Genomic DNA, 69,441 nt, shown 5'->3' on the forward strand with positions numbered 1-69,441 from the left:
GGGCGGCTATGATGCAGCCACCACGTAAAAAACCTCACCTCAGGAAAAGTACCTGCCTTTTTTCCATCATCCTGGTTTGACCACAAAAATGCACCACTAACTCCTGTCTCCTCAGAGACATGTTTCTCCTATATATCTCGTATCCAGTGAGGGTTATTAATAATAGCCCTTTTCTAGCCACGCTCCTCTCAAGGGCAGCCGAATGTAGGACAGAGCAGACTGGCAGAGCAGGCTCAGAACAATACAACATGTAAAGGACAAATGTGCTCTACGTGCTGTAACCATGTAAGATGAACCTTCAGATTGGGTTTTGTTTAAGGATTATTGAAAGGTTCTAGAAGCTCCGTGAGTCACACACATCCTAGTTCACCTGGTTCGCACCTGTCATGAAAAATTGATCTCCGATTCACCTGGGTTCTTCCTCAACAAGGCTAGAGTTTCTGTTTCTACAACAGCACGGTCACAGCAGATAGCTCTCCAGTTGCTTTCACACACCGTTAACTAACACGGAGAGGGGCAGGGCCCTTGAACACACACACATACACACACACACGTACACACACACACGTACACACACACACACACACATACACACACACATACATACACACACACGTACACAAACACACACACACACACACATACACACACCTCCTTGTTTGGGTTCCACGAGGGGTTGGCCCGATCGATGCTGGGGGCTCTAATTGATTGGCTGGGCCTGAGCTCTCTTCATCCTGCAGAAACACAACACCCTCAGGAGAGGGCAGGCAGGGCGAGGCTGGGGTCAACTTACTGCCTGTGACCTCCAGCTCATCAAGGTTCACTGAAGAAGGGGATATTGTTCATATTGTTCTGTGGGAAGTTAGCGGGAAGAAGTCTTCTAACATAGAGTGTTTACACCCACTCCTTGACCTTGTCGAATGACCGTGTCTCCCTAGCTCATCCCTGTGTGTCTCCGGTGTGTTTTCTCCCAACAACAGACCCCCCAGAGGTAACCACCATCAGAACACATCCACGGACCCTCCCCGCCCCCTGACCTCAGTCACCATGGAGCTGGACTTCGGCCATTTCGACGAGCGAGACAAGACGTCCCGCGCCCCCCGAGGCGGGCGCCCCAACGGCCTGCCCAGCCCCACCCACAGCGCCCACTGCAGCTTCTACCGCACGCGCACCCCCTCCAGGCCCTCACCAACGAGAAGAAGGCCAAGAAGGTGCGCTTCTACCGCAACGGAGACCGCTACTTCAAGGGGATCGTGTACGCCGTGGCGGTGGAACGCTTCCCGCACCTTCGACGCCCTCCTGGCCGACCTGACGCGCTCCCTCTCGGACCACATCAACCTGCCGCAGGGCGTGCGCTTCATCTTCTCCATCGACGGCTTGCGCAAGATCGTCTCCATGGACGAGCTGGAGGAAGGGTGAGTTGCTGGGAACTAGGGGGATGGAGGGCTAAGGGGGTAGAGGCCGTGATAGGGGCTCGAGGCTAGGGACCAGAGGCTGAAGAATACAGGCTAAGGGGTAGAGGCCGTGATAGGGGGCTCGAGGCTAGGGACCAGAGGGCTGAAGAATACAGGCTAAGGGGTAGAGGCCGTGATAGGGGCTCGAGGCTAGGGACCAGAGGCTGAAGAATACAGGCTAAGGGGTAGAGGCTGGACACTAGGGGGTTAGAGGGAAGGGGTTTTGGGGTCTGGGGTTGGCTCATGTGGATCTGCTTGCTGCCTGTGTGCCCCGTCCGTACTGACAAAATTGTGGGATTAAGAATCTGTGTGTCCTGTCTAGCCGCCTGGAATCTCTACATATTAGATTATTGTACTCATACCATGTTTAGTCTGAGTTTCACCAGTGTTCTCCAGAGACATCTAAACCACTCCACTAACCTCTGTTAGTGAGCACAAGTACAGTCATCCCGTTAAGCCTCAATAATTCATGCCAGCCGATTCACCCCGCGCTGCCAGGCCCACAGGGTTGCGGTTGACCCAAGAGCTAACCTCTCGTGGTGTCATCACACCAGCTAGGTTAGTACCATGAAGAGATGAAGAACTCTTTAGCTAGGTTTATATCACGACATCACCACCACCTACATGCTCCCTAGATGATGCTGATAACGATAGGGATAATATAAGGATTGAGGGCCGTGATGACCACAATGACAACAACGATGGCTGTAGTCATTATGTATTCCACAATGACTCCCTTGATAGGATTGGACATAAACATTTCCTCCGTGCTCTAATTGGCCAGCGTGTGTATGGATTTTCTGCTGCTCTCATTGGGTGAAACCGTACACTACTATTAGGGATCCTCAGCCCTCCCGGCCAGACACGCGTCGGAATCCTCCCTGAGGATGAGGAGAGTGTGGCATCAGGGAGTGCTGGGCTGGCAGGTTCCAAAGCCACAACTGCTGCGTCTGCAACCAGGAACCAGGAGACAGGGGGCAGGAGGCAGGAGGCAGGAGGCAGGAAGCAGGAGGCAGGAAGCAGGAGGCAGGAGACAGGAGGCAGGAGGCAGGAGGCAGGAGACAGGAGGCAGGAGGCAGGAGACAGGAGGCAGGAGGCAGGAGGCAGGAGGCAGGAGGCAGGAGACAGGAGGCAGGAGGCAGGAGACAGGAGGCAGGAGACAGGAGGCAGGAGACAGGAGGCAGGAGACAGGAGGCAGGAGCAGGAGACAGGAGGCAGGAGGCAAGAGGCAGGGAAGTGGAGTCTAAATGGGCCTGGTCATCCCCTCAGGGCCCCTGCTCCAGCCTGGAGCTGGGCCGTGCTGTCTGAGGGGGCGGAGCTGGAAGCGGCTCTTCACCCCCAGCTCCGCCCCTCATCAGAGAGCCCTCCCTCTGATGTCATCACTGTGTCTCAGGCAGACACACTCCCCAACAGATCCTCTAGACAGCAGCTTCATGCTCTGCTCCCTCGTGTTAATAATGTTATTCACAGATGTTTGGTATCAGTGGTAGGGAAGGCTTTGAATACTTCCTTCTTGAAAGCTTGTCAGCTACTCGGTCTTGAATATGTGATTTACTGTGTGGTACATACAGTGTAGATGCTGTATGTTACGTAAAACTACCAGAAAGGATGTGACTCAACAATCTGTAGAGTGTGACAGGTTTCGGGGGGGGGGGGGGTGGGGGGGGGGGGGGGGGGGGGGTGGGGGGGGGGGGGGGGTAGAGATCTCTCCCAGACACCAGCTGGTTGCTTGTTGAGAACCACAGACGTTTCTACAATGTCGGCTGTTAATTTTTCTTCTGGCTTGTCATTGCCGTCCCTGTAAAGGAGGGGTGGAGAGCGGAAGGAATTGAGGCAGAGGAAAGCCATGTGGGGAAGATGGTGAGGGTGCATAAAGGGAGGAGGGGGAGGGATGGGCCCTATGTTTTATTATACAGGCAATAAACCAGGCATTCAGGTTTTTCAGTTCTAAGTTCTTTACCTTTGGTGCCATTAGAGTGAGACCAAAGCCTTGTGAACGATGTCATCTTACTCTTCACCCTGACGCAGTTACTTAAGTCTTCGACTCGCGTGACCCGGGAATTCAGCTTCTTACAGTGCCAGTGTTTGTTAAATCTCTCCCTTAATGCCATCGGTCCCGGAGGGCGTTTATTTTCAATTACTCTCAAACACCCCTGGCTAATTGGCTCTGTTCATTTGTCCTCCCCCGGAAGTTCACCCTCTGTCCCTCCCTCCATCCCTACCCCCTTCACCAGCCTCCTCCATCCCTCACTCCATCACCACCCTCTCTCCGTTTACTTCTATCTCCCCACCCCCCCCCCCCCGGATGCTTCCACTTCATCTCTTCCTCCATTTCCACCATCCCTCTTTTTCCTCAGCCTCTTGGTTTTAATCTCATTTTTGCTCGTCTGTCTTTTTTTAACTGTAATGAGAAAGAACACAAAACAACATTGTTATCCAATCTGAGTGTGGGGGTCTGTTAGCCTTTGGGCCTCTGGGTAGAACTCTATTTGTGTTTGTGTCTGTGTGTGTGTTTGTGTGTGTGTGTGTGTGTGTGTGTGAGGCTTGGCGGTGGGGGGCCTTCAAAAGGAAGGGTGTGGTGAAAATGGAAGGGATTATGCAAATGAAACAAAGAGATAAACCCTGTTTTAATTTGATAAGGTGATTGTCTTTTCCACGGGAGCTGCCTGAAAGAGGGTGGGGGGGAATGTGTGTGTGTGTGTGTGTGTGTGGAGGGGGAGTGGTATACAGTACAGCACAAAAAAAACAAGTAGTTATGTGTGTGTTCAGCCACTCTGCTGCTCATTCTGGGCATAGTTATATCTCCCTGGTTCTCCTCTCCCAGTCTCCTTTGTGCGCTCTGTAACACTGCTTGCTCATGCTTGATTGATGTTCTCTGGATCTCCCTGCCATCCCTGCCTGTCTCAGCCTCCCCTCATCCTGCCTGCCAGCCTGCCCCCCCCCCACCCATCTCCCTCCCTGCCTCCCCCTCTCCCTCCCTCCCTCCCTCCCTCCCTCCCTCCCTCCCTCCCTCCCTCCCTCCCTCCCTCCCTCCCTCCCCGGACTAGAGCAGACGAGTCGAGGGGAACATGATGGAGGAGACAGGAGTTAAATGGAAATCAAGGGGATAGTGGGAAAGATAGGGAGGGGAGAGTTTTAGGAAAGATGGAGGGGTAATATGAAAAATAGATAAAGGCGATGGGAAGGATTTGGGATGTGTCTGAGTCTGGAGGTCACACCAAGTAGGACATCTCGAGAAAAGCCAGACTGCAGTGGAGGGCTCAGGTTATATTAGGCTGAGCCAAGCAGATGCTGAATCTTAGTCCTGCAAGCCACAGTAGGACTTTTGGCTGCACCAGAGAGCCCCACTCTATATACAGATTTAAAATTCAGTTGAGGAAGGATACGTCCAATACTGTACAATTGCAAGTCAGATATTATTAAAATGTTGTAGGTTAATTTTCAGACATACATGTTAATTTTCAGCCATACATGTTACTTATAATAAGCTGTCCCCAGTACTGTAATACCCACTAAGGCTGCCATGTTTCCAGTAAAAAACAGCAACTAAAACACGGAGAAACAGGGTTTGGTTGTAAAAACTATTTTTTGATGTGCAAAGACTCAAATGTGTGTGTTGAGAGAAAGACAATCACCCTTTTTGGGCACCAGTAACCCTACAGTGGACTGCTAAATGATCTACACATGTACATATAGTACCTATTTATGGAAATTGCAATGCAATGACAGCAGTGTGGGCCTATTTTGTGTCTGTAAGTCTACAAAAAACCAGTCATCTCACATGAACGATGTGAAGAAACAATTCACTGTATGCGCCGAAACTGGCTGCCTCACGCCTACAGCCGCCCACACATAGACACACATCACCAAGAGATGGTAGCCCTGCGCCCGTTTCCAAACTGCCTGCCTGAGAGCTGCCGCGCGGCCCCTGTCCTGTGTGTCCTCTGTGGAGTGTTGCCCTTCTGTGCCCCCAGCGCTCATCACCAGCTGCACATCACTGATGGTCTCAAAGCTCTCGCTCCTGGTATCCCAGTCGATCTGTCTTCCTTTCAGACTCTTCCTCTCAGTGTGACAGGCCTCATCCGTCCTCCCGTTTCCTCTGCCTCCAGACCCTGGCTGAACTGGACCGCTCTTCCTCCGCCTCAGGGCCGTGTTTTAGACCTGCTCCTCATAGACATAGTCTCCCACAGCCCCGGTTCCTCATCAGGGTTCCTACCAGCAGTCCTCAGACAAAACCAGCTGACCCTGGAGAGATGAAACCTAGCATACCCGGGTCCGGTTACACCCACTATCTTGCTGAGCTATTCCCTGGAGGTGATGTCACCTCAGTTTTGGCATTGTACCGGTCAGCACAATGACTTAAAAAGTAGGGCAAACAGTGGCTTGCTCCACATTGACTTAGGTGATTACTTAATGGGCTGAGCTAGGGAGAGAATCTGATACCTCAGTGCTGCAGGACCCAGTGTTGCGCTGGTTAGTAGTGATGCTGCTTGCATGGCTGTACTCGTGGCTTGTGAAGTGCTCATGTCAGACTATGACACTGCAGTAGTGTGTGCGTGAGTGTGTTAGAGAGAGAGAGAGAGTGCGAGGAAAAGAGAGATCAATCCATTCCTCTGATTGCTTCATTCCGTTGCTGAATGTCATATCTGTAAAGGCCCAGGATGCTCCTGCTGTTTGATGATAGGAGAAGGTTCAATGTATCGCGTCCCTGCTGTGGATCAGGTCAGGGGAGATTCTGATGCAATTTCGGAGAGGGTGGAGGCCTTCGGTGTCCCACTTTAGCTACAAACTAGGACAGTGACTTCTAGTTTGTCAACACAGCACCTGTTCTGGTGGAGTGAGCCTGCAGAGTTCGTGGTTGAAACTTGGAATCATGGCTCTGTTATCGAAATCATATATATGACATCAATAATGTATGCATTATACTTTGCTCTTCACTGAAGCTGTGAATGTGATCTGCTATTATCTGATATTCAATCCACAGGCTACTGCCTTTTAGCCTGGAAGTCTCAAATAACTTGTCTTCCTGTTTATGTCAACCTCTCCTCAGGGAGTTGGCAATAAGTAGTACTGTGGTTTCTAGATGCCAAACAAAGCTGACCTGCTCGTTTTCCAACCTGCGAGGAGCATTTTTCTCACCTCACAACTCTGCCCTCCCGCCCCTCCAGGAGAAAGCTACGTCTGCGCCTCGGAGAACTTCTACAAGAAGGTGGACTACACCAAGAACGTCAACCCCAACTGGTCGGTGAACGTGAAGGCCTCGGCCAGCCAGAAGAACCTGCAGTCCCTGGCCAGCAAGGCGACCGGCGAGGCCCGAGAGGGCAAGGAGTTTGTCCGGCCCAAGCTGGTGACGGTGATGCGCAGCGGCGTAAAGCCTCGCAAGGCGGTGCGCGTGCTGCTCAACAAGAAGACGGCGCACTCCTTCGACCAGGTGCTGACCGACATCACGGATGCCATCAAGCTGGAGAGCGGCGTGGTCAAGAAGATCTACACCCTGGACGGCAAGCAGGTAGGTCACGCCCCTGCCCCCCCCCCCCCCCCCCCCCGACACGCCCTGCTCCCCCCGTCACCTGGGCTCCACACACTCACCCCTCACGCCACAACTCCTCAGTCAGGATAGGACCGGTGCAGGTTCATGTATAGGCCTGAGAATGTTGGGCATCTGAAAATCACCCAGTCACCTGCTTTATAGTGGGTCTTTAGAAAAGGATCAAAGCAAAATGAGACAATACGCCACCTTGGTGGTCAGACGTCAGGACAAAGCACCCACACACACCCACGCTGACCGAGAAACCACTGCCCTCAGGATCAAAGAGAGAAACCATCGTCTTTAATATCTATGGAAATGATCATGTAAACCATTCACTAGAAACACAGTAAAGGGAAGCTAACAGTAGTATCACAATACAGACACAAGTATCATGGCATGTGTTTGTTGTCCAAATCTCTTGATCAGTGATGCCGAGAAGATCGCTGACACAGCGGACAGTCACCTGACAAACCTCAGGTGCTTGTGGGTTTCAGCCTCTCGGAACACTTCCTCCCCAGTGGTTACCTTTGTCAGGGAATGATATTCCGGGGCAAGGGGAGTGTGTACATACCTGTCATTATCCACGACTGTCCTTTAACAGAACAATGAAAACCACAGCCCTTTTTAACTTTCTCGGTAGCCACTCTCGGGCAGACCTACATGGTCGAGCAGAGCACCGGTGGTTCAGTGTGTCTAAAGGAGAAGAGGGGTTAGAAGCCTCTCTGCGGTCATAGCCTCCCCTCACCCTTCCAAACATTTACATTCAGTCATTTAGCAGACGCTCTTATCCAGAGCGACTTACAGTAAGTACAGGGACATTCCCCCTGAGGCAAGTAGGGTGAAGTGCCTTGCCCAAGGACACAACGTCATTTGGCACGGCCGGGAATCGAACTGGCAACCTTCTGATTACTAGCCCGCTTCCCTAACCGCTCAGCCACCTGACTCCCCGAACGAGTGACTGTATTCATTAGTCTGTGGCACACTGGGACTCTCACATTCCACACACACTATGGGACAACTGTGACAAATGACTGTCATTTAGGCCAACATCTGTGTGCCAACTGGGCTATGTTGTGCGCAGGGAGGACCTCCCGGCTGTGTGTGGAAGAGAAAATTTTTAAAAGGTTTCTAGACATAAACAGACAGTTCCCAACCCATCAGGTAATGTTCTCTCGGGGTGTTTTATGATCAGGCGCTGTAACATTTTCATAGCTTGTAGTTTGAGCGTTCCTTGTTGGATCCCGGCCAGAGCAAAGCCGTAATGCGTGTTTACCCTGTCGAGGAGGAAGTGGCGTGATTAGTGTATGCAGAGGCGATGGGTCAGCTTTGACGGAGGGGTTCTTAGAGGTTTATAGGCCTGCGTTCAGTGGTGGAGCTAATGCCACTGAGGAATCCTCCGAGAGCTCAAAGTGGCCTCACCTCTCGTGGGGATTCTTTTATGAGGCGCCACCCATCCCCAGGCCGGCCCGACCACTCGGTGGAAGATGATTGGATAGTGTAGTAGACAGATACACAAATCAATAAAATATTCCGTCTGACTCATAGTCTTTTCGGTCTTCCTCTCTAACGGCCCAGGCCAGCTCAGTGCTTCCGGCTCCCGTCTCCCTTCATACAGTAAGGAGGAGCGCAGAGGGGGGGGAGGAGGAGGAGGAGAGGGGGAGGAGGAGGAGGAGGAGGAGGAGAGGGGGAGGAGGAGGAGGAGGAGGAGGAGGAGGAGGAGGAGGAGGAGGAGGAGGAGGAGGAGGAGGAGGAGGAGGAGGAGGAGGAGGAGGAGGAGAGGAGGGGCTGGACATGGCAGCGCTCTGCCTGGCCATGCTAAGAGGCCACAGCTGTTCTTCAGGCCCGCCCCTGATATGCCTAAACGGGTCCTAATCCTCCGTGTCTGGAACACTCTGATTCTATCTGCCATCACATGCATCTGGGGGCCACGGTGCGCCCGCTCAGGAAGCCCCCCACTGCCCCCCCGGCCTGCCCCCCCGGCTGCCTGTGGGGACCAGTCAGACCTCCACACCTCTGTGTCTGGGCTGATTGAAAGGAAAAGAGACTGATCTCACTCAGTCGGTTGTTTCCTCATACATATTCCAATAACGCCCTCATCACAATCCCTGGGATTAGGCGGGGCATAGCTGCACTCTGTAGATAGAGAGAAAAAAACCCTCTAAGGCCTTGGTCAAGCTAACTAACACTGTATCGGGTCTTGGTCAAGCTAACTAACACTGTCTAGGGCCTTGGTCAAGCTAACTAACACTGTCTAGGGCCTTGGTCAAGCTAACTAACACTGTCTAGGGCCTTGGTCAAGCTAACTAACACTGTCTAGGGTCTTGGTCAAGCTAACTAACACTGTCTAGGGCCTTGGTCAAGCTAACTAACACTGTCTAGGGCCTTGGTCAAGCTAACTAACACTGTCTAGGGTCTTGGTCAAGCTAACTAACACTGTCTAGGGTCTTGGTCAAGCTAACTAACACTGTCTAGGGTCTTGGTCAAGCTAACTAACACTGTCTAGGGTCTTGGTCAAGCGAACACACCGTCCTCAGTAGGCTGTCAGTAAACCTGCATAACTACAAACAGCCTACGGTCATAACCTTCTCCCCACCCTGTGTGCTGGGTCTCTGAGATGAGCCTGCCTCTGGGCCCACACACAAGAGGCGGAGATCTCTCCTCAAACAACAGACGGTGTCAGAAGTTCACGAGCTGCTGGAAGGCACAAAGTTCTCAGTTGCTTGAACTCATGTAGCTAATTGTGCAGTCTGTTGTCAATACCTTAAACCATTTCACATGGTAAACACAATTTGCAGATCTCACATAGACGTTTCAGCAAAAACTCTAAACACATCTCATTCTCAAAACACATTCTTGCACCCTAATGCACATGTCATCCATACTGGTAAACACAAATGGCAACAATCAAATACAAATAGAGAAAACATGTCATTGACAAAACACAACCACTCAAAATTGATTTAACTTTTTTCAAATGATGTGACACAACCAATATAAGCCAGTTCAGAGAGCAAACAGGTTGTTGAAGGTGGGAAAATATTGCTTGTGATGTCGACGAAGTGCTCTGGCCTGACCCAGCCCAAAGACAAGAAGAAGCACATTGATCACATGTTTACTCCTTAGATTTGTGTCCCTTTTACTGTAGTACAGTGCATTGTAGGCTGTATACTGTACAATGAACACATTGTATGGCCCTGAACATTGTGCTTTCCATTTGTTACAGTAACAGTACTGACTGCTCAATAGATTTTGAACTGGTTGCAGGTTCATATCAACAAGAACAAGAGTGAGTTGTGAGTAGTGAGATGCAGGGTACAGTACTGTATAGGGTACAAGGAGGAGAAAGAACAAAAAAAATTGCAAAGAGCAAAGTAGAGTAGTAATTTATGATACATTTTGAGCTACTATGATAGAACATGTTGTTGTTCATCAAAAGACAATGACGGATAAATATGAAATTTGTTTTGAGATTACGTAAAAATGTACTTCTCCTTGAGAACTATATGTTTTGAACAATGGTTTTCAATTTTTTTGTGTATTGTTTACTGACTGCTTGATAGTGTATATCATTTTGATCACTTTGTTTATGATGAGCAGTGTTTGATTTTGAGCACAGGTAAATCTGTTTTGAGGCGAAAGTTTCATTTTGCAAGAGAATTCAGAGGTTTTGTAAATAGTGCTTGAAATTGAGGTTTTGTGTTTACAGTTTGAGAAAATGGGTGACTGTTTCAAGAATGTGTTTTAGCAATTGTGAAAAACTGTAATTTTTTATGAAAATGCATCTCTCATACTGATTTTAACGATGAACATGACTGCATGTGCCATTCAGGCATAGGCTGTACTGTGTGTGTGTGTGTGCATGTCAAGTTCAGTTTATGGCAACCATGTCAAACCCACACATTTGCCTTTGATCCAGCACAAACACACACCCACACACACACACTAACCATGTGTCAACCAGCCCGGTAACTATGTATTAACTCTGTTCAGGTCCACGCCTCTGATGTCCATGTCATTCTCTGTTGAACGCTCTCAATCCATCACGGAAGACGTGTCATCCGCTGGTAGCCTCATTGTGATGCACACTTCCCCCCTGCAGCAGTGGGGTGTGTTGTTGTGTGTGTCGGTGTGTGTGCGACGGCGTTTGTGTAGTATTTTTGCTCTTTGTGTGCTGAGCTGGGGAGGCTGTGGACTGCAGAGCGCCGACTGCAGAACGCCGACTGCAGAGCGCAGGCTGAGATGTGGTGGTCTGGTAGAGGGGGGGTGTTGATGCAGTGCCAGCCCCTCCCAGATCCTGCACCGTTCCTCCTCTTCCCCCTTCTTCTCCGACAGCTGGTGGGACGGTTGCTAGGAGACCACATCCAAGGCACAAAGAGAGCCCAGCTGGTGTGGACTGGCCTGTCAGTCGCCACATCCTGTGGGTCTGCCGTATCAGTACGTGTGTTCAGTGTCCCGGTGCGTGTAGCTATGTGTAAGTGTGTAAGTGTGTGTGTGGGTTCACTGGGTTCACTGCTTGCACCGGCATCTCTGACTCGAGACGAGTCATAGAGAGAGAGAGAGACAGAGTCATATAGAGAGAGACTAGAGTCATATAGAGAGACACAAAGTCATAGAGAGAGAGACGAGTCATAGAGAGAGACACAGAGAGAGAGAGAGAGAGAGAGAGAGAGAGAGAGAGAGAGAGAGAGAGAGAGAGAGAGAGAGAGAGAGAGAGAGAGAGAGAGAGAGAGAGAGAAGAGAGAGAGAGAGACGAGAGAGTGAGAGAGAGAGAGAGAGAGAGAGAGAGAGAGAGAGAGAGAGAGAGAGAGAGAGAGAGTCGTGGAGAGAGTTAGAGAGAAAGAGAGAGAGGAGGGCAGGAAAATGGAAAAGAGAGCTGACAATAAATATATTGCAGTGATGTGGATATTTAGTCCTTCTCAGCTTGATTTGTCCTTGAAGGAAAACCTCTACACTTCTTTTAACAGTGTGAAGATCCACCCCTCTTGCTGTCAGTACAAGAAAATAGCCCCAATTTTCCCCATAACTGCTTCTGCTTTCAAGCCCAGGGAGATGAGGGTGGGATGACAGGGTCTTTGGTGCATTATTGGTCTTGAAAGACAGCAATTTAGGATGTTTTATATTCAGCGCAGGGGAAATAATTATCCCCTTTGTCTATAGAGCTGAAGTAAATTCCCTCATTCCCCCTCAGCATCCCTGCAGGGGTACATTAGAGAGAAGAGAGGCTTTCACTGGCAGCCATTTTGTGCCCATTCTTCTTAACCGAGGTGCCTGTATTGTAAAGTGACTGTGATTGGCACAGTCCTTTTTACTGGACTGTTCTCAGTGAACAGGTGCATTTGGGGTATGCCCTTGATTAGAATTAGCATATTGCTGCAAACTATGGCTGTTATTGGGAACTTACACAGGAAGCGTTTGGTTATCTCCTCCCAAGGGGAATGGTTATTCAGTTTTTGAATGTCTGGAGTGTCTTTCAGGGATGTGGCGAGTGCTGTGCTTTGTAACTGGATTTAGAGAGCTCATTACTGCCTCAAGGTCCTGTGCAGAGGTTTGCCATATGTCTTTTAAACCGATTCCTGTCAAAGAGGCACTAAAGATGCAAATTTGCACTCTATTAACTCTCTGTTCATTCACTCTCCTCGCACAAGGTAACGTTGTGATTGTCTTCTGTACAGTAGGTGTACGTTTGCAGTAGAGAGTGAAAGGTACAGGATGGCATACATTTAGTATCCTGCAGAAGTCAAGTTCAGTCCTGCATTGAATGTGGATCAGTCCATTCCAAGGCGTGGAGACGTGGTCCTCCGTGGTGGTACCAAGGCTCGCTCTCTCCCTCTCCTCCTTCCTATCTCTCTCTCTTTCTCTCTGTCTGCTTCTCCGCCACGGGGGAAGGTTTGGTTTTGCAAGGCATGCGGCGGAGGCGGTTGTCATGGTGATTTACTCTGCAGTGATGGACTCTGTGTCCATGACAATGGCTGTGTGTGCAATGCGCTGAGTTTGCTCTTTACATTCTGTACATTGTGGTCTCACAGGCTCCACCCCGCCTCCACCCCGCCACCTCCCCCCCCCCCCACCATATGCGTCTTACTGCGGAACCATTTCACCCCATCAGATGTACATTACACTGCTGGCACACACATGCTCAAACACACACACACACACACACGCACACACGCACACACATAAATGCACCCATGTTCAGTAACTGCCAGAGTACTACTACAGGAAATAAGGGAGAGAAAGATGGATGAGCTGACAAAGGGGCGTGGCTCCCATGATGCAGCATCCTGATCAGACATTTCAGCCGGCGTCTGGCGCTTCCTTCTCCCCCCCCCCCCTCTCCTCTTATCTTCTCCACATCAGTGACCACAACCTGGGCAGTGGGTGGAGGGGGTGTGAGCCCAATCTAATAACACCACAGCCACATCAGTCACAACAGCCACCCCCCCACCCCCCAATAGCCTGTTTCCATAGAGACAGGCAGCAGCGTGAAGCTGGAGGAGGCTGAGGGGGCATTTGGAGCCTATTAGTGACATCACGGCTGTGATGCCCGCTCCTCGGGCCAGGGGAACATCAGCCTCCAGCTGGCCTCCATGACTGGGCCAGGTCTGGCTGCAGCCTGGCTCATCCGGCCGGCCGGGAACACTGCTGCAGGGGTGGGAGACTGAGAATGGGCTGGATCTGGTCGAGGGGATGAGCCCCAGGGAAAGGAACTGCTAGCTGGGGAGAGAGGGGGGTGGGGAGAGAGAGGAGTAACGTGGGCAGGAGAGGGCTGCACCTCTCCTGCTGACTGTGGAGGCGGGATGTGTGGTGAAGCAGCTCAGTTTACCAGGGGAAAAGACATGACCCCGTAAACCTTGTTTGAAAGAAACATCTCTTGCCATGTTGTCATTATTTCGACAAGAGATGTATTCCGCGAGGGTTTTTCTTGACTTGATTGAGATTCGGAGATGTTTTAGTACTGTCTGCCAGACAGATACAATCAAACCTGAGGGACTGGAACGTCATAACAGCCACAACCCCAATAAGCTGTGACAGGCCCTGCCCGCGTTCTCCCCCTCCGCCTGAACCTCACTAATACAGAGGAACTGAGTTAGCAGGCAGCATCCAGAGGAGGTCAGCCTGGGTCTGGATGGGCGGAGGGCTCTGTGTGCTGTCCATGGTGCTGGCATGGCCCCTCTTCTACACCTCATTCAGCAGTAATGCGTTCCCAAGCGGACCCTATCACATTACCACCTGACCAGCATCAGTAACAAAGGTAGAGGGTATCATGTCTTCTTCTGTGCTACCTGAACAGTGATTACTGTGTGTGTGTCTGTGTGTGTCTGTGTGACCCGTTGTCGATGTTGTGTTATTGCAGTAAGTAATTATCCTGACTGTTTACAACCCACACGGAGGGGGGGGGGGGGGGGGATCATGTGACCCGCTGTAAGGAGATATGGAGGAGATGGGGGGCGGGTACTGTTACCTATGTCCAATCTTGAGTCTCTGTACCCGGTGTGTACCGTGAGCAAGCCTCCCCTGTCTAGCACGTAGCCTGCAGTAACTGCTGCAGCACTATCGCCCCCGCTGAGACACCTCACAGCGAGCTAAGATGAAAAGCGTCGTTTTTACTCGTCCAAACCCACCACGAAGAGGCTGGGGAGCCGACCTCCAGTGGCACTATACACCCCCACACGCCACCATGCCAGCACTCACCCCACCCCCCTCCCTCCCCAGCCCACTGCCCTGTTAGGTGTCAGTCAGTTGAATATAGACACTCAATTCTCTCATCTCCCATTTTGGCCGTTTTGTCTTCATCCCCAATGTAACACATTAGAGCAGCATTTTCAGCTCTGGACATTGCTGTTGTGTAAATGCTGGAGGAACAGGTATCCCCTTGCCTACATTTACATTTACATTTAGTCATTTAAGTCGCTCTTATCCAGAGCGACTTACAGTAAGTACAGGGACATTCCCCCGAGGCAAGTAGGGTGAAGTGCCTTGCCCAAGGACACAACGTCAGTTGGCATGACCGGGAATTGAACTGGCAACCTTCGGATTACTAGCCCGATTCCCTCACCACTCAGCCAACAGACTCCCAGAAATCCTTTTTTCGATGGAACCCAAATTCATTGTGCTTCTAGCTGAAGTCCCTCCCAGACGGTACATAACAGTGACAATGCACAGGATATCGAGCGGGTGGGCAGGGATGGTTCCTAGCTTAGTTGTCTTTCACTAACATGAGGAACAACCTTTTCTACTGAGACAAAAAGTTTCACAAAAGCTTCTGAAGCGCCCATTCTATTGAACATGAGACGAGCACTTGTTTAAACTCGATAGTGTCTGTTTACCTCTGTCCCTAACCTAACCTGAGCTCATTATATAAAATGTTTTATCTGCCCTTGCAGAGAATTTGCAATATCATCGTGGCCTCAGCTTTGAGGCACTTTTAGGAAGTTTTCAGAGCAGTGACTCAGAATGTGCATTTTTTGATGTGTGTGTACACCCACGGTGTTGCTACATAATCCAGTTAATCCTTGCTTTCCACGGGCCTGTCTTATCCTTAAACCCGGCAAACGAAGCTCTTCACAGCCTTTTCTCTCTCTTCAAAGTGCTAGTCGCCCCAAAATATCACAGGCCTCCTCCCTAGCTTCCCGAGAAAGCACACAGATGACAGCTGGGACAGATAAGGGCATTCAGTTAAAAATATATGTTTCTGGAAGCCGCTAAGAATGTGTGGCTCTGCGTCAGGGCTCCTGAATCAGAGATTATGACTTTCCATTCTATGTTCACATAAGACGTTTTCTTGCATTTTCAAGGAGATTCTACCCTTTTAATATGACGTATCACAATGACTAGACCCCAGTGTTATGATAAAAGGCACTTTGATACGTCCAAAAAATGTGGAAGTGAAGATAGTGGAAGAATTTGGGAAGAAACACTGTTTCAGTGTCCTTCATTGCTGACTCACCCGATCCTTTTCCCAAATCTCTGGTCCAGAAAACCTGTTTAGCTGTTAAAGAGCTGACTGGGAACTTTGAGGAATTGTCCTGGGTTTCTCCTCCCAGGGCTGTTGCTACGCACACTAATGTGAAATAATCTCTTTTTCATTGTGCTGTCTGGACAATGCTGTCACTGTGATGTGAGAGTGAGACCCTTCAGTTATAGGGTGTGAGGGCTGTGATCCACTCAGAGTTAGCCAGACTGCGATAGGTAGAAATGCATTTGGCTGAGCATTTGAAGAACACAGCCATTAAAGGACGAAGCACGTCGATTTTTTTACCTTAACCAGAATCAATAAGAGAAAGAAGCGCATGTGCTTTATCACCCAGTGGTCTGAGGAAAACCTGGGATATTGGGGAGGATGAAAATGGCCTGTTTTATGCAGGCTTCAGAGCTCACACTATCGATCATGTTGGTGCGGCTGCAGAGGGAGGGAGAGACGGCGGGAGTTAGCCCGAGGGCAGTGGAGCATGGCCAGCTACCGTTTCTGCCCAGGTATTCATCCCCAAAGTTACATTCTCTCACTTGGCTGCAAACAGCGGCTCACAGCCTTCAGTGGAAAAATCTAACTGGATATGGGTCGGTTGTGCCTTTTTCTTATTTCGCTTCCTCAAACACTCTACCCAACTCTAGCTTCCACCTGTCTAACCACTAAACTCCCGTCACGCCTCTGCAAGCATACCCCCCCCCCCCCCAGCCCTTACCCCCCCCCCCCCCCGCCCCCCCGGCCCTTACCCCCCTCTAACCCCTCCTCTACCTCGGGATAAGCTCGGTGCAGCAGAAACCACCGCAGTGTTCGCCCTGCCGGACCCCAGATCCCATGTTCAGGGCTTTAATATTTCACACGCCACTTTGTTTTGTTTCTGGATGTCCCACCGTGTGTATGGAGGCAGAAGCATGACTGAATGTGAGATGTTGATCAATTGCTCCTGGAGGACCTGCTGAGATGATTTAGCATGGCTGCCTGGCTCTGGAGATAGATCGCCTCTCTCTCCCCTGTCTCTTGCTACGAGAGACAGAGAGAGAGTGAGGGGGAGGGAGGGGCGGGCGGGCGGGAGGGAGGGGGAGGGAGGGAGGGAGAGGAAGGAGAGAGACAGAGAGAAATCTTGGAGAGAGCTGCAGTGGATGGAAGACTGTTGCTCTGCTGGTAAGTTAATCACAGACTACTACAGCCCTGCAGCCTCTGGGGCTGGTCACAAGGTGCAAGTTTATCCACTGGGCTTTCATGCTGGCATACCAAGGAATGTCCCCAATAACACAGTGGATCTCCCCTCAAGATGATCAACCCTCTGCAGGGAATCTGCATTCTGGTGCAGATCTGGTGACTGTTGCTTTATAAACGGAACACCTCTATTAAACCGAGTGGAACGCGTAATTCACAGTGGAAACAGTGCTGCATCACAGCTGCTGCCCGTGGTGCAGATAAGACATGTCTACTACCAACGCTGGCATCTGTTTTTAATAAGAGGCCTCTGATAATGGCTGTATTCGGTATGTGGCTTCACAGATTTCTCCTTTGACACTCGTTTTCTGTCTCAAGTGTTTGGGAGATAAGTGTGATCCCACTACACGTGCGAGACAAGTGTCACCACCCATCCTGATTACACCCCCCCCCCTCCTTTCCTCCCTACCCGCCCTCTCCCAAAATGCTGTAATTGCTCTGCATTGCTCCCACAAGGAGTTATATTAACATGGTTGCTTGGGGCAACGGCAGGGATGGTGTCCAGGCAGGGGTGGGGGAGATGGGGAGAGTAAATGAGAAAGAGATAGATAGAGAGAGAGAGTGAGAGAGAGAGATATCTTGGAGCTCATCAGTCCTTAGTTCCACAGTGAAATGGTAATGGAGGCCTTCTTAAATGGAAACAAAGCCTGAGGCTGTGGTGAGGAGGAGGAAGATTGTAGATTGCATATGGAGGAGATGCTGTTTCCTGCTGCCGGTCTGATTTGGCTCAGAACTGAAGGTCAGAGACAGGAGCTGAGGCACAGCCATCTCACTTTGCTACACTCGGGACCCAAAAACGCTTGCTTTGTTCCTCAAACCAAAATGGTTTAGAGCAGAAGAGGGCTTTTTCTGTCCTTGCTGCTACAAATGCATAATTATTTTGCTTTTCATTGAGAATTCCTCTCCTTAAACGTGGCTTGAAAAACAAAGCCGAGAGAAAGGTTTCAGTGATAACTCCTGGCATAGGGAGGGATTGTAACTGATATATTTGTGAGTGTTGCTGCAGATGCAGTGGCCATTTTCAGGCTGTGAATCATCACTTGTCTGCTGTTTGCTGTAGGCAGACAGACACATCCATCTAACTGTTCTTCTTGGTTTGTGTAACATGAATCATATCCCCCCTGCAGAATAAGGATAGAGTATACTGTTGAATGTATGGCTTCTCTTTGTAACATGATCCTCTTGAAAGTGATCTATTGTGCTTGTTCTCAGCTTGGCTACAGGCAACTATTTTGTCCTTGAAAATGAATTCCTTACAAGGCAAAGTGTCTGGGCCTAGGTAATTGGGTCAAGTTATTCCACTGATTCTTAGACGGCAGATTAGATTTGTGTCTACGGGTGAGATGTGTTTCCTCCAACTTGAGGGCACATTTGCTTTTTTGTCGCGAGAAAGCAATGTGGGGTAGTACACTGACTCCACTCCTGGTACCTACTAATCCTCTGGTCTTTATGTGTCAGGCATCTGGGGCTGTCAGCTATTGTTTGGAATCGTGTCATTCTAGAAAGTAGCTTTGAATAATTCAGTCGTTGTTAGTTGTGGGGTCCCTGTATAGCTGCTGGCAGTGTGGATATGTTTGGGGGGCATGTGGTCCTGACAGCTGGTAATACAGGGATTATGGTTGGGGGGAGGGGGTGCCTGGGGGGGGGCAGGTTGGGAGGGGGGCACCTGCAGTCAGGGAGGAGCCAGGCTCTCGGTAGGATGTCCACTATAGTTGGGGTGTTTGTGTGTGTGTTTGCAGGATGTGTGACACTTTGTTTGCTCATAGGGAGGTTCTGGTTCTGGTCGCTGGGTGAGATGACAAGCTGGGCTGACCTTTCCAGAATGCTGGATGATGCTCGTCTTCTCTAATCTGAACGTTCCTCGGGCAGACAGGCCCTTTCGTCTCCTTGGTGACGGTTGACAGAGACTGTGGCATCTCAACCCTGTCAGCTCCAGGTGTGTGTGTCTGTCCTGGCGTGTCTGAACATGGACACATCTCATCTCAGCGAGCTGGGTTTGTTTACCCCCATCTCTCTGGGGGAGCAGCCCTCCCAGGGTAACTGTTAGCATGCATTTGTTCGCCACACTTGTCTGATTTTGTTTCTTTTTTTTTCTTCCTTTTTGTTTTTCAAACGCTGCCGCCGCCTTTTCCAGACAGACTCCTCGCTGTTCCTAAAAACACACAAGACAGATGTGGGTCATGTTGTCCTCAAGGACACAAGTCTGATTTGATATAGTATTTTTTTTTACTCTGCAAAGAAACGCAGCCCACTTGGGATAGTGCCACAGTTTGCTCGGAGGTGGGTTTCGGGACTGGGGTGTGTGTGTGTGTGTGTGTGGGGGGGGGGGCATATTGAATGCTGGAGGAGAGAAAATGACTCTCACCCACCTCAGAGGGAGCAGGCGAGAGCGGGAGAGATTGCGCTCTCTCACTTCAACCCAGTAACTCCTGATTTATGGAAATCACCCACCCCCCGAATACCCTTTGAGTCGCTGCAGATAAGACTCCCTTTTGCATATGTCAGCTTCTCCTTGGCACCCCTGAGAGCGTGAGTACAGGACTAATCGTTCTCCTGCTCGGCACGTTTGAATAGGGAGGGGATTAGAGGGGAGGGGGGGGCGGGCTGGGGGACTGGGGCTGTCTGGGCTTCCATGGCTGGCCTCTGTCCTGCTCTCTAACCACTCCCATGATGCCCCTCTCCAGGCCTCCGCAAAGCTGAAGAAAAGCCACGGACAGGTCCATTTGTTGCTGACTGTTGGTGCTTTGTAAAATGGTATTAATCTAAGAATGATTGGAGATGCAGACAAGGACTAAGTTCCAATCTCAGATTCTTTTTTCTTGAACGGCTAGATGTTGCTGTTAGCTTTGCACGGCTGTGTGTTTGTTGAGGGGAAGTTGTTCCGATGACGATGCCTTATCGTCGTGGGTGGCTGCATATCTCTACAATAACCCGAAGACAAGTATCACTGTGGCACAGCAACACGGCTAATTGTTTCATTAATAATGAATGAGATGAAAATGTTTGCTTGATTATGTAAATTGTGCGGGGGATGCTTAGTGCTAAGATGAGGTGTATTGATTTCCCTGTGCCAAACCATGTTTATGTATGAAGGCTTATCTAATTCTGTGTGATTGACAGGGATCTGTGGTGTTGGTTGTGAGGGATCGGGTCGGTGGTGACAGGCGTGGCTCCTAGAAGAGCCACACCCAGGGCCTAGAGTTACAATCGGAAGTGGAGGATTGTATGGGATTGTATGGGATGATCATTTTGTGGCAGTTCCGACCCCTGAAACCATGAACTTGTACCAAAATAGGGTTGCCATACACTGTGCTGTGTGTGTGTGTGACCTCAGTCACCTCTGTTTCCGTGGGCACTGTCCCAGGACAAGCTTCAATAGGATTAGTCAAAAACAATTCCCCCCCCCCCCCCGTGGAAAAAGAACGGGAGCTAATGTTTGGATTTCACACATTCTCTGAGCTGGCGAGCGATTTTACACCCAATCAGTGAGCATCTTTGCCAGTTTACTCCTACAGCTTCATTAGGGGGCTTCCCTAGGACCCCCTGTGTCTCTCCACCCCACCTTCCCACCCAGAGAGCCCTCAGCACTGGAGGGGCCACAGAGCTGGGAGCCTGTACCCAGGAGCAGGCCACAGAGCTGGGAGCCTGTACCCAGGAGCAGGCCACAGAGCTGGGAGTCTGTACCCAGGAGCAGGCCACAGAGCTGGGAGTCTGTACCCAGGAGCAGGCCACAGAGCTGGGAGTCTGTACCCAGGAGCAGGCCACAGAGCTGGGAGCCTGTACCCAGGAGCAGGCCACAGAGCTGGGAGCCTGTACCCAGGAGCAGGCCACAGAGCTGGGAGCCTGTACCCAGGAGCAGGCCACAGAGCTGGGATTAGCTCTAATGGGATTACAGTGGCACCGCCATTTTAGCCAGGCCTGGGAGACTGCATGCAGATTGGGATGACATCATCCCCTGGTCTGCCTCTGTCTGACCCTGCTCTCTGTCTGTCTCTCTCTCTCTCTCTCTCACTGCTTTTTCTGTTCCCAGTTCTCTGACAAGACAAATGATGCAACCTTTGACCCCGCTTAATCATGTGTGCGTTTCTTTCTCCTAGCGGTCAGTTTTCTGTCATAGACTGGAGAGGCTATAATGGTCATCTGTGGAGATGAGCTGCTGAATTCTGGGAAGGCCTCCAGTGCTAATTAGCCCACGGAGTAACCTTGACTGATGACTGTAGTGGACATGCTGTGGTATGCCTGCCTGTCTGTCTATCTGTTTAAGAGAGGCTACTGACTGTATGCCAGGAAATCTGCAGCCCTGTAGTCCTAGAATCCCCAGCACCGCATGGGTCCTGTGTGTCTGTTGCCGTGGTTACTCTGGCTCATTGATCTGTCTCTGGTTTGCCGTGTAAGCAGCTCTGTGTTTTCTGGGTGCTGGGGGGCTGGCCAGGCGCAGAGAGCTCACGTGTCTCTACATGATGTCCAAATGGAATTATGGTAATGTTCCACCGGCCTTTAAATGTCCAGTAGCAGTTTAAGGCTGTCGAAGGCCCCCTTCTCTCTTCCGCTAGCCCCCCCCCCCCACCCCCTCCGCCCCCTCTGTACGTCTGAGGAGAGGGAGGAGGGGGGGACTGCAGAAATCTCGGGGGTGCAGTGCTCTGAAACGCTCAACAGCACACCTCCTCTGTTCATAGGCTTCCTCCTCCCCGGCTCGCTACCATTTCAAGGTTAAAAGATTAACCTGCTAAGTGCTAATTCACTCCCAGCCAGTCGAAAGAACAAATCTGTAATTATGCTTCTCCACTGGTTCATACTTAAATAGTAATGAACTGCTTTGGGCCATACGAGCCAGAGAGATGGCTTGTCTGTAGGCAATGTAGGGGGAAATCCATTTCTACAGATCTTTTACCACTACGCTTTGTGCGAAAGGGATTTCAATCTGCCTAACAGCTCACAGAGTCAGATCTTTTGCTACTCCTCTAATCTTGTGTGTGTAGACCCGTCTGTGAGCGGGGGTGCTGAGTGTGTCAGTACTGTGCTGGCGATCCAGCTGCTGATTGGCCTTGATGTGACTCTGTTGAGGCTACAGTCTAGTCTCCCTGCTCTGAGGGGATGTCTGTTGGTGGCCTACACTGTCCCTATCCATATCCCTGGCTCAAAAAGCTGTGTGTGGTATGTGTGGATGTGTGTGCACGGGGGGGAGGGTGTATCTGTGTGTGTGCGTGTAGTGTGTGTGTGTGTAGCGTGTGTGTGTAGCGTGCTGGTACTTAGTCTTCTAAGCTCCCCCATGTTGAAGGTCACCCCCCCTTTGCTCCTCCAGGTTTCGGGCTCTCTCCCTTCAGCTCTCATCACATCAGCCTTGTCTCCTAGGCTGTCATCCTCCTCCTCCTCCTCCCCGCCCTCCTCCCCACACCTCCTGGTACTGCTGCCATGTGGCCCTGAGACTGTGCCCAGCTCTCCTACTGCACGGTGGCAGAGAGAGATGTAGTTTAACGTCTCTGTAATTAGTTACAAACATCTGATATGTTCTGTATAGCTGCCTGGCAATTTATCAATGTTGTGATTTTAATTTGATTGAAAAAAAAGAAGAAATTATCAAGGACAATCTCGCTGTTTTGTTGACTCTTCATGCAGTTGATATGGTCAGCTTGTGTCCAGCCTTGTCCCCGCCCCTAGTTGTTTGTGATTGGCTGATAGCCTGGTGTGATCTGTGGTGTCCGCGAGGCAGAGGGGTGACAGGAGGTGACAGATGAGGGTCAGTTGCCCCGCCTCGCACGCCACCACGCAGGGCCTTATGAGAGCTGGTGGAACGACGCCCAATCAGGATTAAGTGGATGTCCAGTGTTATACTCTCCACTGCCTCTGAACCTGAACCACCTCTACTCCCAACACAAACACACAACCTTGTGTGTGTGTGTGACAGGCCTAGTCCTATCCCCGGCTCCTGTCTCTGCCTAGCCCCGCCTCCTAGTGGCAGACCTATCAGGTCAGTCAGGACATCTCCATAATCAGCAGCGCTGCACTCAATTAGCTCTGTGCCTGTGTCAGCACAACTCTCCACCCAAACAAACAGGGTCGGCTGTCAGGGTGCATGACATCGCCTCTTCCCCTGTCCTCCTCTTCCTCTTCCTCCTCCTCTGGCTCAGGGGAGGGAGGAGAGGGGGAGAGGGGAGGAGAGGGGGAGGGGGGAGTGAGAGAGGATTAGAGGGGGAGAGGGGAGGGAGAGAGGAGGAGAGGGGAGGGAGAGAGTCTCGCGTCATGGAAAGGCTGACTCCGTCGACGCCTTGTTTTGACTGCTTTCTTTCCATGGCTGCAGCAGCTAACCCCAAAGATGAGAGTTTCATTCACTCCAGATCCTCCTATCACAGCTCATTTCCAGGAGGTCTGGAGGATATGGAGGGGGAAAGATTCATTCTGAAACAGTTATTGTCTCATCATGTGCAGCATGACTGATTGCAGTGATGGTATGATGTCGTACATGGGCTCGTTTCCATGCCCACGGGTCAGCACGCTTCTCCCTGCCTGACCCTTAAAGATAAGAAGTCACTAAACAGGTCAACAAGGAAGTAAATAGGCTTCCTGAAGATGAATGGAAGCAGAAAACGACATGTCACAGAGTGTAAAGTTGACCACGAGGGGGTTGATGTCTCCGTTCGGCTCTTCAGGGATTCCCTCCTGTCGTCCGTCTGGTCTCATCTCACTAATGACCTCTGTTCAGACCTGTGTGACCCCTTAACTTAACCTCCTAACTAGAGCGCTGGGCTGGAGGTCAGAGGGAGACCTCAGCAGTCCTTAAGTAGTCCAACAGGGCCCCCCCAGTGCATGGCTGAACCCCTCCCCCCCACACACACACACACTGTCTCGCTGCATTGATTGCATTAGTAGTGCAGCTGGGAAGCCTGGGCCAGACTTGATTAGATGTTTCCATCAGCGGGACTGACACATGCCCCCCCCCTCTCTCCAGCAGACCCCCTAGAGATTGTAACCCCCCCCCCTCAACACACACACACACATTTACACAACTTCTCCCTCAGCACCACTGGAGGAGTGTTTGTGGGGAGAAGGGGGGGGGGGATGAGGGTAGGGCTTCGCTCCCTAAGTCATGATTGACAACCTCACAGGCATCTGTAAAATGTCACCATTAGAGATATATCCCCCTGTAAATGCCACACGGTAATGGCGGCGCTGGAGCAAATACAAAAGGGATTTTATCCCCCCTAAGCTTCACAGATCGACTATAAAAGTAACACTACATACATGTTCATCGTCTCATTAGAGCTCTACAGTCGATGCTACAAAACCAATATGAACGGGATTAGTATGTCACAGAGTTCCCCCCCCCCCCAAAGTCTGCCCCTCTCATTCCTCCTCCACGCCACTCCCGGTCTCCAGGGGTACGTGAAGGGGGTACAGCTGGCAGACTCCATGGCGACCAGACACCCGTCCACATTTAGCAGCACTTCCAGTACAGAGAGACAACCAGCACGGCAGCTGCCAGGGTGAGGGACTCCAGAATTAGCAGCAGCTCATAGCTGGGCCGTGTGTCACATAGGAGGCTACGCTGCATCCTGGACATGACTCCCCTCCAGGGCCTAAACCTCTGGGGTGTGGCCCTACGAACCCCTTGTCTCTAGGAAGACCAGAGAGAGAGAGAGAGAGAGGGGGGTGGGTCTTTGTTTTTGAGGTCCCTGAGTAGGAGGCCCTGATAGGCCTGTTGGTCTGAGTATCTGGCCCTGTCTATTGGGAGGGGGTTGTGTGATGAGGGCGGGGCCAGAGGCCTCTGTCCACTCAGCAGTGTAACAGCTGCAGAGGAGCGGACAGGAGGAGGGACTGGAGTCAGCACCAGGCCAGTGAGCAGATAGCCTTCATGTGAAAGGAGTAACCTTACTCTGTCACTGTGTGTCTGTAGTATAAACAACCGTCCAACGTGTCAGGTGTCAGAGACACAGAGCTGACCTACATCCGGGGGCTTGACACAAGCTTGCTACCGCAGCCAGGGAAAGTCTTGTGAGTTGGTGTTGAGATCAAAATGCCTGTCTACTGTGAATCTACATTTGAAGGCCGAGTGGGATCTCGCTAATTGGGATGTAGTCGAGGTTCCTGTTCTCTTAAACATGGTGTTTATCCTGGATTTTACAGTTTAAGACCCCATGTGTCAATTGGTCTTATTCAGGCATACTCAGGTTCAGTCTCCATGTAGGGTGTTTAACAGGGCTTTTAGCTAAATCTGTGAACTAGCCCCTTAGCTATGGAATAATCTCCAAATACAAGTGTATTATCTTTTTTAATTAGTACAGTCAGCATTTTAATTGCACTCAAGCGGAAAAGGGAATTTAAAAGGAAGCGGTTTTTCGGAGCCACATTTTGGGACACACAATGGCTCCAGGGTTTGGCTGCTCTGTCAGTTAGATGTGTGACTACCACTGAAGGTGTGTCTTCACACCTTCAGTCATTACATTACACAGGGAGTCAGGTGGCTGAGCGGTTAGGGAATCGGGCTAGTAATCAGATGGTCGCCGGTTCGATTCCCGGCCGTGCAAAATGACGTTGTGTCCTTGGTCAAGGCACTTCACCCTACTTGCCTCGGGGGAATGTCCCTGTACTTACTGTAAGTCGCTCTGGATAAGAGCGTCTGCTAAATGACTAAATGTAAATGTACATCTAAGGTCACTGTCACCCTTGACCCGGTCAGTTCTAGATGTGCTGTGTCGTTGCTAACTCGTCACCTCTCTGTTCCGCCAGGTAACCTGCCTTCAGGATTTCTTCGGGGATGATGATGTGTTTATTGCCTGTGGACCAGAGAAGTTCCGCTACGCCCAGGATGACTTTTCCCTGGATGAGAATGGTGAGGCGGATGACATCACTTCCTCCCCACATCATGTCCAGGGCTTCAGCCCCTCCTCCCCCCAATCTCTCACAGCTCCTCACACTGATGCCCTCCAGCTCTAACACAGGCTTCACATCTCACAAAACATTCCTTTGAAAGTGACTATTTTGTCAACGCAGGTTGTATTCTCATCCAATTCATAGGATCTGTGTGACTATTCTGTATTCTTATCTTATATTCACCATTGTTCTTGAATGTTCATCGGTTCAAATCATGCTTTCACTAAATGTACATCTCTCATACTCATTCATGGCAAACATTTACAGACTGCTCTCATAAAACTGTAGACATGAGGAACTCAACAGGAAAGAATCCTGAAGTTAAATAAATACCTACAACCCAGTTAACTGAGATTTTGGCAAGAAGCCTCTCATAGTAATGTCAACATCAGCGTCAGCCTCTATGCATATGTCTCGTCAGTCACTCGACACTGGAAAACCCATCATGGCCGTCTCCCTGTGTCCTTGCTAGATGATACTATACCCCAGCAGCTATAGGTGTACTGTCATGTGTACATGGACGGATTTGGTATAACTCACTCCCCTGAGTCCAAAGCTTAAGTCTCTCAAATGAGTATTGCCTTAGAGCTCATTATCAATGTAAATGTGATTTAGACATGTAGATGGAGAGATTAGGGCTGTCTCTGGGGTGTCATTGTCCAAATATCAAGGGTCATAGTAAGCTAAGGACTAGAAGGTGCTGTTGTCTGGTGTTTGAGGTCTTGACAAGTGAACTCCTTGCACACGCAGAGAGATGGCATGAGATCCCAGCTGATATGTGTGTGCAGATCTTCAGAGGACCACGCTGTGTGGAACACAGGGCTGTGGAACACAGGGCTGTGGAACACAGGGGTGTGGAACACAGGGGTGTTGAACACAGGGGTGTGGAACACAGGGCTGTGGAACACAGGGCTGTGGAACACAGGGCTGTGGAACACAGGACTGTGGCTGCGTGTTGATTGTGAGGTGCGCAGGAAGCAGACAGTGTATAGCAGCAGACATTCATCTGGGTGGTGACAGGTTTGGGTCAGATCCTTTGCTGTTCCACGTGATGAGATGAGGAGCCTTAGAAACAATACCACCTCCCTCCCTCCCTCCAGACGTCTATTTATACATCTCTACACCCAGCCTCCCCTCTCTCATTCTCTACCTTGACATCGCCACCGTAGAGCCTCACGGGCAGGACGGGATCCTCATCCGCTCTGCCCAGCTCCAGTGCCCAGCTCCAGTGTCCAGCTCCAGTGTGGGTGACAAGGGGCAAGCACAGTCCATGCATCCCCCACACCACTGCCTGCCCTCTCTGAACCAGGAGGAGATGCCAGTGTGCTTTAATGTTGTGGTTCCTTTTTTTCAGCACACTACCCCTCTGGAACCAAACCCAAATCAGGCCCGGCGGGCTATAATAACCAAGGTCAGTAGGCCGGTTCTGCTCTCTGGGGTCACGTCAAGTTCAGGCTGACATCCACATGAACTGGGTCTGGGCCTCCCCATGTGAAAAAGATATACATGAACCTTGTAGAGTTTAAATATGTGACTTCCGTGCTACTTTGTACTCTGTATATGTTTACCACGAGAATGTCCACTTACCTGTGTAAATAAGATAAGGCAAGCTGAACGATGTTAAACTTATGCAACGTCATACAGAACATGAATTGCAGACAGGTTTTATACACTGTGTACAGTATAGAGGTTGTGTATATTTAATGGTAACAATTCCCCCAGTGGGATACAAGAATTAACTCTGAATGTTTACATTACCTGCAGGTTGAACATCCTAAGAATTTTTCTGTCTCTTTTCCATATGAGTGGGTCTATCCAGAACAGGGTAGAACAGAGCAGGGTAGAACAGAGCAGGGTAGAACAGAGCAGGGTAGAACAGAACAGGGTAGAACAGAGCAGGGTAGAACAGAACAGGGTAGAACAGAGCAGGGTAGAACAGAGCAGGGTAGAACAGAGCAGGGTAGAACAGAACAGGGTAGAACAGAACAGGGTAGAACAGAGCAGGGTAGAACAGAGCAGGGTAGAACAGTCGGTGGCTGTGGGCTCCATACTGTTAGTTAGCCTCATTAATGCCATGAACCAGAATAAACTGTGCCATAGAAACCTAGCTGCTATACATACTACACACGGTGAACCTTGCCAGCATGCAAGACACACACACACTGTAAACTGTCTGCTGTAGAACACACCCTGCAGTTATGTTAAATACATACATAAAATGCATTGAGTAATAGCTACTAAGCAATTGCTTGAATGCTTGCATAAAGCAGTAAATTGTACAGCTGATCCTGCCCAGCTTTGCGCCATGACTCTAATTAAAAACAAGACAGTCACAATGAGCTTCATTATAAACACATCTGGGTGCAGTCTGGTCCTGAATTAACATAATACAGTCTCTGTGTTCTCATTGTTTGTTTTCAGTGTCTTTGTATCCAAGTCTGTTCTTTTGTCAGTTTTGCCTTTCCTTTCTATGTGGAACAGACTACTGCAACTACAATGGCCTCAGTCTTTATTTCTCTAATGCTTCTTCTTCTATCGGTATCTGTGTGTGTGTGTGTGTGTGTGTGTGGGTGTGTGTGTGTGTGTGTGTGTGTGTGTGTGGGTGTGTGTGTGTGTTTGTGTGGGTGTGTGGGTGTGTGTGTGGGTGTGTGTGTGGGTGTGTGTGTGTGTGTGTGTTTGGGTGTGTGTGGGTGTGTGTGTGGGTGTGTGTGTGGGTGTGTGTGTGTGTGTGTGTGTTTGTGTGTGTGTGTGTGTGTGTGTGGGTGTGTGTGTGTGTGTGGGTGTGTGTGGGTGTGTGTGTGTTTGTCCCCTCAGAATGCAGGGTGATGAAGGGACCCAAACCCCAGAGGATCTCTAAGAGTCCAGGTCCAATCCGTCGTAGCAAGTCTCCAGCAGAATCGAGTGAGCCCATTATTATCTGATCTATTCTGCCCTGCACGCTGGGACGCAGTCCTGCCTGCCCTCACATACACTGCAGATACAGAGCTATTCTCTCCCCTTTAAACACCAGCTTCCTTCCTGATTCTTAACACAGCTAGACCTATCCAACTGATATGGGGGCATGATTATACAGTTTTTACTTGTCAGTTACAATATATAAGTTGTTTTTAATTTCATTATATTACTTGTTTTGAGTTTGGCTTCAGTTTTTTTTCCCTTCTTTTTTTATGTTGAATTATGTCTGTATGTAAATTGCATGTTTTTGCCTGGGTTGTCATTGGTCAGCCAGGATGTCTAGAGACCCTGGTGTCTGTCTGTCCGTCGAGAAAGTCTGGATTCTGCTGAGCAGAATGGACCTTCTAATCTCACCACATCACTTCCTGCACGTTTACCAAAACCCGGCAATAATACACAGAAATTGGGACTCAAAATCCAGCCTTTGTATGATCGGGATAATCTGTGCAGATTATGAATGATAAAATTATACTAATCCAGATATGTTGACGGAATCTAAAGGGAAAACAAAGGTGCTGCAGAGGGTTAGGGTTGTAGGAACTGACCAGCTGTCTGTCTACGGGGCTGGTCTTATCTATGACATACGATGTCTGGTGTGGAACTGACACGCAGAGAGAAGGAGAGAGAGAGAGAAAGACTGAGGGAGGGAGAGAGGGAGGGAGAGAGAGAAAGAGGGCGGGAGGGAGAGAGAGAGGGAGAGAGGGAGAGAGGGAGAGAGGGAGAGAGAGAGAAAGACGGAAGGAGAGAGAGAGAGAGAGAGGTTTTAGAACATGCACACGTTCCCTGGGGTAGGCAGCAGTTTCAAAGTCTCATTTAAGGTCAAAGGGGTCACAGCGGGGGTCAGTAGTCGGGCGGCAGAACGCGTGGCTAGGTGTCCTCCTGTCACCGTGTGTCACTCCACAGCCAGATGGATGGGCGGGTGGAGGATCGGGGTGTGGTCCTGGGTCCTGCTGCCCCTCCCTCCTCCCGTCCTGAGCTGTTCATGTTTCAGTCGCTGCAGGGGTGGGTCAAAGGGGCCTCTGAGACAGCAGATAGGCAGCCAAGTGGCTGGTGGCCCCTAATATGTCTATAGATGCTGAGGGAGGGAGGGGCTAAAAATGACAGGCTGGAAGGGTCAGCAGGTGACAATGTGTGTGTGTGTGGCGTTTGTGTGTGTGTGTGTGTGTGAGAGAGAGAGAAAGATAAAGATTAGAAGGGAGGTCAAAGGTTTCCTTGTGTAAGCTTTCAGTATCATATGGGGGTCATACACCTCTACTGGAAAGGGTTAACTAGGCTCTTTGAAATGTCATATGTTCTATATGATCTTCCCGGTAACACAAGATCTGTCTTTGGTTTTATCTTCTGTTATCCTGTTGAATTAAACGAACACACACAACAGAATAATACTGTTTTATATTGAGTATTGTTAAAGCATTCAGTGTTTTTATTTAACTCAGGCACAATTGATATACTGTTGAATGGTTTGGTATGTGATATGATATTGTATACTGATTATCTGAGACTGTATGCTATAGTTCTCGCCCTGATGGTCAGCTTGCTCGTTCAAACCCAGATACTAACCCCTCCCAACCCTCTTTCTTCAATGGTGATCTGGCAACCTCTCACTCCATTATGGGTTTTGTTTGTTTAGTTTTGTTGCACTTTTCTTTTTGAATAAAAGCCATGTTTTCCTTTACTTGTGGTGCATGTTTCTGCTTAACCCCTTCCTGCATCCATCCTTATTAACACCTCGCTTCTTTACATTGCTTGTTTTTATGCTGCCTGAATTAATAGGACATTCCATTTATACGTAGCACTTCATAAAGTTTCTTTTTAGCAAAACAGACACTTTTAGCGGTCCTGGGATGAAAAGGTGGACCTGATGGCATTGACGTTGTTCAGCTTTACAGCTGAAGCCAAAAAACTACTTGTTTACAGTCCTGACTGGCCCAGAGTGAAACAAGCCATCTGCTCTGTAGACGGTCCTCAAGGATTCTATTTGTCCCTCAAAGACAAAAGGCTTTTAAAAGTCTTACTACACAAACCGCCATCACTGCATTAAACAAGGTCCAGCGGTATCCTAGCAACCAGACAGTGTTTGTGGAGGCGGGGGCGGGAGGGGGAGGCAAACTGAGGCACAAACAGAGAGCCAGTCAGCCCCTCTGGAGAGGCTGAGGGCAGAGCGAGGCCCAGGGAGAGCGTCTGGCTGCTCTTACACACGATCTAACCCCCAGGTCTCTCTTTTTCTTTCTCTCTTTCTCTCTTTCTTTCTTCATCTCTCCCTATTTTCTCTCTTCCCTCCTCTCTTTGTGTTTGATTCTGTCTCAGCCAATGGGACAGGCTCCAGCAGCCAGCTCTCCACCCCAATTTCCAAGCAGTCCCCCACCTCTACCCCCACCAGTCCTGGCAGCAACCGTAAGCAGAAGGTACTCATCGGTCCTTTCGTCCTCTCCTCCCCCTCTCTGTTGACCGATTTCTTACATCTGTCCCCCCGTCTCATTTCTTATTGGACGAATATATGAACTACTAATACGATAAATTCTCCTCTTATCTGTTCCCTCCTGTAGGATCTCTACCTGCCTCTGTCTCTGGATGATGAGGATTCTCTGGGAGAGTCTATGTAGATGTTCCTCACAGCTGCAGCCTCTCCCTGGCCTGACACACAGAGCTGTCTCTGGTGCTGGCGCCCCCTAATGTCTGGGAGGACCTCTCTAGTCTGCACCCAGCCTCTTCCTGGTGACAGTCGTCTACTTTACCTTCACCATTAGGGCTGTTCCACCTTTTGCTGCTTGAGAATTCACCACAAAATCTCTTCTTTTTTTATAACAAGTATTGTTAAAAATGTATATGCTGGGCGTATACGACAATGATGTAAAGATGACCACGTCTCATTAAAATTCCCAAACTGCCAGTTGTCAGAAGTTGAATTTTAAATGTTTCCTCTTTAAAGAGAGCTCACAATTTACTAACAGGAAGTCCTTACAAACTATGAAAAATATATTTAAAAAATCCCCAAATTCTTCCATGTAAAACCACAGGCGCAAAAGACACTCCCATTTCATGTGCATAATTCCAAGCAGCAAACGGACTTTTCTCCAGGGGTGTGTCCATCAGACTGAGTCTACGTTTTTGTGTTCCTGATGCTAATGATTTTCCTCTTTCCGTTTTTCCTTTTCGTTGTATGATTCAAGGTGTGACAAGTAATTAGAACACTTTTAGGTGAATGTCTTTCCCATCTGCTGTAAATAACGTGTACAGCCATCGCATCATCCCTGCTAATACTGTAACCATAACCATGCTTCTATAATGTCAATACCGACATCCGCCACACATTCAGACAACATCGCGCGTTCTCTGACGAGAAGGTCTTCACAAACTGAGATGCACGGTTAGGCCAAACGTCTCAACTACAGCACCCCGGGCATGTACAGATAGAGTTGAAGAAAGGGAGATGCGGGTTGGGGATAAAATAACCAAAGTCAAAAGAATTAGGCCCCAGTTTAACATGAAGTGATTTGTTTTCTTATGTCAAACTGATCCTGGGAAGAAGAAAACAATGTACAGATTGTTTAAGCCCCTAGAAAGTTCCATTTTAAAAAGTAGCCTTGCTGCAGTACTGTTCTCGGGTCAAACTCTCTGTTCTGGGAGCCTGTTGAGCACTGTGCTACACACACATACACACACAGATGCCAATCACCAAGCTTTTTGAGGCAGTCGTGTAACAACATGTACTGTAACCATGGCAATAAAACCGATTTCTGGAATGTGTCACTTGGTGCAGTTTGATCTGCTCTGGCAGCTATTGTTATGACTGCCACTGGGCGCTGGTACACCAGGTTACACACTCTAAAGAGTTTAATGACAATGAAGATGTCAAAGCCAAAGTATATATTTGACTGAGAAAAGAGAAAATGGTAAATGTAAATATGTTTCGATTCCCCAAGAAGAACGGTACTGTATGATACTGTGAGCTCCCACCAAGACACAATATCTGACTAGTTCATGCTCATTTAGGGAAATTAGATTGCACACTTAACAATAGTGGAGCTTCTCACATTTTGCATGACTTTTACCTAGTGTTAATTGATTTATCGCAATTTCAAGATAAGAAGAAGCAGAAATATGAAGACTTTTCATATGAAGATTCTTTTCTTACACGGGGTTGGTAAAAAAATATTTTAACGTATGTTAACGTGCTATCTCTGTCTGAAACAAAAAAAATGTCATGTTATTGGAGAATAACACATGAAGGGTCACACTGATAAGTTTCTGAGGAGGATGTCCTGTGAAAATCTTATTTACACATTGTTGTGAGACAGGAAGTTGACTGAATTAGGCCAGTCATGGAGGTTTTTACTGGCAGTCATAGAGGAGAGTGTGACAGTGTGGGGCATTACTGTAAGGAAGCAAAGTGAACCGGTGCTCTGCCTCCCTGGGACATGTTTGACTCTGTGAAAGCCATACTGTACTACACAGTTCTACTATATCGTGCAACAACCCACCTGAGTCCCTCAATGACACCTTAATCCAGCAGGGGGCACTGTGATGTCAGCGCAACAGCTAATCCAACAGCAGGTCCACTTTTACACCTTTTGGGAATCAACGATTTGTAAGAAAATGACATGTGACTTTTTTTCGAATTCCGATGTATTTTCTCCCGCCAGTTGTTCGATATCTCGTCTCTTTGCCCCAGATTTTCTACAGCCTAACATTAACAGTAAATGTCAGTTGTTTAGTGTGAAGCCGCCACCACCATGCAAGATGGAGGGTGTGAACCTCTCATCCCCTGTGGTGCCTTTTTTTTTAGATTGAAGTCTTTTGATAATAAAAAAAAAGAAACAGGAAAACAAAGACATGTCTGTCTCTGTTGACAAACTGTTTGTAAAACATTTCTATATGTGTTGAATTGTAGAGCTGCAGTCTACATTTATTTTGTAGTATTCCAGGATGCTTCGTCATGGTGCACATGTACTCTTTCTGTTCTCTTTGAATGCATTTCTGGTGGAATGACTTGGGTTACTGGAAAATTTACAATGTCCTCTTTATTGGTGTTTTGCAATGTCACAGTGGCTTGTTTCAGTGCTTCATTCTATGTATTTACCGATTCCCTTTTGCAATTAAAAGAGTTGTATTCCAGTTCTCCTTCTGACTCTGTTCTTATGCTGGTCTCCCATGACTCACCAGTCCACGCTCTTCGTTTTATGCTGCAGACTCATACTGTATGACGCTCCATATCCACCCACTCTGTTATTATGACATCACATACAGTAGTCCCTCTCACCAAGGACTTGTGACCAGTCTCTGCTGACAGTGACACAATCCTCTACACAGCCTCTAAAATACAGTGTTAATCGCTCCAACAGCCTGGCAATGACTGCAGTATAATTAATGAAAATGAATGCAGTTTTTATTATGACATATTAGAGTTATATTAGAGTTTTGACATTCCATTCCATCACTGCTTTGATGCAGTTTGGACTGTGATGTCATAACAGATACAAGTCAAATGTTTTACAGCAAAGTTGTGGATTTTTTTTGTATTTGATCCAAGGGGTACAGAAGACACAAAATTACAACATTTTACAGCAATGTTGTATCTTTGTAGGCTAGAAATACTTTGACAATGTACCTTTAAATAGGCGTGGTCTGTGTGCAAGTGATTTTTGTACTCTGTAGGCTAGTGTTCTTGGTTGTATTTAACACTTTAGTAAATGATGAAGTAAATTGATGACCTTATGGTTACCATGGAAACAGTAGCCTCAGTAGCCCGTTTCTACCTGTGTTCCCTGGTGCACTTGATTGGAATGTGTGTGAGTGTTGCGCTTGTGTGCGTGTTCCTGTTTGCAAGTGTGTAGAAGACTGAAAATGTGTGTGTTGAGTGTGTGTGTATGCGCCTGTATGAGAGTGTGTATGAGTCGAGTGTGTATGAGTCTGAATGTCATGCACAGCTATCTGGTTGGCGAAGCAAGGCAGAGCTACAGAAATAGATACAAAAGAGCAGACAGCGAAAAAAAAAAAAAAAACCTTTTTACTATTCTGTTCAGGAGCACCGCCATTGGGCTGTCTCCGTCGCCATGGTAACAGAGAGTCTTTCAATAGTCAACATTGATCTCCAGTCTAAACAGGAGTTTCTTGGGGATTAATTGCACTGCACGCTGCAGGGGAGAGTCCCTTACATTTACAGCGTGCTTCAGTGTGCAACATTCACCCTCTGCCAGACCTTTCAGAAACCCTTTTGAACCCTGACTCACTGCCTGCTGATGCAAGGGTACATCCCCCTTTCAGACATGCTCTGTCAAGGATGAAGGGAGTGCATCTAAAACAGCAGTAAACCAACCATGTCTCAATAAGCGATCATCAGTGGTAGATTCATGCGTCATACCTACATACTTAGGCACAGTAAGTAGGTACAGTTGGCATTTGAGATGTATTCATACCATGTTATGGTTGATAGTCTGTGGGAGATTAGTTGAATATGTGAATAAAGCACACTTCTTTTACGGGGAGATTATGTATGTACAATCTTTCATGTTTCTCTGTTTGTTGGTGACACACTTTCAGCTTCCCTGAGTGACAATGGCATTACTCCAACACCCAAAAACTACAACATGTATCTGGTCTTAAAAATATGCTTAGCCTTTTCTGTATTTCTTTTCAATCCCGTGCAAAGCAGCTGCCTGTGAGTTCTGAAACAGAACACAAACAGAACAGAACGCCTGTGAGTTCTGAAACAGAACACAAACAGAACAGAACGCCTGTGAGTTCTGAAACAGAACACAGAGGGCTCCTGGTCCCCAGGTAAGATCTGCTTCCAGAGGACTGCAGTCTAAACAAGGCTCTGGCGCCCCCTCCTGTAAGACTGAAGCATTGCTGTCTGCTGGCTCTGTGTGCAGACCAACTGGCTTAGGTGAGGATAGATTGTGGCTCCAACCTGACTGTTTTAGTGGTTCATAGGTCATGATCACATACCAGTTAATTGTAACAGAACACATAATCCACCTGGTGTCTGCTGTACTTTCTTATTAATTAGAAAACGTTTAAATAATGTTGTAGCAAGCAGCAAAACAAAACCACTGACAAGACTGGACTTCAGGTGTCATTGTTGAGTATGTTAAAGTTTTCCTGTTGCAAACAAAATTCCTTGTGGTCTCACAGACCCGACCACCACACAAGGGTTCAATCAAATACACCTCAAGTATGTGACAACCCAGTAAACCCACGTTTAAAACACAACAGCAAAGACAACAACGTTTGCTGTGCGACGCCTTCACATGCACCTTGGGATGGCTTGTCTGCCCCCTGGTGGTTGTTTTGAGAGTGACATGAAGGGTACTCATTTGGCATCTGTCCATAGGAATGTAATGGTATGAAGTAGAGAGGACGAATCCTGCAAGAGTTGCCATGAGAACCCTGCGCTCTGGCTTCCATCTGCCATCAGACACGAGGGCAGAACTGAGAGTGATTCGTGGCAGGGAACGCTCTTATCAGCCCTGTTAAACGGGAAATATTCCCTCTGAGGTCTAAGTCAGTTTGTTTGGCTCCAGGGAGCCAGTTTTTCCAGTGGACTCGCTTAATAAGAGCAAATCTCAACTGGTGCATGAAGAGGACTTTGACATTAGTCATGAAGACAAGGTCACAGTTTTGGGGCCTGGCTTTTGAGTAATTACTGCAATTACTTGACAGAGATGGTGTAACATTTACAGTGTGAACAAGGCTGCCAGGAGCACTGACCTTCCTTGATTGTGGTTTTGAAAGGAAAATGGCACCGAACATGACTGTCTCACTTAAACTTATATATCCATCGCTGCCCCAACTGATGCCGCTCAGTCTCATGAACCCCAGGAAGTGTGCTAATATTTCCTGCTCTCACAGAATATCAACATGATTGTCTTCTTCTCTGAGAACGATAAGGCCATAGGCAGATACTGATGCTAAATGCTAAAAATAGCCTTTCTGTGAGACACACTGTCAGTACAAAAGTGCTTTGTCGCCTTTGAACACAAAACCCCCATAGAACTTCAGCAGGAGAGAGAGAGAGAGAGAGAGAGAGAGAGAGAGAGAGAGAGAGGGGGGGGGGGTGGCTGTACATGTATTGCGAATTACAAACAACAACAAGCAGCATATGAATCATGATTATTCTCTTCTTGGATAAACAGGAGGCCACAACCCTTAGTACGTATGTTGGGGACACAGTATTAACTTGATTGGGAAATAAGACAGATGTTTGACGTCATAGTAAGTTGTAATGTCATTTTAGCAGTTAGTCAAACCTGTGGTCATGCCTTTATGGGAAACCAGATAAGTCAACGCAATATTGGGATATCCATTACAAGCAACTACCACATCTTTATCATGGAAACCGGAATTGCTGGACTGTAAAGCTCCAGTGTAGCTACTATCCACAACAAGTAAGAATGCTGAACCAACACAACTTCTGAGATGCAATTTATATTACAACACTTTTTAATAAAAAATACTCTAATCTTAAAGACATCTTGGATTTGTGGGGTTATATTTCACCTTTGACCTCTCTCCTCACATTCCTGTTGATCTGGGAATCTCTTCAGGCTATGCTTTTAACTCCAGCCGGATTTGACCCTCATTTGCTGCTTGGCTCAGACACTGGCTGCTGGACAGGGTCTGTCTGAGTTAGAATCCAAAGTACAAGCTCTGCTCACAACATGTCTTCTTACGGCAGACAAGGATTCAATTCCTACAGTATTATAGTACAGTAAATTGGGTGTCTCAATACATTCACTTTGCAGTAAGATATCTGTGGTCAGCTCAATGTCAAGGCTAGATTTACATTTTACATTTAGCAGACGCTCTTATCCAGAGCGACTTACAGTAAGTACAGGGACATTTTCATCAGCTTTCTTTCTCTATGAACCAGTCATCCACAGGGAGGGGCCATGCCAACAACATTAGTTAATTGTGAGGAAATTGTGCTTCTATTCCCGTGTGTGCTCTGGGCAGCAGTTTGAACTCTGGGTTATTATCAGGGAACCATCTCCTGTCCAGGGAGATGCTGGAGGGACAACTGTGTTTTTTTTTACTGTGTCTGTTAATGTGGGAGGATAACAAACAGGTAACAACCTCTCTCTGTAGCAACAAGCACTCCAACAACTTGGAGAGAGCAGACAGGTCACTTTTGTAACAACTCGTACTAGTGTTTTACTAAAGGGTAATAACTATTACAACTGGGGAGGCTCAGTCAGATAGTTACAACCTGTAGTTACAGGCACCGAAACTGTTGGTGGTGGGGGGGGTGGGGGGTGGGGGGGTGGGGGGTGGGGGGGGTCTGCTGGGAGCAGACAGTAGAGTAGGAACTGCCGAAACAGAAAGAGCTCTTTCTCTTGTCTGAGTAAGAGAAGTGCAGATATTGTACCTCTCCCCCTCCACACCCCCCTCCCCTCTCTCTGTGCCCCCGTGGCTGACTGCACCCTAAAAGCACCTTCTGTAGCCAAGCCTGACAGCCTGGGGGGAGGGCAGAATAACATATCTCTCATCTAACTCAACTTCCATGGAATGAGTCTCGAGCCAAGGATGTGAATAACACCCTATGCTCCAAACAGGCAGTCGTCAGACTGGTTTCATGCACTGTAAGTGTGTGTCTTCACAAAAGGGACCAATTTGGGTGAAACTTAATTTAAAACTCAAATTAAAACGCTTTGAAAGTGGACAATCCTGTTTAGGTGGAGTGACAAGGAATGCTGGGGGTCGTTGAAGGGAGGGGACAGAAGGAAACGAGGATTAAAACAGCTGGCTGATGCTGGGAAGTCCCAGAAGCCAACACCTCAGAGAACACTGCGAAGAACCGGAACATCCTCAGTTTGTAGGAAGACTATAGGTAAGAAACACAATACTGCATGCAATTACCCGCACAAATGGCTATGGGAGTGAGCATGCTGGAGAATTTAGTTGCAGTTTTTATTTTAGACTTAATCTTTAAGTAGTGTGCCTCAAGACCAGGATAAGAGTGTCTTCCCTCTCTGTGGACGGAGAGAGAACGGAATGCTCTCTATCACAGCCTCCGTGTAGCAACATGTATCTGGGGCTTGACTGCCAGTAATGAGTCTACATATTTTGTAGCTAATCGTACAGTGTGCCGTAACTGTCAGTATTTCAGACTGGTCATAATGAAAGTATTTTAGAATGTAGGTAAAGGTGTGTCGGATCCCTATGATATCAGTGAGATTGTAGCCACAGATGACATTGGTTTCATGTGAGTTAGTGATTGTAGGGCTATCTATCTATCTATCAGTATCTGTCCGCCCGCCCAGTCGGAGTAGCATATAATGCCCTTTAAGCAATAAAATTCACAACAACACACAAGCACACAGCTATGAGCTATTATGTATAAACATTACACTGTTCTAATCAGCTGTGAGTAATACAGTCACATGACAACATGAAATAAAGTCACAGCAACAGCTCAAGCTTGAACTACCCTGAAACCCCAAAAAAACCTGTCTGACTACATCAGCCAGGCAAATGGTTTCCCTCCACACACACACACACACACACACACACACACACCTCTACACCTTGATACAGGTTGTTCATTGAATAGAATGACGTTTAGTTCTATTACATCAAAACATCATCTCTTTCAGTCCATAAATCTGAGATTCCTGTGTGTGTCCACCTCATGGCACGGTCAGCTACTGTAAACAGCGCTCAGTAGCAACTCGACACTTGGCATTGTGTAATGGGCGTGGCACAAAGCACGTCCCTATTCTTAACTGGGTCGTGGGGGTGTTGGGGGAGGGGCAGGCAGGTACAAAAGGCTTAAGAATACCCTCCTGTCCTGCACTCTCTCCACAACTAGAAGGAAGTAACTTCCTCAACACAGGCAGTCAGGTACAGTCGACATTTGTCGGTTTCTATTTAGACTTTTCTTGTTAAAGCTATGTGACAAACTTGTAACAAGGTGCGGTGTAACAAGGTGTGGCAAAGACACCGAATATGTCTTCTGGTTTGGTGTAAAAGTCAGAGTGGGACAGAGTGGAAAGGAGTCAGAATATTCTCTCTTCCTCATTTATCTTGGAATATCGCATGAACGCTTTCCTGTTAGCTGTTGTTGCTGAACCCCGAGGTGACATGAGTAACATGATTACTGAGACTGAGAGATTCCTGAAGATATTAATTATAAGATGCCTCTCATTGTGGCCCAAATATGCTCTACTCTTAAATATATTTCCTGAGACATGCATTGCTGTTAAGACACAATACCTAACTTCCTTTAATCTAATTCCATTGCTAGTTATGTATCCTTAGTTTGCTAGTTATGTACCCTTAGTATAGTTAGTCCTCATATTTAAATTTTAGATTCCTATATGTTTAATGTTTGCACCTTCCTGCCAAAGCAAATTCCTTGTCTGTGCAAACTTTCATGACGAATAAAACCCATTCTGATTCTCAATGTGCATTTCAGAACTTGTTGGCTCTCCATGAAGCAGATAACGTAATTCCCTTGATACAGATTAGTTTGCCTGTGTTTTTCATGGAAACGTCAAAAGGATAAGTACCTTGGCACTCTGACAGGCAGACTTGTCATCATAGTTAAGTATCATCGGGAGACTGAAGGGTCGGGGTGACGTGGCAAAAGTCACATTGGTCACTGATGTTAGAATATCATCATCTCCCAAGGGACCACGTTTTGCTCTTTATAGTCGGGTCTCATGAGCTTCTGGTCCCGACAAGTTGTCCATTTATGTCTCCAGTATATTGAGATATTTTGAATTTCTGAGTCAGTTTATTGTCCTGTGGGAGTTTGTGAGACTGTCTTAACTCAAATGATACTGAAGTGTTTCACCAAACAACCAACATGAATTTATGGGCGGTATTCTGATCTACTGGTATTCTGAAATCCACAATCAAAGTTTAAAAGTAACCATTCTGATATTATTATCATCTGAATCTGTATCTGAATTACAAGTAACCTGGTGTCTTCATCTCTGGTCTATTTGCAGTTTTGAAGAGTTGACTGGGTCCAAAAGATGTTCTCCTCAGTTACGCAATACAAAAACCAGCACTACTCCCACATAAAGAAGGACTGTCTGGACAGCAAGAAGCTGTTTGAGGACCCAGAGTTTCCTGTCACCAATGCGTCTCTGTTCTTCAGCAAACCACCTCCTGGCAGAGTGGAGTGGAAGAGGCCTGGGGTGAGACACGTCAAATATTTAATTTTCAGTCCTCATCCATCTCACTCTTCCCCTCGTGACTCACCAGGAAACACAATCCACTTTTACAAAGAGAAAAGAACACGATACTCATAAAGTATGAACAAAAAGTCCCCCTTTTCTCCTTTGCAGGAGATCAGCGATGATCCTCACCTGTTTGTGGAGGGCATCAGCTCCCACGACCTGAACCAGGGAGTTGTGGGTAACTGCTGGTTTGTGGCGGCCTGTTCCTGCTTGGCTCTGAAGCCAGACCTCTGGCAGAAGGTGAGTCTTTGTCACATTCCTCCAACCTGTCTGAGAGGGAGAGGATGAGATGTAGGTATGCTTAGAGGTTACTTCATCCAGTTCAAACTTAAAAGTAGATGTAAACGTACAGAATGTGGTTCCACAGTCCTTTTACTAACTGATTCATTAGTTCCCTTCAAGACCCCAGCTCAGAGAAAAGCAATGTCATACATTGTCATCATATTTCCCATAACTGGCTCATCGCTGTGTTGCAGGTGATTCCTGACTGGAAGGAGCAGGAGTGGGATCCCAAACACCCAGAGCGCTATGCTGGCATCTTCCACTTCCAGTTCTGGGTGTTTGGTGAGTGGATGGATGTGGTGGTGGATGACCGACTGCCCACCATCAATGGAGAACTCATCTACTGCCACTCCAACGTCAAAAACGAGTTCTGGAGTGCCCTTCTGGAGAAGGCCTATGCCAAGTCAGTGTGACAGTATACAGTGTAAACATCTCAGCTGTGTCGAGTGTCCTTCCTGTATCCCTTCATGACCTCTGACCTCTCTGAACGCAGACTGTCTGGCTGCTATGAGTCTCTGGACGGAGGCAACACCGGGGACGCCGTGGTGGACTTCAGCGGAGCCGTGGCGGAGACCATCGATCTGGAGAAGGAGGCGTTCCACAGCGACAAGGAGAAGCAGGAGAAACTGTTTGAGGACCTGCTGAAAGTCTACGACAGGGACGGGATCATCAGCTGCTCCATAAGGGTTGGTTGAATCCCGGAGCTTGTCCCAAGTGGACCCGCAGCGTGCGGGTTGTCCAGCGAGCGAAAGCGCCGCCCGACTAACCGTTTGTTGTCCTCACGCGGTCAGGCGGCGCGTCATGAGATCGAGATGCGGATGGCGTGTGGGCTGGTGAAGGGTCACGCCTACTCGGTCACAGCGGTGAAGAGGGTACGTTTGGGCGAAGGGCTTCGGGCCTACTTCAAGAACGAGACCATGCCCCTGATCCGCATGAGAAACCCCTGGGGCAAGACCGAGTGGAACGGAGCCTGGAGCGACAGGTGAGGAGCAGGACGCCATTTCTCCTCTCTGCTAAGAGTTTGAAACATTTAGACATCAGCGCCATGTCAGAAGAACTTTCGTGTCTTTTTCCACTCCAACTCCCCCATCTCTTCTCTGTCTAGCTCAGCAGAATGGGAGAAGGTTGGCAGCATGGAGAGAAACTCACTCGGCATCACTGTACAGGATGATGGGGAGTTTTGGTGAGCGTCAACAGAACTTGTACTTGTGAATTCAATGTATTATGTGTTAATGTGTTTCTGATGTGCGGCGGGAACGTGTCATTAATCATTTGTGGATGTGTGTGGATGTGTGTGTGTGTGTGTGTGTTTGTAGGATGTTGTTCGCAGACTGGTGTAAGTACTTCTCAGAGACAGACGTATGTCGCCTCATAAACACCTCGCTGATCAGCATCGAGAAGACGTGGAACGAGGTGGTGCATTTAGGCAGCTGGACCAAACACGTGGAGCCACTGAAGAATCGATGTGGTGGCTGCATGAACCACAAACAGACCTTCCTGCAGAACCCACAGGTACCAGCCAGTCCCACACTACTGGGGTTCTTATCTGCACACATGAGAGCTGACGTTCCAGACCTGCTTAACTCCTGACCAGGACTGTGTATATATTTGACGTCATGGTAGCATGTTGTTAGTAGTGCTGTCCAAAGTGCTTCATGGTAGACATGTCTTTGTTCTCTTGCTGCAGTATGTGTTTGACGTGACCAAGGACATGGACGAGGTCTTGGTCTCCCTGCAGCAGAGAGACATGAAGATCCACAGGATGATCGGACAAGGAGAGAACCTCACCATCGGCTTTGCCATATTCCAGGTGGGTCAGGGGGACAGCAGAGACGGTTAAACTGTACTGAACAACAGCAGGACTGGGAGGAAGGCTTGGCCAGCGAGTCGTCTACAGACAGGGTGTTTGTCTGGGGCGGGGGGCGTCACTCCAAGGTCAGATTATTTTAGGGAGCCCTTTGGGCTCCATACTTGGCTTTCCCCCTCAGTCAAAGAATTTGGCCAAATCAATGGAATCTCACTTTTCTCCTGTTGGACAAACAGCAGATCAGTCAGTGGGTGTTTACTCAAAGGAATAGACCTTACAGTTCACTTCAGGGACAAGAATAATCATTTCAACAAGAACACAAATTATCTGATTAAAATTTGACGTCAACAAGCTGAACAAACACCATATACTCCAAAGTAATTGTCAAGGACAACGTACATTGCTCAAGCATGATTTAAAGTTCCAAAGAAAAACGTTTCACTTTGTTTTATTTATAGGTGGAACTCAACAGGAAGTACCGCATGCATGACATCATCACCCAGCAGATCGTGGACACGTCAGCATTCATCAACGCTCGTACGGTGTTCAGGAGGTGCATGCTGCCCAAGGGCCGTTACATCATCTTCCCCACCACCTTCAAGCCAGAGACACTGGGAGAGTACATGCTGCGTGTTTTCACCGACACAGATTCCGGATGCAGGTACCAGAGTTGAGGGGACACAGCTGGGTGTTTTATCGCCAACTCCACTCATCTTTCCATTGTTCAAGCAGTGATGCATGTATGTTGTGGGCCTCTGACTTTACCCTCCCTCTTTGTACTTGTTTCATCCCTCTTTCACGCCTATCCCCATCGCATCACCTCCCCACCCTGGCCATCTTACCCCCCCACCACAACCCTCTCCCCCCCTCACCCATGCCTCCTCACCCCCTCACCCCCTCTCACCCCCTCACCCATGCCTCCTCACCCCCTCTCACCCCCTCACCCATGCCTCCTCACCCCCTCTCACCCCCTCTCACCCTGTCCCTCACAGAGAGCTGACGGAGGACAAGCCAAAGGTGAAGTGCTGGAGTCCGTTCCTGGGCTACCCTCAGGCTGTGTCCCATGTCTACATCCACAAAGCTGAGGGGCTGGAGAACCAGGACAGCACCGGAGGTAGGAGACTGACTGAAAGACTGACAGACTGTCAGACTACCTAATAATCTGTCTGTTCATCAGAATTGTAGCTTATCAGTTATCCAACCCATTAAACAAAATTTCTAACAAACGAAACATAATGGTCAACCACAGATAAATAAGCTATTTACCAACTTACCAGTGCTCTTGTGTCACAGAAGTCTATCTATTTGTCTCCACGGCCATCCCACACCTTATACACTACAGGTGCAGACCCCTATCTGGTCATCTCCTGTGAGGGCTCCTCAGTGCAGTCTACAGTTCAGAAGGACACCTTGGAGCCCAAGTTCAAGACCAGCGCCATCTTCTACAGGAAGACCCCCAGGAAGCCAATCACTGTGGAGGTGAGATGCCGCATTCAAGCGTTGACTTATCTGTTGATGGTTCAGAACTCAGTCAAAAAGTAGAGTCTACAGCAGCTGTCATCACACTGTCGCCTGCTCATCTCCCTGTCCAGGTGTGGAACAGCAATGCTGTGCAGGACCAGTTCATGGGCCAGGTGGTTCTGACCGGCTCGGTCACCGACTCCACCGCGCCCCAGAAGGTCCAGCTGAGGAAAAGGGGCCAGAAGATGGCCGACGAGATGCCTGGCTCCATCAGCCTGCGTATAGCCACCGCCTCCAAGCTCACTGATCTGTGACCTCCCACTGTGGTCAGGTGACCAGGAAGTCACTTGCACAGCTCTTAAAACCAACAAAAATATATAGACAGTAGGTCATCACTACAATATGGAAATCTACCAGCCTGACCACCAAAAACAACATGTAACCACAAAGACTACTGTTGCTGGCGACCAACGATGCACCTTCATGCTATCTGGATTACATTGTATACTGTGTATGGCTATAATTTTTGCTTTTTTCATATCTGATCAAATACAACAATGTTTTGAATTATGTATACGCCCCTGTGATATGTGAAAAAACCTGATGTGTTAGAATGATATTGTTTCAAATTCCTCACTGCCTACATGAACACATTCCAGGAAGGAGTATTTCTGAGTCATTACTTTTTGAATGTCCCGTATGCAATATAATGTCCTTATTACCATAACAGTGATTCTTATCTCCCAGCATTATTAAATAGATCATACTGTAATCGACAATAATCCTATTATGGTAATAATGTGTGTTATTCACAGCACATGTATGAACGTTACAGCACTAAATGTGTTATTTTAGCAAGGTTACCAAGATGTAAAAATGTGATTCATACTTCCTTAATATAGCATTAAAGTTAAAAGTGTCCATGAGAAGGAGACTGTGTTGCTGTCAAGGCCGTAGCCATGGAGACAATATTGTGTGGGACGAATTAAATTTTTTATGATAATTTCAGACAGTGTGCGTGGTTGCCTGTCGTAGCGTAGCACATTTATATTTTTATATCAATATATTGGGGGGGGGGGACAAATATATATTATGATTACGGCCTTGGTTGCTGTTGAATTACAATTCAAGTTCCAAGAGTGTGTGGGCACACGGCGCCCCCTAGTGGCTGCTGTACTTCATGGCTTCCTTTGCTGCTAACTCCTTGGCTAATTTCAGGCAGGAATCCTGAGGGAGACTGCTGCGATGGTCAGTACCAGGCCTGAGTGATTGGGTCATGGAGACCCCTGTTCTGGAAATAAAAAATACATACAAATATTAATGTGAATCTGAATCAACATGCACCAATGCTAGAATTTTCTATATTTCATAATTACTATTTGTTAACAAACAAGTATTCATTACTTCAATTAGCTCATTGTTTCTGCCTTAAAATATTACATTGTTTAAATTAGTAAGCTGTGTCATCAGCTGTTGGTCACAGTGACCTGTACCTGGAGGAGCTACTTGGATGAAATTATCTTACATTTTTATATTTAATATCCGTATATGTTTATTGTATGCACCTTCCTGCTGCAGTAAATTCCTTGTGTGTGTGAACTTACATTAAAGCTCCTTCTGATTCTGATGAACCTTAACGTGCAGGAAGTCCCTGATATCTGAGTGGAGCCTGAGCATCTCCATGACGCCTTCCTTCCAAAACAAGCACTCGTCAGGTTGGTTTAGGGATAGCGTGTGTGTTCACATTTTGAGGAAACTTTCTCCTTTCTAAGTAGCTAGGAGGAGTGACAAGTGAAGCTATATGTTGTTTCAGGGAGGGCACACAAGGACACCTGAACTGCTGGATGATGTTTGAACTTCCCAGAGGTCAAGTCCAGTCTGGTGAGGTGGTGTTTGCTCAACACCTCAGACCACACTGTGGAGAACTGGCATGTCCTGTGAGGTTTTGTGGAGACTGACACAGAACCATGTTACTGTGAGAGATTGCTTTTCTGAAGAAGTTAGTCAGGACATTTTTTATTAGTTTGAGACTTTATCTTAGTGCATCATGCCTCGATAAAAGGATCAAAGCCTCCGCGTAACAACATGCATCTGGGCTTAACTGCCCTAACTGAAACCACATATTTTGAAGCTGTTCATACTGCTAGTAGTAGTGATGAAGTTAAAAAATATATCTGACTTTTCACAATTCAGTTACTCAGGTGAGTAGACAAAGCTATACTGGATGCCTATTAAGGTATAGAAAAATACATTACAATCAGATCAAATTTGTTGAACTAAATCATAAACCAAAATAACCTGTTGGATGACATCTTCAATACTAGGAATAGATTTGCTCCCAAGATAATCACACACTTGATAAACTTCTGAACATAAGAAGATCCTCCTCCTCTCACACACTCTCAGAAGGAAGCAGATCCACAACACTACCAGTCAGGTACAGTCGACTTTTATACTTCTACTTTTCTTTGTAAACATTTTTTGACAAATTCATAACAAGTTCTTGTATTTATAGCACAGTGTGACAGAGTGGAAAGAAGTAAATATTCCTCAAATATTTTTTTATATAACTTGTCCATAGTCTGTTTATTTGTATATATTTTTTTTTTCAATCAGTTTGTTGTCCTCTAGGATATAAAATTATTTCTGTCATGTAGTCTAATGCTAGTCTGTATGCTAAATGACTAAATGTAAATGACTAAATGTAAATGTAGTCTGGAAATATGTATGCAATTTTTTTTACGTTAAATGTGATAAGTAGCCACTCTGACATATGAATTTCTGTCTAAAAACCTCACGTCTTCCTTTCAGCTCAGTTTGCGGTTTCAAGAGGTTTCTGTGAGAGAGAAAAATGACCTCTCCGGCTACTCAACAGCACTACTCCCACCTAAAGAAGGACTGTCTGGACAACAAGAAGCTGTTTGAGGACCCAGAGTTTCCTGTCACCAATGCATCTCTGTTTTACAAGAATCCACCTCATGGTCATGTTGTGTGGAAGAGACCTGGGGTGAGACACACCAAACCTTTTTTTGTCCTCATCCTCACTCCCTAATTCTTGGGATTTACCGGTAGCGCCCAAGTTCTTTCAATTCAATTTGACAAAGAGAAATTTAAATGATTGCGTCAAGCCATCCATGCACACAAGATCTAAGATGTACGCTCCACAGTCAACTGTTGCTCAGATGACATGTCAGCCTTTGTTTGTTATGTTTTAATAGCCATGTAATGCATAGGAGTGTTACAAAGGTGAATATCTGAGGTTTGGCCATAACACTGTGCTGCATGAGTCATGGGTGGATTCTTAAAAATTATAAGGAATAATCACTGTGTTCCATTGCACAATGAATGGCATTGCCAGAGGGCCTCAAGGTTTTCAGTAGAATTTCAATTCTACCATTGTTTCAATGGTTGATCACTCCTGAAAAAAGTCCAGGTGATACTGAATGTATTTACCCATGGTTGAAAGATTGACTACATTAGTATGAATGAACAAAGGAGAATCTGACAAGGCCTTACATAACAAAACACATTTTCCAATCAAACTGAATCCATCTTTCCCTCTTGAAATTCTTCTTTTTCCTTTGCAGGAGATCAGCTATGATCCTCACCTGTTTGTGGAGGGCATCAGCTCCCACGACCTGAACCAGGGAGATCTGGGTAACTGCTGGTTTGTGGCGGCCTGTTCCTGCTTGGCTCTGAAGCCAGACCTCTGGCCAAAGGTGAGTCTTTCTGCTCATGTTCCTCCATTCTGCCTGAGCCTTAGATGAGGGTGACAAGTGGGTCTGCAAGGATATTAGATTTTTTTTTTCTAAGCAATTTCTTTGTCTCATCGCTGTGTTGCAGGTGATTCCTGACTGGAAGGAGCAGGAGTGGGATCCCAAACACCCAGAGCGCTATGCTGGCATCTTCCACTTCCAGTTCTGGGTGTTTGGTGAGTGGATGGATGTGGTGGTGGATGACCGACTGCCCACCATCAATGGAGAACTCATCTACTGCTACTCCAACGTCAAAAACGAGTTCTGGAGTGCCCTTCTGGAGAAGGCCTATGCCAAGTTAGTGTGACAGTAGATCGTGTAATATCTGTGTCGAGTGTCCTTCCCGTACCCCTTCATGACCTCTGACCTCTCTGAACGCAGACTGTCTGGCTGCTATGAGTCTCTGGACGGAGGCAACACCGGGGACGCTGTGGTGGACTTCAGCGGAGCCGTGGCGGAGACCATCGATCTGGAGACAGACTTCCACAGCGACAAGAAAAAGCAGGATAAACTGTTTGAGGACCTGCTGAAAGTCTACGAAAGGGATGGGATCATCTGTAGCTCCATAAAGGTTCTTTGAATCTCAGAGCTCTCCTCAAGTCATCCCAAACCATGAACTGAGTCATCCAGTTAGGGAAACAGACCCTCTGACTGACAGTTTGCTGTGCTTGTCTCTCCACTAGGCAGCAAGTAATGAAATTGAAGCGAGGATGTCTTGCAGGCTGGTGAAGGGTCATGCCTACGCAGTGACTGACATGAAGAGCGTGCATTTGGAAAAAGAGGGTCAGGCCGTTCCCCTGATCCGCATGAGAAACCCCTGGGGCAGGACCGAGTGGAACGGAGCCTGGAGCGACAGGTGAGGATGAGGAGCAAGATGGCATTCAGCGTCAGAAATGTAGGCCACAAATCTTTCTCCTTTAGAATCCTTCCCAGTCAAACCCTCCACTCCCATCTCTCTGTTTAGCTCAGCAGAATGGAAGAATGTTGGAAGCGTGGAGAGAAACAAGCTCGGCGTCACTGTACAGGATGATGGGGAGTTTTGGTGAGTGTCAACAGAACATTGTCATTTGGGGATGTTTGGCATTTTTGGTTGAGGAATTAAGGACACAGCTGTTAATATCTCAACCGTAAAGTCCGTTGACGCATCTCTTCGATGACGTTCGAATGCTTTTCTAATGTGTGAGTAAATGTGGCGTTAATCATTTGTACGTTTTGTGTGTGTTGGTAGGATGTCGTTCGCTGACTGGTGTAAGTACTTCACATTCGCAGATGTGTGTCACGTCATCAACACCTCCTTGGACGGCATCGACAAGACATGGAAGGAGGTGGTGAATTTTGGTAGCTGGACCAAACACGCGGAGCCACTGAAGAATCGATGTGGTGGCTGCATAAACAACAGACAGACCTTCCTGCAGAACCCACAGGTACCAGCCAGTCCCACACTACTGGGGTTCTTATCTGCACACATGAGAGCTGCCATTCCAGGCTTGTTTAACTCCTGACCAGGACTGTGTATATATTTGCATTTGCATATTTACATGTATTCATTTAGCAGACGCTTTTATCCAAAGCGACTTCCAAGAGAGAGCTTTACAAAAGGGCATAGGTCACTGATCATAAACAACGACATAGCCTCAAAAACATTGCGGGTAGCCAAAACATGAAGCATATATTGTGAAAAGCAAATAAGTGCCAATGGGAAGCAACATAATAGCATGTAGTTAGTTATTTGACGTCATGGTAGCATGTTGTTAGTAGTGCTGTCCACAGTGCTTCATGGTAGACATGTCTTTGTTCTCTTGTTGCAGTATGTGTTTGACGTGACCAAGGACATGGACGAGGTCTTGGTCTCCCTGCAGCAGAGAGACATGAAGATCCACAGGATGATCGGACAAGGAGAGAACCTCACCATTGGCTTTACCATCCTCAAGGTGGGTCAGGGGGACAGCAGAGACGGTGAAACTGTACTGAACAGCAGCAGGACTGGGAGGAAGGCTTGGCCAGCGAGTCGTCTACAGACAGGGTGTTTGTCTGGGGCGGGGGGCGTCACTCCAAGGTCAGATTATTTTAGGGAGCCCTTTGGGCTCCATACTTGGCTTTCCCCCTCAGTCAAAGAATTTGGCCAAATCAATGGAATCTCAGTTTCTCCTGTTGGACAAACAGCAGATCAATCAGTGGGTGTTTACACAAAGATGCAGACCTTACTGGAACAAGAATGGCCATTTCAATAAGAACACTAATTACACTTGATATATTTTCGATGTGAGAAAGCTAGACAAAGATTGACTTTACTCTGGTGATTTAATCACATTAGTTTTTGTTCTTTTTAAGGTGGACCGCGACAGGAAAGATCGCATACTTTATCACTTCACCCCCAAGATAAACGTGCACATGTCAGAGTTCTTCGATGATCGTACGGTGTTCAGGAGGTGGATGCTGCCCAAGGGCCGTTACATCATCATCCCCTCCACCTTCGAGCCAGAGAAACTGGGAGACTTCATGCTACGTCTTTTCACTCCCACAGAGTCAGGATGCAGGTACAGCCAGCTCCCATTTAGTCATTATTCCAAGGTTCACACAAAGACCTACATTGTTCTTTGTGGGCCTTTTTCAATGAGATTGGCTGACATTACTGCTTGTACTTGATTATGTTCCCCCACCTCCCATCTCTCTATCTTTCTCTCTATTGTTCGCTCTCTCTCTCTCTCTCGCTCTCTCTCTCTCTCTCTCTCTCTCTCTCAGAGAGCTGCTGGAGCGTGTTGTAGGGAAATAGAACACTCAACATCGAAGAACGTTTGGAACTGAATTGTGTTCTGAACTGTAGGTGATCAGCTGTCTCTGCAACGTTCTCTCTTGCTCTCTGTGGGTATACTATGACATTTCTGAGTCTCTTCAGGATTTGCTTTGGGTTTAGCATCAGTTCAACATTTTATTACCCCAATAATCTAATCATTATTGTGTCATGTTATTATTAGCTTTTATTATATCCACTATTTAATTCTGATTGAGCTTTATTGGTTTAAAAAAAAAAGTATTCACTTGTTTCCTACCAACTGTCTGCTAAGTGTTCTCAAGAATGATTGCCTTTCCCACCCAGGTGATGATTGATTTATTGTGTAAAAAACCTTTACTCAGTGGGATCCTTGGGACACTAACACGCTTCCCAAGGCTGTGCCTTGACAGACGTGACACACAATGACTGATGGGTCAGAATGACCCGAAGATAACACAAGGGTTAAGACACAAAGGCCCAAAGGTGATATTGTCCATGAAAAAAGGTGTGAAGCTATGGGCTGCAGATCTTTAGAGTAAAACAGGGCAAGGCAAGTAACTGGCTGGAGAAACACTGGAGTTTCGACCGGGAACTGAAGATCACAGGAGAAAGGGAAGTATGAATCCACAAAAAACTGGTATAATTCAAAACTCAGTAGCCTCGTAATTCAACATGTGACTGACGTAACAATCTGGCAGAATTTGGATGGTGAGCAGGGTTGAAGTAGGATGTTTATTGCAGATCTGCAGCAGGTGAGAGTAGTTGTGTGGAAACTCCGCCCATGCACTCACACACACGCACGGGGAAAGGGAGGGAGGAGAACACAAGGAAAAAGAAAGAAATCCAGTGTCACAGGCAGGGGCGTGACACTAGTAGTCACTCGGTCCTTAAAAATGGCATCGGTGCATCCCTAATGTCAACGCTCCCGTGATATGTGAAAAAACCTGATGTGTTAGAATTATATTGTTTCAAATGACTCACTGCCTACATGAACACATTCCAGGAAGGAGTATTTCTGACAGTCATTACTATGCAATAAAATGTCCTTATTACCATAACAGTGATTCTTATCTCCCAGCATTATTAAATAGATCATACTGTAATCTGCAATAATCCTATGATGGTAATAATGTGTGTTATTTACAGCACATGTATGAACATTACAGCACGAAATGTCTTATTTTAGCAAGGTTACACAAATGTAAAAATGTGGTCCAGGACTGTGTGGGCACACGGCGCCCCCTAGTGGCTGCTGTACTTCATAGCTTCCTTTGCTGCTAACTTCAGGCAGGAATCCTGAGGGAGACTGCTGCGATGGTCAGTACCAGGCCTGAGTGATTGGGTCATGGACATGTGCAAGCTGTGTCTTGAGCTGTTGGTCACAGTGACCTGTACCTGGAGAAACTACTTGGATGAAATTATCTAACATTTTTATAGTTAAGATCCGTATATGTTTATTGTATGCACCTTCCTGCCGCAGTAAATTCCTTGTTTGTGTGAACTTACATTAAAGCTCCTTCTGATTCTGATTCTGATGAACCTCAACGTGCATCTCCAGCTGCTGAGGAAGTCCCTGAACTCTGGGTGGAGCCTCAGAGCCTCTCCGTGACGTCAGGCTGGTTTACGGATAGCGTGCGTGTTCACGAAGGAATGCATTTCGAGGAAACTTCTTTCCAAGTAGGAGGAGTGACAAGTGAAGCAACATGTTGTTTCAGGGAGGGGACACGAGGACACGAGGACACCTGAACTGCTGGGTGATGTTTGAACGTCTCAGAGGTCATGTCCAGTCTGGTGAGGTGGTGTTTGCGGAGACTTACAGAACCATGTTACTGTAAGAGATTGCTTTTCTGAAGAAGTTAGTCTGGAACATTTTGTTTTGTGTGAGACTTTATCTTAGAGAATCATGCCTCGATAAAACAGAGAAAATAGAATGCTCTCTATCACAGCCTCCATGTAACAACATGCATCTGGGCTTAACTGCCCAAACTGAAACCACATATTTTGAAGCTGTTCATACTGACAGTGGTAGTGATAAAGTTAAATATATATCTCAGATTTTTCACAATTCAGTTACTCAGGTGAGTAGACAAAGCTATACTGGATGCCTATTAAAGTATAGAGAAATACATTACAACCAGATCAAATTTGTTGAACTAAATCAAAATAACCTGTCGGACGACATCTTCAATACTAGGAATAGATTTGCTCCCAAGATAATCACGCACTTGATAAACTTCTGAACATAAGAAGATCCTCCTCCTCTCACACACTCTCAGAAGGAAGCAGATCCACAACACTACCAGTCAGGTACAGTCGACTTTTCTACTTCTACTTTGACTTTTCTTTGTAAACGTTTTTTGACAAATTCATAACAAGGTCTTGTATTTATAGCACAGTGTGACAGAGTGGAAAGAAAGAAATATTCCTCAAATAACTTTAATATCCATAATGTCCATAGTCTGTTTATTTGTACATATTTTTTCTTCAATCCGTTTGTTGTCCTGTAGGATAAAAAAAATATTTATGTCATGTAGTCTGGAAATATGTATGCAATTTTTATGATGTGAAATGTGATATGTAGCCGCTCTGACACTTATCTGAATTTCTGTCTAAAAACCTCACGTCTTCCTTTCAGCTCAGTTTGCGGTTTCAAGAGGTTTCTGTGAGAGAGAAAAATGACCTCTCCGGCTACTCAACAGCATTACTCCCACCTAAAGAAGGACTGTCTGGACAACAAGAAGCTGTTTGAGGACCCAGAGTTTCCTGTCACCAATGCATCTCTGTTTTACAAGAATCCACCTCATGGTCATGTTGTGTGGAAGAGACCTGGGGTGAGACACACCAAACCTTTTTTTGTCCTCATCCTCACTCCCTAATTCTTGGGATTCACCTGTAGCACCCAAGTTCTTTCAATTTAATTATACAAAGAGATTTTTTAAGGATTGCGTCAAGACATCCATGCACACCAGATCTAAGGTTTACGCTCCACAGTCAACTGATGCTGGGATGACGTTTCAGCGTTTGTTTGTTTTGTTTTAATAGGCGTAGTAGCGTTACAAAGGTGAATATCTGAGGTTTGGCCTTAACACTGTGCTGCATGAGTCATGGGTGGATTCTTAGAAATCATGAGGAAGAATCGCTGTGTTCCATTGCACAATGAATGGCATTGCCAGAGGGCCTCAATGTTTTCAGTAGAATTTGCGACCGTTGTTTCAATCGTTGATCACTTCTGAAAAATGTAGTAGGGAGTATTCCAGAAAGCAGGTTATGTGACATACCTGGTTCAAAGATTGAACTGAAGGAACAAAGGAGAATCTGACAAGGCATTACATAAAAAAAAACACATTTTTCTAATCAAACTGAATCCATCTTTCCCTCTTGAAATTCCTCTTTTTCCTTTGCAGGAGATCAGCGATGATCCTCACCTGTTTGTGGAGGGCATCAGCTCCCACGACCTGAACCAGGGAGATCTGGGTAACTGCTGGTTTGTGGCGGCCTGTTCCTGCTTGGCTCTGAAGCCAGACCTCTGGCCAAAGGTGAGTCTTTCTGCTCATGTTCCTCCATTCTGCCTGAGCCTTAGATGAGGGTGACAAGTGGGTCTGCAAGGATATTAGATTTTTTTTTTCTAAGCAATTTCTTTGTCTCATCGCTGTGTTGCAGGTGATTCCTGACTGGAAGGAGCAGGAGTGGGATCCCAAACACCCAGAGCGCTATGCTGGCATCTTCCACTTCCAGTTCTGGGTGTTTGGTGAGTGGATGGATGTGGTGGTGGATGACCAACTGCCCACCATCAATGGAAAACTCATCTACTGCCACTCCAACGTCAAAAACGAGTTCTGGAGTGCCCTTCTGGAGAAGGCCTATGCCAAGTTAGTGTGACAGTAGATCGTGTAATATATGTGTCGAGTGTCCTTCCCGTACCCCTTCATGACCTCTGACCTCTCTGAACGCAGACTGTCTGGCTGCTATGAGTCTCTGGACGGAGGCAACACGGCGGACGCCGTGGTGGACTTCAGCGGAGCCGTGGCAGAGACCATCGATCTGGAGACAGACTTCCAGAGCGACAAGAAAAAGCAGGATAAACTGTTTGAGGACCTGCTGAGAGTCTACAACCGGGATGGGATCATCTGTAGCTCCATAAAGGTTCTTTGAATCTCAGAGCTCTCCTCAAGTTAACCCAAACCACGGACTGAGTAAGTTAGGGAAACAGACCCTCTGACTGACAGTTTGCTGTGCTTGTCTCTCCACTAGGCAGCAAGTCATGAAATTGAAGCGAGGATGTCTTGCAGGCTGGTGAAGGGTCATGCCTACGCAGTGACTGACATGAAGAGCGTGCATTTGGAAAAAGAGGGTCAGGCCGTTCCCCTGATCCGCATGAGAAACCCCTGGGGCAGGACCGAGTGGAACGGAGCCTGGAGCGACAGGTGAGGATGAGGAGCAAGATGGCATTCAGCGTCAGAAATGTAGGCCACAAATCTCCTTTCTCCTTTAGAATCCTTCCCAGTCAAACCCTCCACTCCCATCTCTGTGTTTAGCTCAGCAGAATGGAAGAATGTTGGAAGCGTGGAGAGAAAAAAGCTCGGCATCACTGTACAGGATGATGGGGAGTTTTGGTGAGTGTCAACAGAACATTGTCATTTGGGGATGTTTGGCATTTTTGGTTGAGGAATTAAAGTCACAGCTGCTAATATCTCAACCGTAAAGTCCGTTGACGCCTCTCTTCGATGATGTTCGAAAGCTTTTCTAATGTGTGAGTAAATGTGGCGTTAATCATTTGAACGTTTTGTGTGTGTTGGTAGGATGTCGTTCGCTGACTGGTGTAAGTACTTCACATTCGCAGATGTGTGTCACGTCATCAACACCTCCTTGGACGGCATCAACAAGACATGGAAGGAGGTGGTGCATTTTGGTAGCTGGACCAAGCACGCGGAGCCACTGAAGAATCGATGTGGTGGCTGCATAAACAACAAACAGACCTTCCTGCAGAACCCACAGGTACCAGCCCCACCCACTCCATCAACACGTTCAACTGGCGGTCAGATCTGTGGACACAAGAGAGCTGCCATGGACGAGCCAGTTTAACTCCTGAGTCACAAGACTCTTTTCAAGAGCAACTCTTGATCAAGGCTGTGTTCACATTAGACGTCATGGTAGCATGTTGTTAGCAGTGCTGTCCAAAGTGCTTCATGGTAGACATGTCTTTGTTCTCTTGTTGCAGTACAAGTTGGACGTGACCGAGGAGATGGCTAAGGTCCGGATCTCCCTGCAGCAGAGAGACATGAAGATCCACAGGATGATCGGCCAAGGAGAGAACCTCAGCATTGGCTTTACCATCCTCAAGGTGGGTCAGGGGGACAGCAGAGACGGTGAATCTGTACTGAACAGCAGCAGGACTGGGAGGAAGGCTTGGCCAGCGAGTCGTCTACAGACAGGGTGTTTGTCTGGGGCGGGGGGCGTCACTCCAAGGTCAGATTATTTTAGGGAGCCCTTTGGGCTCCATACTTGGCTTTCCCCCTCAGTCAAAGAATTTGGCAAAATCAATGGAATCTCACTTTTGGGTGTTTACACAAAGATGCAGACCTTACTGGAACAAGAATGACCATTTCAATAAGAACAGTAATCACACTTGATATATTTTGGATGTCAGAAAGCTAAACAGACACCATAGTCTGCATATCTATTTCAAAGATTATGTGATTTAATCACATTACTGTTTGTGTTCTTTTTAAGATGGAACGCAACAGGAAACATCGCATACATCACTTCACCCCCGAGGAAAACGTGGACAGGTCAGAGTTCATCAAAGTTCGTACGGTGTTCAGGAGGTGCATGTTGCCCAAGGGTCGTTACGTCATCATCCCCTCCACCTTCAAGCCAGAGAAACTGGGAGACTTCATGCTACGTGTTTTCACTGACAAAGAGTCAGGATGCAGGTACAGACAGCTCCCATTTATTCATTATTCCAAGGTTCACACAAAGACCTACATTGTTCTTTGTGGGCCTATTTCAATGAGATTGGCTGACATCACTGCCTATACTTGTTTATGTTCCCCCATCTCCCATCTCTCTATCTTTCTATCTTTCTCTCTATCTCTCCCACTCTCTCTCTCTCTCTCTCTCTCTCTCGCTCTCGCTCTCTCTCTCTCTCTCTCTCTCTCTCTCTCTCTGTCTCTCTCTCTCTCAGAGAGCTGCTGGAGCCTGTCGTAAGGAATTAGAACACTCAACATCGAAGAACGTTTGGAACTGAATCGTGTTCTGAACTGTAGATGATCAGCTGTCTCTGTTAAGTTCTCTCTTGCTCTCTGTGGGTATACTATGACATTTCTGTGTCTCTTCAGGATTCGCTTTGGGTTTAGCATCAGTTCAACATTTTATTACCCCGATAATCTAATCATTATTGTGTCATGTTATTATTAGCTTTTATTAAATCCACTATTTAATTCTGATTGAGCTTTTTGAGGGTCTGCTAAGTGTTCTCAAGAATGATTGCCTTTCTCACCCATGTGATGATTGATTTATTGTCATTGTGTCAAAAGTCTGTACGCAGTGGGATCCTTGGGCTGCTGGCTAACGAGACACTAAAACGCTTCCCAAGGCTGTGCCTTAACAGACGTGAACACATGGTACAACTCTATATAGGGCCTGGGGTCTCGATGATCAGAGGGATGACCAGAAGCCTGCGTCATTCACCTGCGTCTGGTCACCTCTAATCTCCCTGACATGTGACCGGTGTCTACTCCACCTTCTGACAGTATGCAGAGCAGCTCATCTCTCTAGTAAGGCTGTGTCTTTGGTTTCCTCATCACACATAGGTGGAAGGAGTTTACAAAGCAGTGATACATACCTTTTAACTGCTCTTTTACCCGGCTATAAATAATGTAATGTTCTCATTCCAATACTGGTGCTTTTTATTTTGAAAGATTATTAAATGGATGAACTGACAATGTTCTGATTATGGTAATGGTTTGTGTCATTCTTTGAAGAAAAGTCTTTTAAAAAGAAAAACATTGTCCACACCTACCTCTTTGTATCTCATGAAAATGAACACGTACAGTACTGTCTAACAGCCTACTTAGTGAAAACACTGCTCCTTTTTCATTTTTTTTTTATTTCAGTCCAGTTTCCAAACTGCCGTTTTTTTGTTGTTTTACACTCAAGACACAGCCATGCACAATTCATAGTTCAAAAAGTCTATTGCTTCAACCACAATTAAAAATAGCGTATCCAAAATCATTTCACCCCCGTCGCGTTTACCTCCTCCTTTTCCAGAGATGGGGGAAGAGCTGCTGACTATCCAAAGACGGTTCAGCAGTTTACAAACCCAGAGAAGAATAATAATAATTATAGTAATAATTTAAAAAGAAACAATTTTTTTGTCTTTCTTCCAATGTTCTCTTGATACACATTAATAGAGGAATTTTCACACCACTTGTACAGGTTTACACATTCAGAAGGAAGGTACAGGAGAGACCGAGGAGGGGTATCCAGCCAGCGAACTGCGGCTGTCCCAGAGTTCATCTTTGTGCTCATAGTTCAGTTGAGGCCTGTACATGGAGGAGAGGCCCTTGGTCCTGGGGCCTGGACCAGACCTGCGGGGAGGATTTGGGGGAGAGGGGGGACACACAGCAGGTGTGCTCTGGACAGACTGTGTGGTCTGGACACAGAGGGCTGCATTCTCTGACTCTCTGTCCAGAGGGATGAGTGTCTGATAATCCCAAGCAGGAAAGTTCCATCCAGAGGTGAGGAGACTGTGATCCTATTTCTTTTTCCGTTTTTCAGGGTGCAAAACATTTACAAATACATACTGTACCATAGAGCAACCTGAATATGGTCATTTAAGTTAAGCATTTCTGAAAAAAGGGCATTTTTACCTTTTCATATTTACATACATACACACATATCCTAACAATGTTAGCTATTTGGAGATGAAATAACATATTCCCATGCATGAAATCTGTCACATCCTCCTTGAAGTGGACATTCCCAGTCTGCCCTCCATCCTGCACGGTAACACGAAGAGCATATAACTGAGCTGCTAGCTAGCCTATACCTTTCAGTCAAGCTGGAAAACAGGAGTGAGGCATCTAGTGCAGACTGACGTAGCTCTCTCCCTCACACACGCACACCCACACACACACTCACACACTCACACACGCTCACACATGCATGCACGCACACGATCAAAGAATAAACACACACCACACACTCACCCTACACGCGATCAAATCAATAACACGACCCATACCGCACTGTCACTCAGACATGCAGACGCGCCATCTACCGGGGATAGAACTGGAGAGTTCCAGAGTTCAACTCCAGAGCCAGTGGATGGCTTCATGACGTCAGCAGTCAGGAACACCACAGGACGACCAGAGACAAGGGGCTGCTGGAACTACCACTCAGACACTCGTCACACCCAACACAGGGAGTCCTGTCTCCTGCCCACGTGTCTCTCTGACCTGGGTCCCATGTGGCAACATGAACCAGGAGAGGATACCACAGGGACAAGCATGACTAAACTACTAAATACAGAGTCATTGAGACACAGTTATATACAGAGAGAAAGAGAGAGAGAGATAAAAGAGAGAGAGGAATAACTAGATAGAAAGAACTAGAGAGAAAGAGGGAGACAAAGAAACAATGAAAGAAATATATATTTTTAGAACTATTTTTGATATGGGCAGACAGGCGCAAAGTGAAAAGAATAGCTTTCCTCTTGAATATCTATGGTTTTAAATAGTCTTTAAGACGAGTTACAATCATAAAATGGCACTCTGTGATTTAAAAACCTAACCCTGGGCAAATTATTTATATAGCCACCTTCCCCAACTTGCCAAACATCCCCAAAACTCACAGGAACACACACATAGAACAAATTCGACCACACTCCCAAACACAGTACAGGAAACAGTTTTTGCAACATGAAGACACTGAAGTATCCATGGAAGCAGCATCTTCTGCTGGGGGGGGGGGGGGTATGCTGACAAAGACACCATATTAACTAACTGTACACCCTGCATGGACTGAGCAACAGAGGACTTTGTGGACTCACTCAAGGAGAGAGATCATTTGAACAGATGGCTTAACACACTAAACACTAAAGGAATCTGCCATAGACACATAGAGGTAAAATGACAGGTCTCCGATAAAACATGCAAAAGTAAGGCTCAGATGTAAAACAAGTGGTGATATTGGCAAACACTGACAGAGAAGACAAAACGTACAATTTTCTCAAGACCGTTGTTGGCCAACAATCCCCATATAACACGAACACAATGGAGCTGTTCTACATCCCCTCAATGTCAACTGTCTGACTGAATACAGACGGGGTTCATTACTACCTAATCTGAAGTCTTGAACGATGCCTATCACAAGACATGGGCCTTCATTTTCTAAACTTAATTATTAAAAACTATTCTTAAAAATTTGACCTTTAAGTTTTGACTTTGAATCTTGACTCCTAGCCCAGAGCTCCAACAGAAAGGCAGTGGTGATAGATAGCCTGCACTGCAGCCCCAATGCAGCCAATCTCGGTCAACCTCTCAGTTGTAGGCTGTCTGGGAACTTCCACCCAGGAGTGCAAAAGCCATATGGCTGTGATGGATATTCGCTACCTCTCTACATTCCTACTTTTCTTATATTAATACCCCCCCCCAAAAAACACAAACGCACACAAACGCCCGCACATACACACACACACACAGGATCGTCTGCAAAGGATGAGCGGATTGGTTATACAGAGCCAAAGTCATGCAGGTGGTTCCAGAGGCCCAGAGTATGTCTCATGTCTATTGGTCACTGCAGGTGTGTGGCCTGGTTGTGTCTTCTAGAAGGGGCTGGAGGAGAAGAGAGACAAGCTGGACAGTGAAGAAAATACAAGCTCCTAATGCCGCTGTTCTCCCTGCTTCTCTCTCTTGCTCTGTCATTCCTGAAAAAAAAAGTTGTTTTGTCGTAATTTTTCCTTTGTCTTTTTTTCTTTCTTTTTTTTCTCTTCGGGAACCGCACACAAACACACACACGCGCCAGGTGCGCGCTCGCGCATTTCTGACTAACTGCTCCGTGAGTACAGCGAGGAGGACAGGAGGAGGTGGAGCCGGCTCCTGCCTGGATGTGGTTTGTCACTCCTCAGCATGATGCAGGTGTCCGTCCTCGAGCTGCGACCGTCACTCAAACCCCACACACCAGGGAGACAGCGCCGTGTGTGTGTGTGTGTGTGTGTGTGTGTGTGTGTGGCCACACGGCGCCCCCTAGCGGCTGCTGTTCTTAATGGCTTCCTTTGCTGCTACAATCAGGGGGGTCAGACTGGAGAGGGGCTTGGCTAACTTCAGGAAGGAATGCTGCAGGGGGGGGGGAGGGGACGACAAAAAGAGAGGAGGGAGAAACATCAGAGGTAGGCTCTCTTTAAGTTGTCAGTGACCAAGACGGTCGATACAGAGCGGTCATGTCGGGGTTGTGTACCTGGAGGAGCTCCTTGGCCGCGCCTCTGCGGTCCACGTCCATCTCCAGGCAACGGTTGAGGAAGTCCCTGAACACAGACGACAGCCTCTCCGGGTTCTGGAGCTCTGGCGTGCCGTTGGTGGCTATCAGGTACAGAGCCTGAGGAGGGGACAGGAAGTGAGGTCACGGGCCTTCTAACGTAATGCGGATAACATCCAAATGACGTTCAATATCATCTCGCGTGACGGGAGAGAAACTAAAAGGTCTGTTGGAAAGTATCTTTCTTAGTCTTACTCTGAGGGGGTTCTCGTTGAGGTATGGAGGTTCTCCCTCCACCATCTCAATGGCCATGATGCCCAAGGACCAGATGTCCACCTTGGGCCCGTAGGCCTTGCGGGTCACCACCTCTGGAGCCATCCAGTAGGGCGTTCCCACCATGGTGCTGCGCTTGTTCTGCTCCGGGGTGATTTGGGCGCAGAAGCCAAAGTCCGCTGCAAGGAGAGAACCCCCAGACCAGTCAGACCCTCTGCCCCGCTAGGCATCCCCCTCCGAGCCTAACGTACTGTGGATGCCCCAGCACCAAGCCCGCCCCCTGCTGGACACTCACTCAGCTTGACGGAGCCGTCCATCCCCAGAAGGATGTTGTCGCTCTTGATGTCTCTGTGGATCACCTGGTTTGAGTGGAGGAAGTCCAGCGCTTGCAGACACTGTGGAGACAAGCCTGGGTTAAGGGGACAGACCTGAACATGCATCTAAAACAACAACACCACCAATAACATGATCTCTGGGTCTTGTCATCGGGGCTTGACTAGGTTTTGGGTGCCTGTCTCAGTGTGCTGTCTCAGTGTGCTGTGGAGGGCCTGAGAGGCCTTGGTTCGCACCTCTCTGCAGACAGCAGCGATCTGGCCCTCGTCCATGCAGGTCTCGGTCACCACGTCAGTCAGAGAACCTCCGGCCAAATACTCCATCACCACCCACAACTCATCTCCTACCAGGTAACTGTGGAGGAGATGAGGGGGGAGGGGAGCAGGGGTAGAACATAGAGAAGGAGGGAATGGGAAGATGACGTTTGATAGCGTTTGTGTCGCGGTCGTCCAGTTCAGCCATGATGTGATTCTATCATCTCATAGCATGAGACATGAACCTGTCTCAGGTTGAGACATGAACCTGTCTCAGGTTGAGACATGAACCTGTCTCAGGGTGAGACATGAACCTGTCTCAGGTTGAGACATGAACCTGTCTCAGGTTGAGACATGAACCTGTCTTAGGACCATGTATCCAGCTCCAGCAGCTGGCTGCAGGGTGGAGGTGAGAGCTCACCTGTCCAGGTAGTTGACTATGTTGGGGTTCTTGTTTTCCCTCATCACCAGGATCTCATTAATGATGAGTTCCTTCTTAGGCTGCTGCTGCAGGTTCATCTGCTTTATGGCCACCTGGGAACAGAGCGTTAGATATCCACCAGGTGGGGTTAGGGTTCATGGAGAACAGGGATTCCAAAGAGACAGGCACGCAGATACACGTCAGATTTTGAGGAGGCCTTCTAAGGTGACGACAGAAAAGCTAAGTAAAGTCAACTTACTTCCTGGCCGGTGGCAATGTCGATGGCTGTGTACACAGTCCCAGAGGCTCTGCAGAAACAAGGGAAAAAACACCTTAGTTCAACACTGAAAACAGACAACTAAACAAATAAACAACACCAAACCTTGTTCTAGTTGTCTTGCACGGTGAATAATCTTGCTAATAGTTTACACTGCTGGAATAAGTCGGTTTCATGGTCTTAGTTACAGAGAAGTCATTGTTTAGATCTCTTCATGTAACCACTAGAGGGCGATATTGACCACAGACCACAGCTGGGGCTGTGCAGTTGACATCTCTGGGTTTATGCTCTACTGTGTGTAATGGGAGCAATAAAACTGTTAATGACGTGACCTTTGTCTTCCTGGTCTTACAGAGGTCGCAGCCATACCCTTACAAGAAATTTAAGACCAGCAGGTTTGAAGCTGTTTGTTTTGGCACAAGGTCTGTATAACGTTTGTCTTCCTGGTCCACTGTAACAAGCAGCAATCCTCCCCCTTCGTGACTGCAGAGCTGGGTTTGAAGGGGAATGAAAATGCGGAGATGCCCTCTAAAGGAGGCCCGGCATATCTGTTTAGTATGTTAAATGCAGATTAAATTGAATCTTGTCATCATCAGTTTTGGCAAATCTGTCGAGGGTACTGAGGCCTGTGGGCCTGACCGATGATGCCTCTCTCTCTCTCTCTCTCTCTCTCTCTCTCTCTCTCTCTCTCTCTCTCTCTCTCTCTCTCTCTCTCTCTCTTTCTCTCTCTCTGCCATCTAATACCTGGGAGTGCTGGCAGGCACAGCATGGCCCTGGTGACGTTCCCTCCCCCTCTACCCCTGGTGACAGCAGACACTGATCACACCACTGGCTGCAGTCAGAGGTACCTTAGAGGGCCGTGTCGTATTTCTACCTGACTGAAGCACTCTTTGTTTATATTAGTACTCCCATTTCAAGACCAGTTCCAAGGAGGCCTTAACCAGGGACAGACATGCCAACTCTCCGCCTTCTGTTTAATACTCAGTTTAGTATCTGTTCAACCAGAGGTAAACCTTCACCCAGTACTTTGCTCTGATACCACCAAACCTGTACAAATGATCATGATGGTCGATTATAAACAGCTAACCATCGGCCTACACTCTCTTACTTTGCTTTCCTTCTTTCTACCGGTCTCTTTCTTTCCTAACCTTTCCTTCCTCCTTTCCTCCTTTCCTCCTTTCTTTCATTCTTTTTTTCTTTCTCCTAGCCCCCCCCCCCCCCCCCCCCCCCTTCACCCTCCCCCACCTGGACTGTCAGGCTACACGACTGTATTGTCAGAGGCTATGAATAATGAAGCAGTGCTCCTGTTTGATGCGGTCAGCGCTGGCTGAAACAGGCCCAGCCACTGATACCTGTCAGGTGACTCTGGGGGAGGCGTGGAGACAGGTCCATACCGATCTACAGGCTCAAGTGTGGGTGCTTCTCCATGGTTCCTCAGAAGTAATACACTGTATCTGGCAGGGTACTGGATATCAGGGGACTTCTCTGGTAACAAAACCCTCATGGGTCAATAGCAGGGAGGGCTTGAAGAAGCTAAAGCTGTATGGAGATGTAGCTGTGCAGTAGCTTTTGTTTCACAGTGATTGAGGATTGTCTTCGATCAAGGAGTTTATTTTGGTGTGAGAAACAGACTGCAGTTTCTGATACTGGCCCCGGCTCAAGTCTTAGGTGGTGGGGAGATGAGATGTCAAGGCTAATCTCACCCTACGAGAGCGAGAGAGAGCGAGAGATGAAGAGGGAGAAAGAGAGGGGCTGAGCTGATCTGGCGTGTGGCCATGCCAGGATAAAGTTCTCATTTCCTCTCTACTTCTCTTTTCTTTTCCTACTCTTCAAACATTCCTCATTCCCTCTCCCTCTGTCTCTCTCTGGCCTCTGCAGAGGGAGGTTCTCTTTCTCCTGCGCAGGCTGCCCACTCTGCTCCAATAACAGCCATTGAACCGGCAAGTGGATCTGGATTGAAAGTGGACTTACCCCTGTCCTATTTTCTCAAAGCGAGTGTACTTCTTTTTGGGGTCCCCAACACTCACAATGCTCCCTGGAAGAAAACACACATGTTCAGTCTGTGGTTAGTCTGGAGTTTGGCTAAATCAACCATGCAAGATTCTAAATTAGGTCAGTTAGGCAAACGCACACACACACAAAAGCACACACACACAAACACGTGTGCACAAAAATTTCCATTCAGAGGTGAGCTTGCCCTTTTCACTCAGCGATGTGGCCTGCTGGGGGGCCTACATCCTGCAGGTAAATACACTGAGCTCCAGGTGCATGCTGGGAGTTTGGCCGGCCCAGCAGTGCTGATGCTTTTGGATGTGGACATAAGCAGACAGTACAGACAGAGAGAGAGAGAGAGAGAGAGAGAGAGAGAGAGAGAGAGAGAGAGAGAGAGAGAGAGAGAGAGAGAGAGAGAGAGAGAGAGAGAGAGAGAGAGAGAGAGAGAGAGAGAGAAGCATTCGGTCTACGGAGGCCCACTTGGCCGTCCTGAGGCTGTAATCTCAGGCTTATTGAGCAGTCCACACTAATCACTGTTGCAGGATGGCTTTACAGCAGGACAGACTGGGAGCACATCCCACACATACACAGATTCAGGCTATCTAACATCCAGAGGACTTCATGGGTTTTTAAAGAGACATACTCAGTCGCTCCAGAATCTCCTCATCCGTCATCTTGGACTTCTTCCTCTGCCGGTCGGTGTGGCGGTACAGGGTGCTGGACGTGTTGTCCGGCTGGACCTGGGACTCTGGAGGGGTGGTGACCTCCTTCACGGGGGTGGGAGGCTTGGTGGGCTCCATGACGGAGCGCGTGTAGATCTGGAAGGGAGGAGAGGGACTCCATCAGGAGAGGGCAGCAGGGAGACCAGCACTCACGACAGGCCAAGTCAGGTAGTCCGGGGGTTACTACTCAGGGAGCCAAACGCTCGCTCATCGTTAGCTCACACACTCACAGATTTAGTGTGCTCGGGTCTCGGTGCAATGACGGGTGGTGGTTCATCGTCATCATCCTCCTCCTCCTCCTCCTCTTCCTCCTCCTCATCCTCCTCCTCCGACACAGGCGGGGCTATTGGGGGCTCCGATGACGAGGTCTTGGCACCCTGGGGGCCAGAACACAGTGAGAACCAGAACAGCCCCTGAGACAGGCCGCAGTAGCAAGGCTGTGAAGGATACGGAGACTGGAGAGACTTAGACTTATAATAACCCACATTAAGAAGCCTCCAGGGATGAGAGGCAAGAAGTCCTGGTTTCTCTAAGCCTGAATTAAATACAGTCTACTAGTACTTTCTGACTGTATTTACAGTATGGTTCGAGCTGCTTAAAACCAACTTGTATCATTTAATCGTGCTGGTGGATACACATGGGACATAGCAGGATATAAACATGACATTTAGTAACAAGGCAGATTCTGGCTTCAACTACCAGAAGGTCAAAACAGTCAAGAGAATCATCAGAAGTTAAGAGTTTTTTAAACGCTCAAAAAACATTAATAAACACAATATAATAATTCAATAATAACACTGCTACTGAAGAAGGGTAGAGGAAGCTTATGGACATGAATCTTGGTTGAATCCAAAGTTGACTTAGGATGCAGGAGAAGGTTGTGTAAAGGGGAATGAAGTGAGGTTAGTGTACTAACAGGGAGGAACAGGAGCCAGTTGTGCATCAGTACATGAAAGGGGGACTGTGCTACAGGTTATCTGTACCAGGGTATAGCAAGCCCATATGTGTTGTCACTCGATACAGCCTACTTTACTTAGGGAGTGCTCTGACTGGGGAGTAAGGAATTTCACAGGAGAAACCTCACAGCTGAGAGTGAGAGCACATGCCACAGTTTATCTGCAACGTCGGTTCACAGAACTACCCAGATACAAGATGCAGTCTGCCCTGTTGCCATGATACAACCTTACCTCTTCTCACTCCATACTTACAACCTTCAATATTCACTAGTCAAAACATCCCATTGATACTGTAACTTTATTGTGTCACACCTATTGCATGCTCCTGATGGACTCAGGAAATGACTGATGGTGTTTTGGTGCTTTGTTTAACTGAAGTACCATTGTCTGGGACCATGCTGAGGTCCATCCTAGGGGTGAGAAGATGGCCGTGTCTGGGCCCACTGGGGCTCACGGGGCCCCTCAGTGGAAACAGGAAAGAACTCCTCCACTTCCAGTCTTGGCATGCAGACTATGATGTCATGATTAGCCAGATGTGTTTAAATAAGGCAGCATATCTGAGTGGTGGCCAGCTGTCTGGGCTGGGGCCATCGCTAGCTCCCCGGTCGGCCATGCAGGGACTCAGACCTCCCTCTCCTCAGGACGATCTGCTCACTGAGCAGGGGCTGCTAACATAAGGGCTGCTAACATGGGCCGACCTCAGATAAACAGATCGGGTGACTCTGGGATTCCATAGTATGGAGCTGAAGAAGACAGTAGAACAGGAAGGGTTGCTTTGTTGGGGTTTTCCAGAGCCATGAGGAGGTTATCTGGGGCGCTGATGGAGTTGAGCACATACTGGCTACGTGGGTCACGAACGGGGTGAGGAACATGGCGTCATACATGCAGGAAATTGACAATCATCACAACCCTTTTTGGTACGTTCCCCTGCCTTGTCGTTAGAAGGACGGGCCTGTTTCGAAGATGTCTCGCATCTACATTCTGTAATTTGGAAGTTAATCACACCCAATCAAATTCCCCCCCCCCAATAAAACGTGTAATACAGAGAGTGATGATGTCTCTAAAATCGTTCAAATCAAACATTTAGCAGATGAGAAGTATGGGTCCTTCCCATCGAACCTTCAGCAGTGCCTGGACAGCTGATCAGATCTGGCATCAAGAAGACTAGAGGATCAAACGGGTTCAAATTTAGCGGCAGCCAATGCGGAGCGACAGCAATGTGGAAAGTAATATGGAGGAATTACCTTGTCAAATAATGCGCTGCAGGTTCTAAGGCTGACAGGAGGCCCAGACGACAGCAGTCGGTTCTGAATGTGGAGGTTGAAAACGGGAGGATTTACTCGACATGAACCCACACAACAGTTCAGAGCACATGGGACTGGAGGAGGGGGGTGGGGGGGAGGGGGGAGGGGGCCGAGGGCAGGGGACCGATACTAAGGGATGGAGGCGGGCTTCTAGTATTGTCATCGTCCTGCCTTTGTGCGTCGGAACTCCTCACGTACAATGTCGTCTGAGGAGGGATGCATGATGGGTAAGGATGAACTTCTTAGAAAAGACCAATCATGCTGGGAGGACTCAGCGCAGATGACCTGACCTTGCTGTTGATGTGGAGAATGCAAGGTGATCAATGCAGTAATGTGATAGAATCCCAATAAGAGTTTTGCTCTACTATGAGTCCCTCCTGTCGCCTCTATCATGGAAGGGGCCTGCCTTACCAGGTCCCTCAATGATCTTCAGACCAGACTTTTCCTGTGATGAACGGCTGAGGAGTGGTATGTTTGGACTTAACCTCTGCTTTTATCAGGTGGTTTATTGCCGAGGTTGGTTCACTGATAGCTTGGGGTGATGATTAGACTCAGAGTCAAGTCTGGCTTTAAACACAGTGTGTGTGTGTGTGTGTGTGTGTGTGTGTGTGTGTGTGTGTGTGTGTGTGTGTGTGTGTGTGTCCGGGCGCATGTGTGTGACAGCCAGCAACTTCTAAGAAACATACTAGAAATTATAGATTGGTCAACAGAACTTTGACCAACAAAATAAAACCGACAAAACTGAAGGTTTAAAGGTCTATTTCTCTCCTTCAGCTCCGTTCAGGAGCAGCAACATGAGCAAAACTGTCCACTCAATCCAGCAAACACATGACAGAAAACCTAGAATGTGTTTCATGAGAAGCCACTAAGTCAGAAAACACATCATAAAATAAACCTTTCAATCTTTTACTGTCCCCTGACTTCAAGGCACAAGCTGATGACTTCATATCTTATCTAAAGTCACTTACCTGTCCAATTACCATATGCTAAATTATTACATATACCTATTTGTGAGAAAATGTAATCACTTGTATAAAGACTAACTTCTTAACCCCTGTCCTGATGGGATCAATGAGTGACTATTAGGGTTTAACAGTATAACATCTGTAATATGATGTTCTGAAATTGAACAATCATATTAATCATCGCGGGTCATAGA

General features: G+C 47.5%; 5 protein-coding genes across 8 annotated transcripts in view; 4 read left to right on the forward strand and 1 right to left on the reverse strand.

The window, feature by feature from the left end:
* Positions 1 to 1,036: 1,036 nt before the first annotated feature.
* LOC136963084 (neuronal migration protein doublecortin-like) lies at positions 1,037 to 34,116 on the forward strand. Its single transcript, XM_067257088.1, is given in 10 exon segments — positions 1,037 to 1,173; positions 1,176 to 1,280; positions 1,282 to 1,415; positions 1,514 to 1,515; positions 6,626 to 6,963; positions 25,910 to 26,012; positions 27,408 to 27,464; positions 28,868 to 28,954; positions 31,316 to 31,413; positions 31,555 to 34,116. Coding segments are annotated over 10 exon segments (1,107 nt in total). The 5' UTR covers positions 1,037 to 1,047; the 3' UTR covers positions 31,612 to 34,116.
* Positions 34,117 to 39,727: 5,611 nt separating this feature from the next.
* On the forward strand, positions 39,728 to 45,317 carry LOC136963303 (calpain-5-like). Of its 2 annotated transcripts, XM_067257398.1 has the most exons (14): positions 39,833 to 39,850; positions 40,425 to 40,551; positions 40,963 to 41,154; positions 41,305 to 41,436; positions 41,673 to 41,881; positions 41,972 to 42,164; positions 42,270 to 42,460; positions 42,584 to 42,661; positions 42,795 to 42,990; positions 43,166 to 43,288; positions 43,744 to 43,946; positions 44,278 to 44,399; positions 44,628 to 44,764; positions 44,878 to 45,317. In XM_067257398.1, the coding sequence occupies exons 3-14, from the start codon at positions 40,990 to 40,992 to the stop codon at positions 45,058 to 45,060; spliced, it is 1,932 nt and encodes a 643-aa protein (XP_067113499.1). In that variant the 5' UTR covers positions 39,833 to 39,850; positions 40,425 to 40,551; positions 40,963 to 40,989; the 3' UTR covers positions 45,061 to 45,317. The 2 variants fall into 2 exon arrangements, with proteins under 2 accessions (XP_067113498.1, XP_067113499.1); XM_067257397.1 differs by lacking the exon at positions 40,425 to 40,551 and having other exon boundaries at positions 39,728 to 39,850.
* A 2,265-nt stretch (positions 45,318 to 47,582) lies between these two features.
* LOC136963304 (calpain-5-like) lies at positions 47,583 to 51,301 on the forward strand. Its single transcript, XM_067257399.1, has 10 exons — positions 47,583 to 47,753; positions 48,334 to 48,465; positions 48,590 to 48,798; positions 48,883 to 49,072; positions 49,185 to 49,357; positions 49,466 to 49,543; positions 49,730 to 49,925; positions 50,310 to 50,432; positions 50,833 to 51,038; positions 51,244 to 51,301. Exons 1-10 carry the CDS (start codon positions 47,598 to 47,600, stop codon positions 51,272 to 51,274), a joined length of 1,494 nt encoding a protein of 497 aa, XP_067113500.1. The 5' UTR covers positions 47,583 to 47,597; the 3' UTR covers positions 51,275 to 51,301.
* A 2,212-nt stretch (positions 51,302 to 53,513) lies between these two features.
* On the forward strand, positions 53,514 to 58,231 carry LOC136963306 (calpain-5-like). 2 transcript variants are annotated; one of them, XM_067257402.1, is made up of 11 exons: positions 53,514 to 53,581; positions 53,910 to 54,105; positions 54,679 to 54,810; positions 54,935 to 55,143; positions 55,228 to 55,417; positions 55,526 to 55,698; positions 55,810 to 55,887; positions 56,074 to 56,269; positions 56,493 to 56,615; positions 57,005 to 57,207; positions 57,459 to 58,231. In XM_067257402.1, the coding sequence occupies exons 2-11, from the start codon at positions 53,950 to 53,952 to the stop codon at positions 57,487 to 57,489; spliced, it is 1,491 nt and encodes a 496-aa protein (XP_067113503.1). In that variant the 5' UTR covers positions 53,514 to 53,581; positions 53,910 to 53,949; the 3' UTR covers positions 57,490 to 58,231. The 2 variants fall into 2 exon arrangements, with proteins under 2 accessions (XP_067113503.1, XP_067113504.1); XM_067257403.1 differs by lacking the exon at positions 53,514 to 53,581 and having other exon boundaries at positions 53,905 to 54,105.
* A 54-nt stretch (positions 58,232 to 58,285) lies between these two features.
* LOC136963305 (serine/threonine-protein kinase PAK 3) overlaps positions 58,286 to 69,441 on the reverse strand; it is a 23,262-nt gene continuing 12,106 nt past the window's right edge. The window contains exons 6-16 of one of the 2 annotated variants that reach the window (XM_067257400.1): positions 68,223 to 68,285; positions 66,253 to 66,399; positions 65,944 to 66,118; positions 65,280 to 65,343; positions 63,291 to 63,339; positions 63,032 to 63,144; positions 62,593 to 62,710; positions 62,319 to 62,418; positions 62,006 to 62,202; positions 61,733 to 61,870; positions 58,286 to 61,611 (exon numbers count right to left, since the gene is read on the reverse strand). In XM_067257400.1, the coding sequence (XP_067113501.1) occupies positions 61,522 to 61,611; positions 61,733 to 61,870; positions 62,006 to 62,202; positions 62,319 to 62,418; positions 62,593 to 62,710; positions 63,032 to 63,144; positions 63,291 to 63,339; positions 65,280 to 65,343; positions 65,944 to 66,118; positions 66,253 to 66,399; positions 68,223 to 68,285 (1,254 nt within the window). In that variant the 3' untranslated portion in view covers positions 58,286 to 61,521. The remainder of the gene's footprint in view (positions 61,612 to 61,732; positions 61,871 to 62,005; positions 62,203 to 62,318; positions 62,419 to 62,592; positions 62,711 to 63,031; positions 63,145 to 63,290; positions 63,340 to 65,279; positions 65,344 to 65,943; positions 66,119 to 66,252; positions 66,400 to 68,222; positions 68,286 to 69,441) is intronic. The other variant, XM_067257401.1, reaches the window with a different exon arrangement.

The sequence above is a fragment of the Osmerus mordax genome, chromosome 19, assembly GCF_038355195.1.
Source record: "Osmerus mordax isolate fOsmMor3 chromosome 19, fOsmMor3.pri, whole genome shotgun sequence".
NCBI classification, from domain to species: Eukaryota; Metazoa; Chordata; class Actinopteri; order Osmeriformes; family Osmeridae; genus Osmerus; species Osmerus mordax.

Excerpts from the sequence above, each read along its gene's own strand:
- LOC136963303 (XM_067257397.1), top strand. The coding sequence starts at position 40,990 with ATGTTCTCCTCAGTTACGCAATACAAAAACCAGCACTACTCCCACATA. Across the intron at positions 42,662-42,794 it reads CAGGATGATGGGGAGTTTTG|GATGTTGTTCGCAGACTGGT; the intron begins GTGAGCGTCAAC and ends GTGTGTTTGTAG. Across the intron at positions 44,765-44,877 it reads GGAAGCCAATCACTGTGGAG|GTGTGGAACAGCAATGCTGT; the intron begins GTGAGATGCCGC and ends CTCCCTGTCCAG.
- LOC136963304 (XM_067257399.1), top strand. The coding sequence starts at position 47,598 with ATGACCTCTCCGGCTACTCAACAGCACTACTCCCACCTAAAGAAGGAC. Across the intron at positions 49,358-49,465 it reads AACGGAGCCTGGAGCGACAG|CTCAGCAGAATGGAAGAATG; the intron begins GTGAGGATGAGG and ends CTCTCTGTTTAG. Across the intron at positions 49,926-50,309 it reads CCTTCCTGCAGAACCCACAG|TATGTGTTTGACGTGACCAA; the intron begins GTACCAGCCAGT and ends CTCTTGTTGCAG.
- LOC136963306 (XM_067257402.1), top strand. The coding sequence starts at position 53,950 with ATGACCTCTCCGGCTACTCAACAGCATTACTCCCACCTAAAGAAGGAC. Across the intron at positions 54,811-54,934 it reads AGCCAGACCTCTGGCCAAAG|GTGATTCCTGACTGGAAGGA; the intron begins GTGAGTCTTTCT and ends GCTGTGTTGCAG. Across the intron at positions 55,699-55,809 it reads AACGGAGCCTGGAGCGACAG|CTCAGCAGAATGGAAGAATG; the intron begins GTGAGGATGAGG and ends CTCTGTGTTTAG.